Raw genomic sequence first — 70,059 nt, 5'->3', positions numbered from 1 at the left:
CTCCAAACTTAAACTTATTACCTTTTAGCTTATTTGGGCTGGTAAATGATTCTTAACTAGTACATAACAAGGAAAAGAGCTATGTTGGTCCCCTTCAAGAAAGCTTCTGGTTCTGCCCCATATGGTTGCCAGTTTCATTATTATGCTTTAATCTGAAAGTACGAAGTAGGCAAAAGAAAGTTATGCATGGAATTGTTTAGGTTTTCGGGTTTTTTGTGTGGGATTCTCTGAGAAGCTTTCAGCTTTTGTTTTCATTTATATCCTGTACTTATACTCTTTTCACATGGTGCAGTATGATCCTGTCATGCTTCACACGTCATTTGCAAGGTTTCTGGACAGCCAAAAATTTCATCAGAGGTATAGACTTTGAGTAGTATACAAAATTTTATGCTTATATTGGTGATGTTTGTTATGCGTAGAAATCATGAAAACAATGAGTATGTTTTCCTATTGTTTCTGCTAGATTTTCTATGTAAAAATGTGCAATTAATGGAAAAGTTACTCTTTTTTTTACCCTCTGGCAAGTCAAAAAATGGATTTCCTCTGTAATTGGATTCCAAGATGCAGTCTGTAAGCATGTAAATGATCCCATTAAAAAATTCCCATGTAAATAGTGGGTTAGAAGCTGGTAAATGTAGAGGGATCAGAGAAAATAAGAAGGCAATGAAGATAAAGTAGCAGAAATATTTAAAGGTGAAACAATTTGCATCTCTCTCTCTCTCTCTCAATCTGCCTCTGGCCATTTGTAACAAGCCCCTAGAGAACAGCCATCATCAATCTGAAGAACACCTTTCATTGCTGAGTTCATCAATTCCATACAAATGTATCAACTCCTTCAGTTGGGGAACAAATACCACCAATTACTTTTGAGTCCATTTTTCAATGCACCACAAATAGTGAGATTGCTCATTCAGGAGAAAAACTATTCTAGTGGTTGCATGTTTTCCTTTTTATGTTGTTCTTTGTGGCAATGCCAAACGCACCAATGTTTCCTGTAGATAGGTGCTTAGCACACTAATTGCATGCCGTGCCCTTGGCATTTTCCCCTCCCCTTATTGGGCTTTTATTTGGTCAGACATTATTTGTTAGTGCAACTATGTTACCGTAAGGAAAGATGGTTGACTTCTTTAGGAGGTGACCAGATAGTAGTGGAGACTAGTCAAAGGTAGTAGTTCATATTTGGTACGCCATTTCGGAGGAAAAAAAAAGGCCCCAGCGTTAAGAACATCAAAGAACACAATCAAAAGAAAATGGCTGCTGTCTTCCTCACAATTTTACAAGGAAGCAAACCAAGGCTTAAATCTAATTTTGATGCGAGCTCTCTGGGCAACCCTGCCAAGCTGGTACTGCAGGTTAATAATGGATCGCACTGGCAGAATTTTACAAGTCTACTCAGGTGGCGTGTGATTCTACAGAAATAAAGGTTGTGCCCTCTTACAAGGAATCAAGCTTTTCTCCCAGTATTTTATTTCCCCTGTGGTTGTTGAAGGAGATTCCAACAAATAATATCGGATGGGTGAAAGCGTTTCCACCTCTTTGGAGACATTCTTGTTTCTTTGATGAAATGCTGGATGCATGTTCCCCTATCTGTGTACAATGGCAACATATATTTTGATCTGCCAATAGTATCTCAGATTTTGTAGCTAAGGAGGGAGCATGAAGGATCTCCCTTCTACTTGGAAATTCCCTCTCTATTCTATTTTGTTGAATTTATGGAAAAGAGAAAAAATTCATTGACTTTTTGTAATCAGAGTACATGAACCCCTATTTATAATAGAGGAAAGTAGTAGAGTCCAATTACAATTAAACTACCATTTTCCCAATTATACCCAAACTCTAATACTTAAAGATAAGTCCTAGCATAATTAAATAACTCAACATAAATAGAAGACTTAACATAACTAAAACACCTTTAAACTGAAACTCTTCTGTGTGACCTCCTTCCATAATAATTGTGGCTATGTAAGACTTCTTATTGTGAGAGTCATGTAAGACTCTTCCATAGTTGCTCTTCAAGACTCCCCCTCAAAGTGGAGTTTATAACTTCAGCTTGCAATGAAAAGGATTCTTGGTCTTCAATTTTCTTTTGCTGAAAAAAAAATTCTTGACAAATACAATTCTTCATAGATGCAAAAACTTCATCTTTTGTGATCCCCCTTTCTTGAATATTTTGGTCAAATAAAACTTACCACAACATATGGAATAAAATACCTTTTTCTTGTACTTCTTCTTCTACTTCTCCCCCTCAAGCTGGGAGGTAGTGGTAGTGATCCCAACTTGAACCAAATAACATAGATGCAGTAATAAGCTCCTTCATCACGGTGTCCCAAGTATAAGTATGACACCAGGTACAAACTCTCAAAGGGTAAAAATAGTGATAAGTGGGTAATGCTTGTCATTCACATGACAGTGATAAAAAACCCACGGATACATATAAAAATTCTCAATGGACTTAAAACACCTATATATATATATATATATATATATATATATATATATATATATATATATATATATATATATGTATATATATAAAGGTAAACCAACCGAAGCAACACACAAGAGGTTGACCCAAAGGGGTATGTGAGAGTCAAATAAAGGATGGTAGGAGAAAGACTGCCAAAGGGTAATGGGTAAAGAGGAAGATAAGATGTTGTTGCCACCATCTGCTTTATTTTTCTAAGAAATTCAAATTCCGCATAAGACTAATCAATGCTGACAACAGTCAGCAAATAATAAACCCAAGGCAAGCAACTGAGGAGTTCTTCTTCAGAAATAATGTCTCAATCAAAGAAACACAATAACAATAGCGGAAATAGGCTAGCGCCCAAATAACATGTACTAAATGTGCAATTGTATAGCAGTAGGTAACCGGTAAATAATGAAAGTCCTTAAGAGTAATAAGGACACATGAAACAGTCTGCAATGAGTCCATCAATAAATAAGGAAGTTGCACAAAATAATATGTTGGAATCGAGTAATAATCCAAAATAATAATCTAGTCGGAGATAGAGAACCGAGTCGAACTGAGTAAGATATCAGACCAATATAGTCAAGTCGCAAGAAAAATAGGTATAAACCTTGTGACCCAGACCCGTATAATTGAGGTAGAAAAATATGTGGGCCAAGTCGGGTTGACCCGTTCTGGGTTGACTCGGTCCGAGTTGGTCAACTCGACATAACTGGTGTAGCTTGGTAGACCTATGCTGCTCAACAACAGCTAGATGGGCAGCCTGGTTTGTTCGGTTGACCCCGACAAGATCTGGTCCGGGTTGGGCTAGCGCTCAATTAAAACCAGTTTTTTAACCTAGGAACACATTTAATTTTGCTACAATGTTCTTCTTCACCGCGGCGCCGAACAGAGCTCGGGTCAGCAACGGCGTCCAGAAACGGCACAAGATGGCGGAGAGACTGGAAAATCAATCTGAGGAGCGGCGACGAACAAGCAAGATCAAACTCTTGCTGTCGATGCCTCGGAAGAGATTCAAAACACTGGAGCAGAGTCGTCTTCTCCGACAGATTAAATTCAAGATTGATAGCTGTTTGTTGAAAATCTTCCAACCAGTAACAATTATATGACTCTGGTTGATAGCATCGTCTATTTTGAAATTTAGCAGTAGTAAATCCAAGTTTAATATTTCGAGTTAGGCTTGATCAACAACTTCCGGAAATAGAAGATCCGTCAGATTAACTCGGCAGAAACATTAGAGTCGTCGTCCTCTAGCAACCCGAAAACACACACATCATTTCTGTTTTCAGAATGATATACCAGTTGCAGAGTAATGCTCGGGATATAGTTGCGGAATAATAAGATGCCAAACTAGATGAAGACGTTTGGCAAATCAACTCAGAATAGAAATATTGACAGCAGTAAGCTCGGGATTTAATGGAAAGGTCAGCGAAGAACCATCTCAGTATGCGATCTAGAAATAAATCAACAACTGAAAGATTATGATCAGCAACTTCCGTTAGTGATGAACCAGAAACTCCCGAAAATAGAATAGCGAAGCATCTGTAAACAAAATAGAGAAGAAGATGATTCTCAGAATAAAACTCCGTCAAAATATAATATGCAATATTAAAAGCCAAGTATAGAGATGAAAGCGAAAAACAAACAATGGGTATAGGGACTAAAAAGAGAAAAAAAAATAGATACGAACCTAAACTGCTAGAGATCATAGATCTGAAAAGGATCACATTAACTCTGTGGGTTGACCGAGTCAACTCACAGAACCTACTCCGATACCATGTTGAATTTATGGAAACGATAAAAACTTTATTTTCTTTTTGTAATCAGAGTACACGAACCCCTATTTCTAATAGAGGAAAGTAGTAGAGTCCAATTACAATTAAACTACCCTTGTCCCAATTACACCCAAACTCTAACACTTGAAGATAAGTCCTAACATAATTAAATAACTCAACATAAATAGAAGACTAACATAACTAAAACACCTTTAAACTGAAACTCTTTTGTGAGACCTCTTTCCATAATAATTGTCGCTCTGTAAGACTTCTTATTGTGAGAGTCATGTAAGATTCTTCCATATTTGCTCTTCAACACATTTGAAGCATAAGGTCTTCCTCTCCTTCCACCATGTATTCATTTATTTCCTGTAGTAATAAAAGTTGAAGAACTTAAACATCCCCCCCCATCCCGAGAAGAAAAAAAAATCAACTTTACATTTTATTTGTGAAGATTATGGCACTTTACTGTCTATGCCAAAAAAAATTGTGTTTCTCTTCTTCTTCCTCTCTCTCTCTTTTGGCTGCTTCACTCCAAGTTTGTCTGTGCTGTATATGCAGGAAAAACTTCAATTCTTTCATGAGCTGGTTGAGCAGATTAATGACTGCATTCGTGTTTTTAAGGTATATTTTCTGACAGTTAGCCACTTTTTCTTTTTGAGTCTGCTGGTTTCTTGTCTCATTAAGGTAAACGGCTACTGCCTTTTTCCTTTTGAGAAAATCATAAGTGGATCTTATGCTGTTACATGAAACTGATTCAGGCTAAAGTATAGGAGATATGGTTTGTGGAAGAATTTGATGTCCGGGCTCTTGCCTTGAATGGAAGGATGGAGGTGCGAAAGTTCCCTTTTGGATGCAGGAAAAGTTGATCATCTCAGGCATAAAGAGAGGGGAATGTATACAGAAATAGCCATGACTGGACCACATGAAGCCCTGTACAAGGTTTCCTGTGCCACTTCTAAAATTTTGTTCCTTCCTTGTTTGGAAAATTACTTTCTTAATCTTCTCAACTGACCTCACTCAGTTGTCCAATGTCCATTAGATGTGATGAATGATATTTCAAGCTCTGGTCCATACTTCATCAGCTTTTCCAGGTAAAGGCCTAATCTTTAATAGTCTGTTTAGATGCATTATCTAGATGAGTTATTAACTTTGTGGTTTTAAATAAAGCACATCCTATTAAAACTCAAGAAACAGTCCTTGTGAACATGGTTGCCGTGATTTTTAGACCCGAGACGGACTGATAGACCCCAATAAGCAAAATGTATAGAGCGTTTCGTATCAGAGGGTTCCGATACAATACGTAACATTACATTGATGTTTTATCCAGGTTACTTGAGCATGTCAGTTAACCGTATAGTCTGCTTGGTTGATTTGGTTGAGAGAGGCTATCCTTTCAACAAAATCTGAAATATCTTGGGCAATATGTATATCATAATGTTATAAATGTTATGTTAGAGAGGGATGTTACAAAGGTGTACTCCTCATTTAAACCCCTCAATCTAAAATCTGAGGCAATCAAGCCACAATCCACTGCTTTTTTGTTTTTCCATGAGATGAGATTTGGCCGGAGAGAGACTTAGCAACCAAAAGCAGATTTTCAGTTTTCTGGACCCCCAATCTGAATCTGAATGAGTAATCATATCCTAAAGAGTGATATATTGAGCGTTCCAAATTTTCAAACTAAAAGTATACCACGAATAGACTGTAATATACAACTCTTCCATCCTTTGTACTAGAATACCATTTGGACTAGTATTACCACTATTCCATCCTTTATTACCTCTACTTTGATTCTTGCAATTTCCCCTACCTCAGGTTTGTGTTTTGAAATTGGGATGCTAGAACATTGTTGTACTTGCTGCTCGACTCTTTAAGTAATTGAGGCAGTAGACTTTCAAAAGTAGGTGAGGAAGGTTGATTGGTGATTGTATAAACAAAGATAGTATAATCTACATTTAAACCATCCGTTTAATAAAATACTTTGTCACTGTTTCTACAACTCTTCCAATTGGGGCAAGCTGATAACACAAATTATTTCACATAATTATATTGGATGGACTTAGACCCTTGCTTCATGGTTTATAGAGTGCACTTTATCGGCATAACTTGAACATCTATTTGCATAGCATTCAAATCCTTTAGGGTTTGTTTGGAATCTCTAGAAAAAAAAAAGAAGAGAATTTAACCATTATTATTTAAAAAATAGTTATTAAAAATGAGATAATGATCAAATTCTCTTTTTTATTAAATATTTTTAGATATAATAATGGTTAAATTTTGATTTTTTTCTTTTCCTTGAGGTTCTAAACAGACCCTTAATGTTTTTCACATCTCATACGCATAGGGATGGTGACTAGTCCAGACAACAAATTTTTAGATATTATATTTTTTCTGAGAAGGAACTCAAGCATTATTCTATAGCCTTTTAAGTATTTATGATTTGGAACTATTATTTTGGACTGCTGACTATTTTCATCAATAACTAGCTAGGAAGTAGTTTTGACAAGAGGGGGGGGGGGGGGGGGGGGGGGGGTTTAGTCCGCAATGAACTTGAAATGAAGTGAAGAATTTAATTCATTTTAAATGATTTGATTCAATTTTAACTCATCCTTGGGTGTTAATGTAAACGAGTTTAAGTGCACTGGAAAACAGATTCCAGGGTTAGTGGCCCCAAATGAAAAGTATGATATAAACAAGTGAATGAGTAACTTTTTATAATATACTTAAATATAACATATACCGAAACAAATAATTAACCAAAATAAACATGGTTATCACACTTATAAGTGATTTAACATATAGTATTAGAATATATTAATATCCTAATTAATGAAAAAATATATTATATTAATTAATTAATTATTATAGTTTATTATAAATTAATACAATAATTACGTGTGACTAGAATAAATAAATTATTTTTTAATAACATAAGATGTGTTTTAACATTAAAAACCACTAATTTAATACAATAATAAAAAATTAATAATATATATATATATAAATATATATATTTATCAATAACATAATATATATTTTTATGTATTATTAATTAATAATATATTGTCACAAAATTTAAAACCATTGGTTTAATTAATTATATCAATGGGATAATTAAACCAAAACAATTTATCAAATATTTATCCTAAAAATATTTTAATTATGACTATTAAATCACTAATTTGATATAGTAATTATAAATTTAATATATTAAATAAAAAAGTAATTATTTTATAAATAAAAAATATAAATTATTATTCTTATTATGATGGTTTAATTTTTCCTTAGTTAAGGAAAAATTAAACCATCGTCTTCCTCACGGCACGCGTTGTTTTCCTTAGTGTCGGGAAACTAGGGCGACAGAGGTGGCGTTTTGACGGTACACCGAGAGGGAGAAGAGAAGATGGGAGGCTGAGAGGTTCTGCGACAGAGGCTCGGCCTCTCGTGCTCAGCGACGGAGGTCGAGAGGGAAAAAGGCCGACGGAGGGGGGGGAAGGAGCAACACGCGCTTCAATTGTTTGATTCACAAAATAGGTCAGAATCCAAATTACCTGTTTTTTGCCTGAACGAATGAATAATTCATAGTATTGAGTTTAATTGGCACAAGCATGGCAATGCTCACATTGTATACAAAAGAGGTAGACATGACAAATAAAGGAGTAAAGTCACCTAGCAATGTGAAACTTCTATAACTTTGCGTGTGATCAAGACGACTCTATAGAAGATCAAGTCAACTCAAAATGGGTTGTGGGTGCTTGTGGCAAAAAGGCTCCGGTCAACTCCATTGATGATCGAGTTAGCTCAAAGGATGAAATAAGTTGCTTGTAACACAAGGTTTTGGTTGACTTAATTAATGACCTAGTTAACTCGATAGGTTGGGGTCCTGGGGACGTGAAACACTACCACTACATTGAGTGAGCAAAATTGATCTCTAATGGACGATTTCCTTTAGCGAAGTGTGCTTTAGGGGGGGGGGGGGGGGGGGGGGGGGTGAGTCCCCCAAATAGATTTTTGAAGTTCAAGTTCATGTCCAACATGAAGATCATGTCAGTCATGTACATGAAGATCATCTTCGCACTTGGTGTTAGTGTTGACAACTTTATGTGCACTGGAAAACAGTTTCCAGTGTTAGTGCCCCAATATGAGAAAAACATAAAAAACAAGAGAATCCCTAAACCCTTACAACACACTTAATTACAACATAATCCTTAAACCCCAAATTAGGTAAAACAACTATTATTACTACACGAATAAGTTATTTAATGTATAATTAAATATATTAATATATGTATTAATTGAATTAGATATTTTATTGTGCATTAATATGGTAATTATATGAGCCAATGAAATATGCACATGATTAATTACAAATAATAAATAAATAACGTTATAAATAACAAAAACAAAAGTAATATGTTGAGTTATTAATTTATTAATAACATATGATATACTTAACCTAAAAATAAATAATTTAAGAGAAAAAATTGATCTAATCATAACTTTAACACACTATATATTTGTACATAATATATTTTATGTATTATTAATTAATAATATATTATCACAAAATTTAAAACCATTGGTTTAATTAACTATAGCAATTGGATAATTTTGCCAAAATAATTTATCAAATATTTATTTTAACAATATTTTAATTATGACTATTAAATCACTATTTTAATATAGTAATTATAAAATAAATATATTAAATAAATTAAAATAAATATTTTTATAAATAAAATTTATAAATTAATGATTTTTATGATGATAGTTTAATTTTTCCTAACTTAGGAAAAATTAAACCATCGTCGTCTTCCTCAGTGGCGAGCCAGCGGGCAACAACGACAGGCTAGTGGGCAACGGCGGCGGGCAATGCCGATAGAGGCAGCGCTCCGATGGTACGCCGAGAGGGAGGCCAAGAAGCTCTGCAACAAATGCTCGACCTCCCGTACTCTGCCACGAAGGTCGAGAGGGAGAGGAGAGTGAGGATGGCAGACAGGAGGGGGGGGGGGGGGGGGGGGGGGGGGGGGGGGGGGGGGGGGGGTGGAGAGGGGAAGAGAGGAACACCAAGAGAGAAGAGAAGTTGTCGCCGAGGGAGGAAAGCCTCCCTCCCTCTCCTCTCCCTCTCGACCTCCGTCGCAGAGCCTCTCGGTTTCCCGTACTCTACAACGGAGGTCGAGAGGGAGACCGGAGAGGGATGATGGAGACGAGAGAGGGAGCAGAGAGCTCGGGGTTTAGGGAGATGATAGAGGGGCTGTGGGAACGAGAGAGGAGTGCAGGAACGAAATGAGCAGAAATGAGCGAGACGGTGTGCGCCAGAGAGAGCCCCGCGCGTGAGTCATGTACACGATTCTCAAAATCAGGCGAAAAACATTTTTCGCCATTTACTCTTGGGACATGAACTCCTGAGTCATGGATGATCGTGTACATGACATGAAGTTTGGCGTTCCTTAACGACATCAGGACATGAACTTAGTAATGCGTATGAAGATCATGTCCTGAGTCATGTTGACTAACCCCCCCTTAGGGGTTAGTCCATAATGAAGTGGAAATGAAGTGGAAAATTGAATTGAAGTGAGATGAATTGCTTCCACTTCAACTCATGTTTGGGTGTTAGTCCAGGCTAGTTGAAGTGGCTGGAAAACAAATTCCAGTGTCCTTTTCTAAATAAAGAAGAGAATGAGTAACCTTTTATGTATATTTTATTATAAATTAAAACAATAATTAAGTGTGACTACAATAAATTATATAAAATTAATAAAAAAATTAAAAAATAACATAAGGGAATATAATAAATAAACCTAATGGTTTAATTAATTATAAAAATTGGATAATTAAACCAATTAATGATTATAGTTTATTATAAATTAAAACAATAGTTACGTGTAACATGAATAAATTATATAAAATTAATAAAAAAATTAAAAAATAACATAAGGGAATATAATAAATAAACCTAATGGTTTAATTAATTATAGAAATTGGATAATTAACCAATTAATGATTACAATTCATTATATAAATTAATATACTAATTACATGTGACTAGAATGAATTATATAAAATTAATAAAAAAATTAAAAAATAGCATAAGGGAATATAATAAATAAACCTAATGGTTTAATTAATTATAACAATTGGATAATTAACCAATTAATGATTATAGTTTATTATAAATTAAAAAAATAATTACGTGTGACATGAATAAATTATATAAATTTAATAAAAAATTTAAAAATAACATAAGAGAATATAATAAATAAACCTAATGGTTTAATTAATTATAGCAATTGGATAATTAACCAATTAATGATTAAAATTCATTATAAATTAATATACTAATTATGTGTGACTAGAATAAATTATATAAAATTAATAAAAATTAAAAAATAACATAAGGGAATATAATAAATAAACCTAATTGTTTAATTAATTATAGCAATTGCATAATTAAACCAATTAATGATTACAATTTATTATAAATTAATATACTAATTACGAGTGACTAGAATAAATTATTTAAAGTACGTAAAATAGTTAAAAATAACATAAATGAATATAATTAATAAATAAATTATTTTTTAATAACATAATATATAGTATAAAAATAATTAATAAATTAAAATACTTAATAAATTAAACTAAAACATGTGACAAAAAGGTATAAAATTGTTGTGGACTTTATAGCACACTGAGTCACACAACTAAGAAGACAACAACTCACTCAATAGGATTTAATTCTTATATTTCTTTGAGTAGGATTTATTTCTTATATTGTTTGAAGTAGGAGTTATTTCTAATTACTTTATATGTAAGGGCATTATGGGGAATTATTATAACCCTAACCCTAAAATTCCTTGACGTGACCTATTTAAGGGAAAGGTATGAATGAAATAGCTAAGCTTTGAGATTTTAGAATAACCTAGTCTAAACAGGTTGAGATCACCTCTTGATCTCGAGTTTAGGGTTTACTCCAAAAATCCAACCTATCCTTCACCCTCCATTGCCATCCATCTTCACCCAAATTTATCCCTCATCATCCATACTAAGAAAAGGGGCTTCCTACCCCTTTTCTGAGCCCAAAGAGAGGATCTTCTGTCATCACCAGCGTCAACAAGAAGTTGGGTTCAATCCCCTCTTGACGAGCAGCAAAAGAGGAGTAATTCTGGTTCTTTCACGTGAGGGATTAGAGCAACTCTTCTTACTGGGAATTCATCACGAAAATAGAGCAAGGACAGCCATCAATGTGAGCTAGGGCTGCCCCATCAAGCTAGGTCTTCAAGTCCTAGAACGAGTCGCATCAAATCAGGGTTGAAACCCTGATTAACGTGAGCAAAACAGGTATTTCTCCATTCTTTCTCCACCTAAATTACTTCCATTCTAGTTATAACTTTAGCACTAGAATGAGATCATAAAAAGGGAGACTGATCACTGGTGGAAGAGTACCCAAAGAAGGGACCTTTAACCCTCCTTACCGAATCCAGCAACTCAGTACCAGTGCTGGATTCACAACTCCCACGTCGTGTTACTCGATCCATGACTCGGGATCGTAACAAAAATGACAGCAACGAATATAATTAGAGTAAATTATTTTTAACAACGAGTTTGTGCGTTTAACATCATCAATTTACTAGTTTAGTAGATACGAACGACAACATACATGTTCGAATGTAATAAAGTACAACCACTAATAATCACTCCGCATGGTAGTTGCTATGGCATATCGAAATTGTGCAGCTCTAGTGGATTCTAATGCACGACGCCTCCGCATTGTTGTTGATAGGTTGCCTTCATCCCCAAGATCATCGCTATCATCGCTATCTTCATCCAAATTTTCACCTGCTAATCGGACCTCATCACCTCCTCCACCTACCTCATCATCGGAATCATCATCTTCTAATTCAAACATATCATTGTAATCCTCTTTACGTATATAATTGTGTAATATGCAACAAGTTATTACAATTTTCATCTGGATCTTATAAGAAAACGGAGGAGCGACTTTCAACATTTGGAATCGAGCTTTTAAAGTACCAAAAGTTCGTTTAATAGTATTCCTCGAAGATGAGTGCCTTCGATTGAATAACTCTTTATCATTTCTTGGAAGGTTGTCTCCAAATTCTTATAGATGATAACGAGTTCCTCGATATGGAGCCAAAAATCTTGACATATTTGCATAACCAACATTGACTAGATAATATTTACCTACAATACAAAATATTTTTCACATAAGATAATTGAAGATAAAATAAAATAAATTACTACATAACAATATATTATTTACCTTCAAGTACACAGATTCTATTTCAGTGAATCAATGCGTCCTTCAATACATGGGAATCAGCTGCTGATCCTTCTCATCCAACAAGTACATAAGTGAATTGCATATCAAATGTACATGCTGCCATCACATTTTGTGAGAGATAGCCCTTTTCTGTTCCAGAACCTTTGTTGTTCTTCAAGTGGGATGTTTGCTTTGATATGAGTTCCATTGTTCATTAGATGCCCAGTGATGTTACTTTAAAATACGGATTAAACATTGGATTGTTTAAAATCTTCGAGTGAGTCCATTCTGAAGGTCGTTTGATGTAATCAGGCCGAAGTTTGATAATAACATTCAACACCTTATTGAAATACCTACTTATAGTCCAGTTTGATATATCAAACATCTCTGTTATGACACTATACGCTTGTCCTTGACCAACAATTAGGAGAAAATATGCAAATTGTTCTTCAACTGAGATGGTCTTTGTAGGTGATAAAAATCCTTCACTATAAAGTATCTCTGCCATTTTTTTAAACACAATTTGATTCATCCTGTAAACTTTTTAAAATTTTACAGGTGATCTCGCTAATGCCTTTTGCAAATAAATCGGACCACCAATCCCACGAGGACGTAATGCACGTCTATACCTATGGTTGACATAGTATCTTTCCATCATGTATATAAGACATGTCAATAAAATCATTTTTCTATTCCTATTTTTCTCTTCCATGGAAACCTGCAAATACAATCACCACAACCACAATGACGACTACAACAATAATTCATGCTTCTTCCTAAATGTCATAAACACAAAAACATACCCTTATCTTCAATCATAACCTATTTTCAATCACACCTTTAAAAAACCATCTCCAATCACACACCCATAATATTCATCCACACTATAAGAACACAACAATCATGAAAACCCAAATCTTAACCATAATAAGATTCATAATAAGATTCATAATCTATCAATGATATGTCTTATAAAGTCATAATTAAAAAAACATAATTAAACTTCAAAACAATCGTCCCAAAATACATAGTGTACTTAAAACTATTGACTACATTTCACCAACATAGTATTTAAGCCAATTAAGTCGCTTTTCCACTGGCAGCTTCGTAAACATGTCTTTCTTCATTGGTGTATCTAACAATAGAGGAGCGCGAAACTTCATCTCTACCGATAGGTCTGGGATTTCTGTGAGGGCTTCATACCAATTCTCTCCGGCGGTTTTATCATCTTTAGGTTGTAAAAATTGCAATAGGGTGGCAATTCTTGTCATTGTATCAACGAACATAATACTATCATCGGTGACCATTTGCGGTCTCTTTCTACGACGACTTGAAGTTGACGAGTTAGTACTTGGAGACTGATCAGGTGCCGACTCATTTTCTGTAAAGAATGGCGAAGGAGTATCGATACCTAAATCGACATCCTCGAGTATGTCTAAGCGCTCATTTTCTTCCTCATGTTGGACATCATTGCACATGTCTTCGTCATTTTGACTTGCTCTCCCCATGGCTATTGAGTTTCCCACTACCAAAGCCAATTTGTCATAAAGAGGGCAACCTTGTTGTCTATACTTTTCAGCTTCTTTATGCTCCTACAAGGATAAAACATCATTTAGACGACATGGAATAAAGTTCTAGTAATGCGGAAAACATACAAAATGTTTTACAGTCAATCATAATTTACTGACCTTGATATAGTCTTGCTATACAAAATGACATGCAGTAACTCGATGTGTAGTTGCATCCCAACCGAACCCACTAGAGTTGAGACAGCTTGTTACTGCTTGGTAAGTTTTCTTCCATGATCTTGTTCGATTCTTGAGCTGCTCAATAGTTTTTTTATTAGCTGTGTTTTCATTGAACCTATTGACACAATCCAAATATACTTCATGCTTCCAAACCCCATTGGGCATCCTGTTCCCCATATTAACTTGCTCAACTAAGAGATCGAGCATTTTGTTGTCATCATCGAACGTCCAAATGTCATATGATCGAGGAGTTTGTTGTCTTCTTCTAGCCATTTATAATCTAAATCTGAGATGGTCCTTATGGAAATTTTTTTTATCAGACAACCATTACCCGTCGTAGTAACTAAGGAGACACAGAAACACAACCAACAAATAACAAAATACCATGTGGTGGATATTTATAACACCAAAATCTCCTCACCACATGGCAAGAGCATTCCATAGCACTTCAAACATATTCAACAACTTTCTAAAACATTTCAAAATTAATCTAACTAATTTCATTGCAGATGACTAGAATAATGCAAAAACAAATTCATGAAGTCCAAATTCACCGAACACCCCTGGTAGAGCCCCATATGACTTCGCAGTCACTACGAACCGTACATCGTCATTGATGGGGGTCAGGTTTTGTTGGCTAATGGACGCCCGTGTAGGCGACTCAACCTTGTTTGAATTGGACCATGTGGTGGATATTTATAACTCCAAAATCTTCTCACCACATGGCAAAAACATTCCATAGCACTTCAAACATATTCAACAACATTCTAAAACATTTCAAAATTAATCTAACTAATTTCATTGTAGATTACTAGAACAATGCAAAAACTAACTCATCAAGTCCAAATTAATTGAACACCCTTGGTAGAGCCCCATATGACTTCACATGCACTACAAACCGTACATCATCAGCCTTGTTTGAACTCGACTAAACCCCCTAAATCCTATACCCTAATCGAGAAACCTACAAGTTAAAATAAACCCTAAACCCTAGTCCTTAAAACCCCTAGCCCCTAGCCCCAAACCCTAAACTCTGTCCTTAAAACCCCTAAAAGTCCCAAACCCTAAACCCTAAGCCCTAAACCCTAAACCCTAAGCCCTAAACCCTAAAACCCCTAAAAGCCCCAAACCATAAACCCTAGACCTTAAAACCCACAAAAGCCCCAAATACTAAACCCTAAGAACTTAAAACACTATCACCCCAAAAACCGAGAACCCTATGTTTTTTTAAAAAAAAAAACATAAACCCTAATTCCAGACCTAAAGACTAAACCCTAGACCTTAAAAGTCCCAAACCCCAACTCTAATATCGAAATTAAAGCCTATCAACACGAATTTGAATCCTAAATCCCATAAACCCTAACCCTAAATCCCACAATTAGGCCACAATCAAGATAAATTACGCACAAAAATTAAAATTAACTCAAATACAACACTAAATTAGTTAAAAAAAAATTAGGGTTCCGGCTTACCTTCTGAAATTTGGGGAAAATCACCGCCGAATGAGGAAATGTAAGCCCAATGGAAGAAATCGACGCCTAATTGTCAAAAATCGAAGAAGATTGAAGGAAATCGAAATCGGAATAGGTTAAATTAAAGGAAATCGGGGGAGGAGTAAAGAGAAGAGCGAGAACGAAAAGGGAGAGGGAGGCCGAGAGTGAGAAGAGATGGAGGCCTAGAGGGAAAAGAGAGAGGGAGACGAGAGAGGGAGAAGGAAGAGAAAGGCCGAGAGAGAAAGAACGAGAGAGGGAGATGGGGCGAAAACGAGAGATAACAAGAGAAAGTAGAGGGAGCAGAGAGAGCGAAAACGAGAGAAGAAGGTCGGGCAAGGGGGGGGGGGGGGGGGGGGGGAGGAAGAAGAAGCGACGCCGTCGCTCTTGGTAAGTGAATGATTCAAAAAAAAGGGCGGAATCAGTTTTTTGTCGTTTTTGCCAGAGGAGATGAAATGTGTTATCTCGCTTCAATTCAAATCATTTTGCACTAACGCCTTATTTGTGATGACCTAGGTAATACAGAGGAAATTCATTCCACTTAATGTGTTTTTGGATGATTCTCTAGCAATGAGACTTTGAATTAGAATTGGTTGTTTTGCTCTAATACCATGTAAATAATGGTTCAAATTTGAAAAATAATAACATGATGATTTACATAGTTCAATCCTGCCTACTCCATGATAGTGTAATTCTTTGAAAAGTCTTCTTTTGTTCTTGTTTTTTTTTATTGTATATAAAGTATTATTCTACACATTGCATCAATGCCCCTAAGTCAAATTGTAGTGATATAAGTCATGAATAGATAATTCTCCGTATCTTCTTTAATACAATCATATCAATTAACTATTAGAACCTTAAACCCTATGCCCTTTTTCGTTTAACATATCATAATAATATTATACTTGGTCAACCCTGGTCGACTTAGGTTTATTTGAACCGGGTCATGTTATTGGGTTAACGATTGTATTAATTTTACAATATTAACTATAACATATAATCTCTTAAGTTTAAAGGAATGCCAACCAATCAATTGATTAAATGAGAATAGCAACAGAGTCTATATATATATATATATCTTCTTACTGTACCTCATTACTAGCTTTTGTCAACACTGGCTAGCATTTGCATGGGCCGTGAACGGTGTACTCTGCCCACACCCCCGCACCGCGGCACTAGCCGCTAACGAGCTGAAGGTTTCGCCTGACTTTTAGTCGCGGCGTGTGCCCCGCTCACGCGCTTGGCCAGTTGTCTTTCCGAGGGCGAGTGCCGTTCACAAGCGCACGCGTGCGTAAAATACATCTCCACAAACGCCCGTCTCTTTTGTCCGCTATCTGCTCGGTTCCAACTTTCCTTCGCTTCGGTCGCTCTCCGACAGCTTCTGAGGTAAGCGCCTCAGCGCGCATATTCTTATCTGTTTGAGCCCTAGATTTGATGCGTTGAAAGTTGGGTTTTTTCTTCTGATTCTTCCGTTTTGATTCTGTTCTTTATACGTGTTTGATTTCCTTGATGAGTGGAGGTTTTGGAAAGTCTGACTGGTGGATGTGTTTTTGGGAGGGTCGTCTTTTAGAGTTTGGACTCGGAGTTGTGTTATCTTGATCGTGGCGTTGTTTTTTTTCGGCGCGTGTGGACGACTTGGTTGTTGCTAGTGAGAATTTCTCTGCTTCTTGAAAATTTGCCTCTAATTCGTCTTGAGTTTGAAATGAGATTTTTTTTTTTTTTTTGTAATTGGTGAATACCTGCTGTTAAATTTGTGTTTTGAGTACTTACATTATGAGAAAAATGATTTTGCACCACCAAATTGATGACATGAATTTGGAGGGTAATCGTGGCTTGGCCCTTTGGCTCAGTGGTCACATGAGGCGGTTCCTAATGTGAGGTATTGGGTTCAAGTCTCTCTAGGGCATAAGGGCGTGTGTGCTTGTGTAATCAACTTTCAAAAAAAAAAAAAAAAAGAGTAATTGATGGGGCTTATACTGTTGTCAGACTTTGAATGATCATGCAGTTGTAATTTATTCAGGATTTCTCTGTTGATAATAAATCCTGTTCAGTATGACCATTTTTTGAACAGAATATATTATGTATATATATACACATATTTATCTATTTATTTGTACAGGCTGATTGGCTGAGTTTGAAGCGTGCTTTAGGAGGGGAATACCTTGCAGAAGACTATTCTTTGGCATATGGCTGTGGCTGAATGAAGTGACTGAGCTTGTTTTGATAACTTCTAAGAACCATGGTTAATGAGTCAAATGTGGCTGTTGAGAAACCTGTTAGCAGGTTCGTGAGTACCCTGAGTTTTATTCTTTTCTGGAAAGTGATCTTAGTTCAGTTATCAAATTTTACTGTGCTTTCCACTGCATATGAAGAGTATATGATGAGAGGCTTAGATCTATTGATCTGCTCACCATTCTGTTTAACTAGAATTTTCGACCTTTTCTGTGGATGTTACTTGGCTATATTGCTTTTAATTCTGCTTCTGAAACCAATGTTTGACCTGATGCAGGAATTCACCTAAAAAGAACCTAGGGAGGCTTCCAAAAAAGATTCACAAGGCTGCAAGAGAGAAGCTGAAACGTGACCATTTGAACGACCTCTTTGTAGAGCTTGACCATGCCCTAGGTAACTGTCACTCCTATGGGATCTTTGATTCTGCTGCTTGTTTTGTTCAATTCCATTTACACTTGGCTTTGATTGCTTCATATTAGAAAAGTCTAACCGTTGTTAGTTTTAGTTTTCACTAGAGACAAGTTACATGTTGTGGGGCTAGTTCGGATTGTTCCCCTGGAATTCGAATGATACAATTTTTTTACCAGCTTGGATTGGATATCGGTCTCTCTGTCTATGGAAACATGCATCCTTCAATTCCTCTCAATTGGTTACTTTTCCTAATCTTTTGTTAATTTTTTTTAACAGAACCAACTCGTCAAAACAATGGCAAGGCTTCAATATTATGTGATGCCTCTAGATTACTCAGGGACCTGCTTATGCAGGTGGAGAGCCTCAAGAAGGAGAATGCAAGTCTTTTGACTGAGACACACTATGTAACTATCACAATCCTAGTCTTTTATGTTTTTCATTTCTTTGTGATGTATGTGATGCATTATTCCCTTTATTTGCTTAGCTCACATGTCTGTCAGTTTTGCTAGTCTTGCAAATCTGTTGACTCTCCCAAATTCCTTTGATTTAATCCATCGTTTGATGAAATTGTGGAAATTCTATTCTTGTTACTCTCAGGCACCCGGTTGAGAATTATAAACTCACTTAGTAATGGTTGGGTTGCAGGTGAGTGTTGAGAAGAATGAGCTGAAAGATGAAAACAGTGCCCTCGAAGCTGAGATTGTGAAGCTAAGAAATGAGTTAAGGGAGAGGATGCAGTCCCAACCCATATGGCCTAATGGCACTGATGCTGCTACCAACCAACCCCACCTTGACAACTCAGCTTCATCTCTGTCGGAAAACCTGGAACGACCACAACCACCTGTCATAGACCCTAGTTTGGAGCCCCCATCAGTGGTTAGGCCTGTTTTTGTGATCCCCCTCCCTCAAAATCTCCAAGCTTATTCAGACCCCAAGACAATGCAGGAGCCATTTAAACCTCCTCCACGAGTTAAGAGGCCACATGCTAGGTATCCCACCCCTTCAGATTCATGGCCTTCACAGCTCCTTGGAAACCAGTCCCCGACAAATATCCGAAAGTGATGCAGGGCAGATCAGTGACACCAGCCCCACTGCCACCAACTGTGGACAAGAAGAGCATGTTGAAGAAGCTAGGAAACATCCCAGTTTATAATAAGCAAAATGGTTACAGTTTGGGGTGCAATGACTAATCATCTAGAACAACATTCGGATGAAGAGATTTTGGGGCTTTCAGTGGGCAGTGTGTCTTTCTTTTCTAAGGCGTTCTTGCAAACTGATTGTTTTTCCCTTTGTGAGTTGTGAGTTGGGTTTTTCATGGATGAAAACCGGATCAAGCTGTATGCCTTCATAACGCCGAGGAGACTTTGGGCTGAAGTCGCTTCTTGGTTACTGAACTATAAGGCTTGGTTACTGAACTATTGATGAGCCTAATCACCATTCATTATTGGGGATACTGTAGCCTGAAGTCAAGGAAATCTACAATAATGATTGTCGTTAGGTTAGAAACCAGCAAAATCGGATTTTTTAGTCGGTGCTGCCTCTTGACTCCTCACTCACTTTACCCAAGTATCTTTTTCTCTCTTTTTATATAAATGTTCAGGTGTTTCCTTTTAAACTGGGCCATCAATGGCCTTACTTTGCAGGGTTAAAGAGTTTCCACACCCTGATCAGCTTAATGTGCTTGAATTGGAGCCAGCAAAACATATTGATTTTGGATCCTTAATCTAAAATTTTTTGTCTTCTGGAAAATCCCGAGAAAAAAGAAAAGGAAGAGAAGAGCAGATAAATTGAAAGAAAAAGAGAAAAGAAAAAAAAGAAAGAAGCGTTACCTTTTTATTTTTATTTTTATTTTAATTTATAAAAAAAATTTATTCTAGTATAAATATATACATTGTAACTATTTTTTTTTCTGTTGTTTTTTATGGTGATACAAGCCTCAGAAAATCCTTTTACAATAAAAAATCCTATAAAAAATATTTTTTTATTATTTTAATTTTTATGGGGCACAAGCGATCCTTTATTATTAGCAAAAAATAATTAAAAATAAAAATCTGGGTTAATATGAAAATGGGGGAATAATAAAGTATTATATATCAGAAGTCGTTCCGGTTCACCTCTTGAGTATTGGTTTTTTACACTTAAATAATTAGTTTTTTAGGTTGTATTAGTTAGGCTATTGTAAATTAAAACTTATCTTTTAAAAATAAAATATTTTTTTAAACATAAAATGTAAAAATTAGTCGATCCGTCTATGGTAAAAGGTTCAGACAACAGAGTTCAGGCGGAAGAGGGTTACACCTGTAAATATAAAGACAAATCAATGACACTTTATAAGTGACTTCCTTCAGGTTTTTGTCAGCTGTGGCGCGTTTGAGTGGTTACAGGTTACAGCTCTGCGCTGCTTTCTTTGTTTGTGTTTTTATTTTTTTTATTTTTCACTCTACTGTGCTCCCTCTGATTCTGGAAAAACCTGGCAGATCTGTCTAGTTCCTCTTCTGATCAGTAAATAATCAGGTTAGCAGGATGGGCTCTAGGAATCTTCTCAAGGTGTTGCTACAGAACTTCGATGTTCTTGCTGGGTATGCGTTACTTTTTCGCTTCTTAAAGTGTTGTAGCACCCTTGTTTCCTTTCAATTTCCTGCATTTTAGGATGTTCTCGGCTTTTTTTTGTGGAACTAATTGGGGTTTGGTACCTTGGATTGGAAATCTTGTTGGTTCATTTTCTCAAATATGGGTTTTTTTCATCATTTAAGAAAAAAGAGCGATTTTTTGTCCTCTGTAATGCGTCACAATGTATTTTTGGGATGTTTGAGTGATAGCCAGTCTGATGAAAGATTTCCATGAGTTAGTTGTTCGGGAAAAGAAATCTGCAGCCAACGATTCCCCTCTCATGCTTACTTTTAGTTACATGAACTGATGAGTGATAAAGACAAACTTTTGATGGTCTTCAAGGGAATTTTGGGCACAAGAGTTCCAATGAAACCGTTCCTTTTCATCTAAAAGTTCCTGATATCCCATTTCAAAATTATACCTCTGATTCCTCCTTCCCAGCTAAAATAGAAACTTTATTTTTTGGCTGACGTTCTGTCTACTTGATCCTTTATGTTATTCTCTGTGTAGAATGGACTTGGTGTGGGGTGCTTTAGGACATGGCATATTTTCCTTTGTTTTTTTTCCATGTTTCTTACTGAACTTTCATGTTACTTTTAAAAACCTCTATTTCTGTCAATTTGTTTTGCAGGCCGCTGGTTAGCTTAGCCTATCCTCTGTAAGTACCTCCTCCAGTTGAAGTTTTTGGAATTGTCATCACTTGTATGCTTCGCTTATCATCACTATTCTATACCTATGCTAACTAATGCCATGATTTTTTGTTATCATCAGCTATGCTTCCATTAGAGCCATAGAAAGTAAATCTCCTGTGGATGACCAGCAATGGCTGACTTACTGGGTTCTTTATTCCATGATCACACTCTTCGAGCTTACATTTGCAAAAATCATTGAATGGTAAGCTTTAAATCGAACATAGATGGGTAACCCATTTGTTTTCCTCATGTAGGACACGGAATGAAAAAACAATGAAGGACTGAACAATGAGGTTCTTTCTTTCCTTTAGTTCTGCCAGACTGTTAATGGCACTCATGCAGTTAGTCAAGCAAAAGAGTGCTGACCTGAAGAGAAGAGAGGAATATTCTGTAGGTATTCCAGTTGACTCCTGTAATGGGTTCCATCGTTTTTCTACCTTGATACTTGAACTTAGCCATTAAAGGTTGTCAATTTAAGCTAAGGTGATGTAGAAACTGGGGACTTTGTTTTCTACTATCATTTTCTCCGTCTTTTGCTGTGTAAGCATGTGTTGAGGGGATTCTCATTTGGTCAGTCTAGATTAACTGTCTGTGTGCTACTTGGTTGCGTCCTATTTTGGAGTCCAGTGCCTATAGGTGATTGCTCCAGTCCTTAATCTTGGAAGCATCTTATTCATATAGGCAATCCAATCATTTAAGCATTCAATGAAAGCATTTTCATAATCTTTAGAAGCTCTTCAAATGGTTTCTGTGTATCCTCTTCCCTCCTTGATAAGGGCTCTCACATTTTTTATATTTTGAATGGTCATGACATATAAGGTTTGTTATATGTTGATTCATTAGATTTGCTTGGTATAGCCAGAATCAAGGCTACCAGAAACTGAATAATTCTGTCAGATAAGTTTGATAACTAGTCTTTCTTACTGACACCACATTAAGATGGTGCAAATCCATCTCTTGGTTTCAGGCAAGAAAAAAAAAAGGGTTAAATGCTGGTAGTTTATTGATACTTCCACTTCGTTGTTGTACTTCAGGCTGCCCTTCTGGCCTTATGCAAAGCTCGTTCTTACTTGCTGGTTGGTCATACCTTACTTCAGTGGCGCTGCTTATGTGTATGAACATTTTGTTCGCCCCATGTTTGTGACTCAGACAGTTAACATCTGGTACATTCCCCGCAAGAAGGATGTCTTTAGTCGGCCAGATGACATCTTAGTTGCTGCAGAGAAATATATTGAAGAGAATGGCCCAGAAGCGTTTGAGAAACTAATTAGCAAGGTATGTTTTGAACAAAGCTCATATTTTGGAAATTTGTCTTGCGATAGCTACGAGTGGTCCTGTAAAAGGGTATTCAACTATATGAAAGAGTGAAGTCTCTCAGTTTTTACTCCTAATTGATAGCCAATGAGGCAAAAGAAAAAAATGCAAAATAAGGAAGCGATTGCATTTTGATGGCAAAAGTTAACTTTCTGTGCAGTCTGGTAAGGAGCCCAAGGCCAAAAAGAGTAACAAACGTGTGACATTTGATGAAGATCATCACTACAACGATTCCTATAACAACAATTATTACGTCCATCAGGCGAGATCATCTTATGTCCTTGGTCAGTTCCTATTCCTGAATTTTATGAATTTTGATTGACCTCACTAGTTTTCTACCATCTGTCTCCAGTCTTACTCATGAAACAGTTTCAAGGGCACTTCTGGCAAGAGCTGATACAGAGCCTGTGCTGCATCACTCAACCTCATGATTTTCTGGATTTTTGGCTGCTTGAAATTTCGGTACAGCTTTCCTTTTCCTTTGCCCGATATGAACAGTGTACTGTGCTGAAGATACTGATCTTGTTTCCAGCTAGTGGGACTAATATATAGAACATAAGCATGTAACGGAATGCTTTAGTATGGCGCTTCTCTTCTGCTTTTGTAAGAAAGCTGTTGTACATGTCCTTGTGTTGTTAATGGAGTCGTACCATGAAAGTCTTAATATATAGAACATAAGCATGTAACGGAATGCTTTAGTATGGTGCTTCTCATCTGCTTCTGTAAGAAAGCTGTTGTACATGTCCTTGTGTTGTTAATGGAGTCGTACCATGAAAGTCTTCCCCACCAGCAGTTTCAGTATCAAGTTCAGCTGATGCTCATCTTTCTCATTCCCCCCGTGATGTTTAATTTTTGAAATTGGCTGGCATGGGTAGATTGTAAGGTAAAACGGACAACCATGACCTCATGTTTTCTATCTCAACCATTTATTGAGTCAATTCTTCTTCCAAGTCCGATGAGAAGCAATACAGAGACCAACTTCTTTTCAAGGATGTTCCGGTTGTGAACCATTTGGCACTCCATGCACCCACCATGATTTTTTTGCAGGTGTTCACATCCCTAAAGGAGCAATTACACTGTTAGAAAAACAGCCTCTTGCTGGAACAAGACGGTAACGTCTATGTCATTCAAGTCTTGCTGCAGAGCAAAAACACTAGAAATAAGAGTGTGTGGAACCAAAGGAAGCTGTTCTTTACAGAATTACTTCCAACGGTTGGACGCGTGCATCACATTGTAGGAAAAAGTTAAATAATCAATGTGCTGCTACGGGTTGCACTAAGCCAAATCGGTTCATAAACTGTTAGAATTCGGTTTGATTCAATTTTTACTTGAGTTCCGCTTGAGTTTAAACTTAAAATAAGGTTAATTAAGCATAATGAGCAAAACTCAAGATTTTTCAAGTTTGATTTATTAGTTTGAGAGTTGATTTGTTGGTATAGATTTTTTTTAATGAAAATATCATTTATTTTAATTATTTTTGTCAATTGCCTTCTTTAGTTGGTTGATGGTTGCTCTTATTTACCTCAAATTTCAAAGACAATTGATAATTCAATTCTTTTGGATTCCTTAACATCTAATGTTATTATTTTTTCGATGGAATAAATATTATTGATGGAGTTATTTATTTTTTCTTTAAGTCTATTAAACTGGTTATTGTACATTAGTATGTTCCATTACGAAGTCTTGAATTTTTTTGTGATAACTTGCAATTAATGATACTAAATTTATCATAATATATATATATTTTTTTATAGTTTTAACTATAGGTTAAAGCTTGAACCGGGTTCGAATTCAAGCTCAAACTCTGTTAAAAATTTTGGGCTCGAGGTCAATTCCAATTATATGCTCGGGTTAAGTTCAAACTCGAGTTCGAAGTATTTAGATCAAGCCAAACTCGAATATATGCAGGTTTGAGTTTGACTCGACTCAATGCCACCCTTAGGTGCTACTTAAAAGGAGGTAGGTAGGGTAACGGGGTAGAATTTACCCCTTTTGTTCTAGGTTTAATGACCAAAAATTTTAAAAATGTGTTTTAAAAATGAAAATAAAACGTATGCAATAAATCACGCACATATGTATTTAGCCTAGAATCTGGTCAGACCCTTCTACGTCGTGACTAAATAAATTTATAATGAACCGAATCGGGTCCGAATGGGTCAGATATGGGCCCCATTTGGGATTACTGAGAAGCCCAATGGACATGAGTTTCCCCCGGAACAGCGTCTCAGGGAAATAGGGATCGTGATCCCGCTAATTTCAAAATGCGAGTGAAAGGATTCCGTTGGCGCTGGCGTTGCATGAATCCGGGGAATCCATTAAAAGAAACGAAAGACAGTTAAAATGACGAAGAGAGAGATGAGCGCACGATAATCCCCCAAAAAAGTGGATTTTAATTTTTGCTTTTTGATTTGATTTGATTTTTTTAAGCAAAACTCCGTTTCATTTTTCGGGTTTCACGGTCCTCAACGCGGCGCTGTAGCTCGTAATCTGAAATCATATCCGAGAACGGACATTTGAACAATTTTCAATCGGTTCTGCTCTGCAATCCGAACAAAGAAGCTGAGATTAGTTGGAAAGGCATTGTGCTTAGGTGGATCTTTCTCAGGTTGAAGAAAAATTCGCAATGTCAATCGGCATTGGGTGGTTTCTTCCTGTCGAAGGTTTTAACGGTGGTTTCAGGTGTATCTGCGGAATTTTTTAGATATTCGGGAATTTTAGTAGAAATCTGTGACTGGATAGGGTTTCTGAATGAGAGTGCTTAGCTGTTGAACCGGGAAAAGTTTCAAGGGGCAGATATTGGATATGTGGAATTAAGACATTGCATGGGATGGAGGCGAGAAGAGGACTGCATTTTCTTAAGACTCAGCATTTCCTGTATCATCATATAAACAAAAGTTGAGGATGCCCGGGTTTTACCTTTTTGGTTCGACTTGGGTTTAATTTTGCCGTTGTTGTCGAGGATGTAAGTCGTGGGGAGGCAACGAAACGTTGGCGAATGGGACATTTGAAGTGCTAGCAATTGCTAGGGTTTGCATTGAGCTTGTGACTGTGAATGTTGTTATGAGTTCTATTCTCCTCTCGTCGAATAAATGAAGTTGAGTTTCTGTCTCCTTGCTCAGAACTTCCGGGAGGGACTTGCATGGGGCAGGTTTGGAGGTCCCCTCATAAGTGTATTAGGCTTCTCTGTTCTTCAAATGGATATGGTTTTATGCAGGACAAGCACCTGAACTTGGGGATATATGGCAGAAATCTCAAGGAGCGGTGCTGTAGAGAGGGATATAGAACAGGTGAGATTTTTTACATTTTTATTTTTTGGTTGCATGGAAATAAGTACTTTTATCCATTACAGAATTGAGATGACTTCACGAGTTTTTTACTTCTATCCATTACCAAATTGAGATGAACACTTGAACAATTTTCACAAGATTGCCGCTTTGGAATTTTGGCCTAAGGTATTTCAGAAAGATTTTTCTTTCAGATATTCACCTCATTCAGTATCTGAAGTTGAGAATCTCCTGTTTTAAGCCATTCATCTAATGTCAACTGGTGATATATACTGGAAGCATAACAGCTTTTATTAAAATAAAGTGACATCTCCTTATTTGATCTTTTTGTGGAAGGTAATTTGAAATCAAAGATCCTAAAACAGTGAAATGCCTGTAAAAAGATATATCTTGTGACAACCTTTCTGAACTTTAAGTTGGGTTATACGCTTGTAAATCTTGGCTTATTGGGTCAGGGAGAATGATGTACTAGAAACCCTGTTTTTGTGCAAAGACTCACCAGAATTTCAGTGAAATCTTTTTTCACACCTGTAAATTAGTTAGTGAACTAGTGTAAGAACATGTTATTCTCAGTTCCTGTACCTCAGTACTTACCAAGAGATTGTTTTTGGGTGTGTTGACTTTTTTTTTTAAAGGATATTTACTTTGTTTTGTGGAATTTCTAGAAAACCAAATCCCCCCTCCTTTCTACTATTAAAAAATCAAGGTACTTTTACAGTACTATGACACAAGAAAAAATAGAAAAGCTAATGAACATTCAATTCAGCATCACATAAGTATTTGCATCTCTTCATGCATGGTTTAGTCATGGGACTTTCTGTGATTGTTAACATCCCTTACAAGCAATTTTATGTCGTTTCAGAATTGGAATAATGTTCTCAAAGGATACGAATATAAAAATCAGCCAATTGTCACTGAGGGCTCTTTCATAAAAGCAAGCACTAAACTATTTAGTTGTTGTTGCTGAGTTTCTAATTTGTGATGAACTAGGCCATGCTGCTGAAATCCTCAAGATTGGACTGATTATGTTACTGAGGTTGTGTGCCTTGCAATATATTGATATTGCAGGAATTGAGGGATTTGGATACAGGAATATCAGTCAAACATGCATTCCTTATTGATCGTTTTGATAGAGGAGGATGGAGGAAGTGGAAGAAATAGAATTCAATTTCCTGGCTCAAAAAAGTGGTTACTGAATCGAAGTAAAATGATCATCTTGAAAAGAGACAGTTAACCGAAATGCTCAAGCCTGCAAGATAACTCAACATTGTTGCCATCAGTGCCTTTGCCCAAATATGGTAGAATTGTGTACACAGATCCTCCTCTTCCATTCCAACATATCATTTGCTAACTACCTAGCTACGTCGTCCTTCTCTGGGTGTTTTTCCACACCAGTTGATCTATTGTCATTTTGCTCATACGCTCTCTTAGTCCTCAATCCTCATTTGCTCTGTGCTCTTATTGGCACACTATCATGTGACCATCTTTATGTTTCTTGTCTTTAGATGTTTCTAATTGCCGTCTATTAATTTTATTTGTGACTTTTTCTTTCATAATGTTGGCATACGTCTGCCTCGACATTCTTTTCCTGGCCTCTCTCATCTCTGTACAAGAGGCCTTCTCACTATTCCCTGTCTTTCTCCATAGAGTATGGCTGATCTAATAGCTGTGATATCATCAAACTTTATCTTCACCTGTTTTGGTGGGCCTGTTGCGTAGAATTCTAGGTGTCAATGTCCTCTTGGCTTTCTAACATTTATTTTTTGTACTATTTCCTCTTATTTTCAAGGGATAATAACGTCTAGTTATGACTTGAGCCTTTGGCTCAATGTTCACTTGGGTCGGTGGGGGAAGAGGGGGTTTTGAGTGTGAGGCCTTGCATGCAAAATCTCATCAGATGGTAAGGAGGTGTTTGCATGTGTAATCAACGTTGAAAAAAATAATAATTGAATCTAGTTAACCAAAAGAGTTTCCTTGGGATATAACTTGGCCTTGAATACAGCTTATAGTAGCTGTCCATTCTTTAATATGGCAAGTTCATTCATTATGACTTGAAAAAGTATAAGCTTTATGATGAGTGTTGGTGTACAAACACATATTGTTTCACCGATTATTGTTCTTGCACTAGAAACATGCCTAGGACATATCGGTACATACCTAACCGGGAAGGAGCTCAAGCTTGTGTTGTTTTTGTACTTTCCGATGTAGGCAAAGAAAAGAAAGATGTTTTCTGACATAAACACAAAGAAACACAGAGAAAAATATTTTGGGGGTTTAACACGTCTCCTTTGATTTCTTCTTCAATAAGAAACTTTGATGGGTAGGATTCCATAAGAAACTCCAATATCAAATAACTCCTAATTTTGACTCAACCTCTATTTGTCAACTCTCCTAACTCCTTCCTGACCCTTAACTTTGGATTTTGAAGGTAACTAAGACATCCCCCATCCACGTCAACCCTACTCCTACTTCTTGGTATGAAGCCAAGAAATCCAAAAGTGACTTGTAACATCATGAATGTCATTAAAAAAATGCAGCAAATACCTAGGAGGGAATACTAAGCGAACCAACTAATGATTTAGTTGAGTTGCCCCACTAGACAAAGAGAAGAACCATTGAAAAACTTCATACCTCAAAGGAGAGCACGGAGCTCAGCCTTATCAGAGTTGCAGCACCCAACAAGAGCTAACTATACACGAATGACAATACCCCCTCACTTCCAACTGGATATAGTTCTCTTCTTAAGCTACCATCAAAATTTAATTTTAACCATCCTCTCGAGGGATTCCGTTGAGATGAAGAAACATACTTGGATGAGGAGAGAGAATGTGTGTCTCTCCAGTGCCCTCTCAACACCGCCCTGTCCATATGATAGAAAGAGCAAAATCTACTAGCCTGAAATTGGGTACAATGAGTAATATGCTCAATCATGCCACCAATGTTAGGGCCTTATGGTTAAAAGTCCTATACTCATTTCTTTCTACAAGGCCCAAATTCTTGCCACTTTGCTACATCAACCATCGTCCACAAAACTTTCCCAAGTTTGGCAAAGGTCCTATTAAAAATCTACCATGAAATTTGGGAAAGATGGGGGGTAACTAAATTTTTTACGCCTTTTACTTAAAGACTATTTCTCCTCTAAAGATCCTAACATTGTTCCCCCTTACAGGAACCTTGTCCTCGGGGGTTCAACAATGATCTCGAATGCCATGCCAATTATTTCCCCTTGGTCCCTTGCTTTCAAATCTGCCCCCTTGTTCGTGTGAAGGTCTTTAAGGTTGTTGAATAAATACAAATGGAAATGCTTCAATTGTCCAATATTCACAATCAAAGCACAATCTTTTAGGTCGTGGGCCTCCAATTCTTCCAAGTAATTTTTTTATGGGTTTTTGGTGGTCAATGCCCCCACGCTCCCATTGTTCCCTACTAGCATCAATGTTTTAGAGACACTAGTGCGTCAATGTGTAGGGTCATGATGTTCTTCAAGTGTCATGCTCTGTAGGCTACTTTGCTCCTTGTGCCTCCTTGCTATGTTTATGGCTTTTGACAATGTTTGGGGGTTGAAGATGCAAACATCAATTGCTATATTAGCCTTGAAACCACTATCAAATCATGCAACTTGAGTTTTTTCTGACCAAGTGCCCCAACTTAATTTGGTAGGCTTTTATTGTGATTGTTTGTTGAAGTGTGGATAGTGCAACATCAAAGTTTTCATATTTGGAGGGCTCAAATCACATGCACAAGGATTGCACAAACAAGTTCCAATTGAGACATGAATGTGACTTTGCATACCACTTATGCCACCATGATGCATCTCCCTCCCAGTGAAAGGAGGTGAGCAACTCTTTTGTCCAACATCTTGTGAAAATCGAAAAACTATTTCTTAATGCCTTATAAGACTAGTTGATTGGGCTGCCATCAATCTTGTGCTTTGAAAAGTTAATGGGGGTAAGCCTTGGTTGAAGGATTCTACTAGGCTATAGGTTGAATACTTACTTTGGTTGTGGGTTTGTCTTGTATCTTAAGAGCCTGAAAGTAACTAGTTTGGATACTTTAGGTCATCTTCCATTGGAGGATTTGGTTTCAACACCCTTAAGGTGGCTGCCCTATAGCTCTTGAAAATCTAGATGAGGCTGTATTGGATTTTATCTAGATGCATTGGATATAGTTTTTGGCTCATCTCCAGGCAATTGATTACGGTTTGGAGCTTTATTAACTCTAATTCAAGGCTAGATCATGACACGGTCGACCTACACTCCATCCATATGGGGCGCTAAACCCTCCACCTTGTGTTGTATGTGCATTTTCAATACCATGGGCATTTCAAGAAGACAGGTCATCACTTTTAGTCAGTTCAGTTGCCTCAAGTTGTTCCAAAAAACTACATTCTGGATAGCTTAAGTCACCTCCATGTTTGTCCCTGGACCAATGAAGCTTTCTTGATGGGGTCCAGTTGCCTAAATTTTGTGTTCTAAACGGGCTTGAGTTGCCTCAAATTTGGCAATTGGTAGCCAAAGGTCTCTGCTAGATGAGGTTGAGTTGCCTCATCTATAGGCTTGAATCCACTCAAACTTGCGCCAAAGGCAAAAAAACTGCTTGCTTTCAATCAGAGTTAATTTTGTTGGCCCGATTAATCACTCATCATCAGGTCCAAGATGCAAGGGTATGATTACCACTCTGTTTGAGTGTAGAAAAAAACTGCATTTGCTAGGAATGGGGAAACAAAATTGTTTAGTTGGAGTTCCAACTTCATACCTAAAAACAGTATTGCATGACAAAAACATATTTTTTTTCTGAGTTTCATCTCCATGTCAATCTCTTGAAGCAAAAGCCCTGGGATCGATTTGTTTGATACCAATTCAGTATGAACCTCGGCGCGGAAGAGCTCAGGCTCACATGGTTTTGGTATTTTCCGATGGTAGGTGAGGAAAATGGAGGGTTTTTGTAAAAATATAGAAACACCAGAAAAAATATTGTAGGGTCTAGCACACGCCCCCCTTGAATTCCTCTTCATTTTATGAAATTAGATGGCTTACAATTGGTATATTCCATGAGAAAACTCCAATATCTACTCAACACTTAAAGTTTGACTCTCCTAACCCCATTAACTCTAACTTTGGATTTTGAACCTAACTAGGATGTCCCCATCCAGGTCAGCTTTACTTCTCCTAATCATTAAATTCCTCAAAGTCCCTATTTACAATTATGAAGACTAACTTACCCCTAAAGTTTCTAATACATATTACTTTAGTTCCCTAATACGTATATCATCAGTGTAACACCTTAGTGGTACATTCTTTCTTCCTAATAGTCAATGGATCAAGCCTCTAGGTAATTTTCATGTGCTTTAGTATTCAAGAACAGGATTAGTAATAATCCAACAAAATGAATTTCATAGAAAATAAAATAAAATAACAGGATTAGTGAATATGGCACGAGCCTTCCAATCCATTCCTTTACCTTTATTACTGTTGTATTTCATGACATTTAAGATTTTATATCATGGATCTCAAATAAATTGTTTTTTTTTTTATAAAATCTCAAATAAATTGTTAGCTAATTTTATTTCCGATTCTCCAGCTTTTGAGGGGGTTCACCTCCAATTTCTCATTGTAATGGATACCCCTGCCCTGTTTTGCATTCTAGCTTTTTAGCCTTTCTTTTAATAACCATTACCATTTCAAAATAAAATAAAATAAATAGATGTATCCACCGTTTATTTTGAGATTCTCAATTTACATATCTTTAATAGCTGGTATGTTGCATCCCTATAACTAATGTGTAACCATAGGATTTTATAGCAGCAGAAATACTTAACTGTAGCTTTTTTGGATACATTATATGCATAAGCACCATTCTCTCTCTCTCTTTTGCTCACTTGCTCCATATGTTATTATTTTTCAACAGAAATGTTTGAATTTTACATATGATCCATGTGATAGCAATCTCTGTTTAATTGCTTTGCGATCTTGGTGGATGTGGCTATTGTAGGTGTATTGTAGTTCACTTATGAATTTTCTTCTGATGTGCAGGCCATTACAGCCCTTAAGAAGGGTGCAATACTCCAAAAACATGGGCGTAGAGGAAAGCCAAAGTTCTGCCCATTTAGACTTTCTAATGTAAGTTGGCTTGCAGCCATGCAAATAGCAAACATTTGTCTGATATTTTCCGTTTTTACCTCACTGTGATTTACTTGAAGTGAACATTTTAAACTAAAGAAATTGTTGTATGAAATGTAGTCTAAAGTCATTTTTGCTAGTTTGAGATTTTCATTACAGTTAATGATATCCATCTTTAATGAAGTAAAAAATGCATATGAAAATCTTTTAGGATGGGTATTTTGTGTATTATCCCCATGTTCATCCATTTGTGCTGTCTGGAAGTATAGGTAATATGATCTCAGTTAAAAGTTCTTGCTCAGGTTTATGTATTTACTTTTCAGGATGAGTCTCTATTATTATGGTTCTCTGGCAAAAACGAGAAACGACTTAAACTAAGTGATGTATCAAGAATCATTCCTGGACAACGTACTGTAAGTGTGTCATCACGATCATACTATTATATTCCTGTTTTTAGATGATAGTACATTATCCTTGTCCTTCTTTTTTGAGGCTGAGAAAAGTGACATGATTGAGCACATGATATTTGTCTGCTCATCTTTCAGGCCATTTTTCAGCGTTATCCACAGCCACATAAGGAGTATCAGTCATTTTCGCTTATATACAATGATAGGTCTTTAGACCTGGTGTGTTCTTTTTTGTTCATTTCAGTTAATTATTTATTGTTCATAAAAGTTTTATAAAATATAATGTTACGAACATTGATAAAATGACACAGATGTATAATTGATGAACTGTTTCTACTCTGCTGTGCTTATGAGAGGACTTTTAATATGATAGATATGCAAAGAGAAGGATGAAGCTGAAGTATGGTTTGTTGGTTTGAAAGCATTGATTTCTGGTGGCGCTTATCATAAGTGGAAACCTGATGCTAAAAGTGATAAAGGTTCCTCCGACACGAGCAGTCCACATAGACAAAGAAATTCCCCTTTGACTGATTTTGGTGGCAGTGATGCCTTAAGCAAGGTTTGTCTGACTTGCACACGTCCACACTTAGTTGATTTTTGTTATTTTCAATTAAAGTTGATCTTTCACTTTTGTTTGGTGATCAGCATTCGGGGAATTCCCAACGAAATCCAAATGCATGTGATGGTCCTCCACCTAATGGGTTAGGAAAAGCATTTTGTGATGTTATATTGTACACAGCAGCCACAACTCAATTAGATCCAGTGTGTAGTTCCCTGAACTCATTTTCCTCTGCAAGTACAGAAAATATTAATGGTAGGGGTTCCACTGCTGATGGTTTTCGAGTGAGTCTATCCAGTGCAGTTAGCTCATCAAGCCAAGGATCTGCTCATGAAGATTTTGATGCATTAGGTGATGTTTTTGTATGGGGAAAGGGAATAGGTGATGGGTTGCTTGGAGGGGGGACTCAGAGGTCTGGAAGTTTGTCGATGACCATGGATGCTTTTCTCCCAAAGGCACTAGAATCAACTGCAGTGCTTGATGTCCAGAATATAGCTTGTGGAAGTCAGCATGCTGTGTTGGTCACCAAACAAGGGGAGGTGTTTAGTTGGGGAGAAGAGTTGGGAGGTAGGCTAGGGCATGGAGTGGAGGTTGATGTGTCCCGACCAAAACTTGTTGAAGCTCTCAGTGGCATGAATATTGAACTTGTTTCATGTGGGGAATATCACACATGTGCTGTCACACTATATGGGGATCTTTACACATGGGGGGATGGGACCCATAATTATGGGCTTCTTGGACATGGGAGTGAAGTTAGTCACTGGATCCCTAAAAAGGTAATGGGTCAAATGGAAGGGATACATGTTTCATTGGTCTCCTGTGGACCCTGGCATACTGCTGTTGTAACATCTGCAGGTCAGCTGTTTACATTTGGTGATGGAACTTTTGGTGCCCTTGGTCACGGTGATCGTAAAAGTGCAAGTCTACCAAGAGAAGTGGAATCTCTCAGGGGACTAAGAACAGTTAGGGCAGCTTGTGGTGTTTGGCACACTGCAGCAGTTGTTGAAGGTAAGGTTAGTTCTTCTGGCTCTAATACCTTTCCTTTGGGGAAAATATTTACATGGGGTGATGGGGATAAAGGGCAACTAGGACATGGTGATAATGAACCTAGACTTGTCCCAGCATGTGTGCCTGCTTTGGTGGGGCTCAGCTTCTGCCAAGTGGCATGTGGGCATAGCATTACAATTGCTCTTACAACTGGGGGTCGAGTGTACACAATGGGTAGTGCTGTCTATGGGCAGCTGGGGAACCCCAATGCTGATGGTAAGGTCCCTAACTGTATTGAAGGTAAAATACACAATAGTTTTGTAGAAGAGATAGCATGTGGTTCCTACCATGTTGCAGTTTTGACTTCCCGAACAGAGGTTTACACTTGGGGTAAAGGGGCAGATGGTCGTTTAGGCCACGGGGACAATGATGACAGAAATGCTCCAACCCTAGTTGAAGCTATAAAGGACAAACAGGTTAAGAGTGTTGTCTGTGGTTCAAATTTTACTGCTGTTATCTATCTACATAAATGGGTTTCAAGTGCTGATCATTCCTTATGTGCGGGATGCCGAAATTCATTTGGTTTTAGAAGAAAACGTCATAACTGCTATAACTGTGGGCTGGTCTTCTGCAAAGCTTGCAGCAGTAGGAAATCTCTAAGAGCATCTCTGGCTCCAAATATTAACAAACCTTATCGGGTGTGTGATGATTGTTATGTGAAGCTCAAAAAGGTCACAGAGGCAGGACCCACAGCTCGACCAGTGAAGCATAGGAGCATCAGTTCGATTCTTATTCCTCCAAGTGAAGAGACTATAGAGGTCAAGATGCAGGGGCAGTTATCGAGGCTCTCATCTGTCGATTCCTTCAAACAAGGGAAACGGAACAAGGAATCAAGTATTATTCGTACTTCCTCTGTACTAAATGTGAGCAGTTCTAACTGGGGAAGGCTCTCCAGCTCAAGATCATCGTATTTTACGCCTGGTCCTTCAATGAAAATATTTTCTGCTTCAGTTCCTGGTTCAAGAATGGTCTCACGAGCATCATCTCCTGTTTCAAGGAAACAAAGTCCAGCTCATTCAATGACTCCAACTCCAGCAGTTATAGGGCTTTCTTCGCCTGATCTTATTTTCAGTAGTTCAAAACAGAGAAATGATAGCTTAAACCAAGAAATTTTTATTCTAAGGACACAGGTTAGTCTTTTTGCCTCACCCAAATTCATCAGTTACTCTAACCACACCTTTGGAGCCGGCAAGCTTTGATGATGATGACAATGATAAATTTCTTGCTTCTTAAAATAAAAAACCAATGATATTTTTCTCTAGTTATTATATCTCTATTTTTCATAATTTATTTGGTCTAAGGGCAGAGATATTATCTAAATCACATAGATTTGGAGATTTTATTATACAATAAAGTGTAAATGTGTATTATGATTGCAATATGAATAATGTTGCACAGTGGGTTGACTTGTTTGCTTATTGAAGTGATGACAGTTTCTAGTAATAATTGACCTGACAGTGTAGTTGACCGAAAATTTTCTGATTAAAAATAGTGTGTCTTTACTTATAAGTACTATCACTACTAATAAGAATAATAAAAATACGCGACCTGCATCTCTGATTTGCAGGTAGAGGATCTTACCCGTAAATCCCAGCTTTTAGAAGTTGAGCTGGAAAGAACTATGAAACAGTTGGAGGAGGCTACTGCAAAGGCAGGGGTGGAAACTGCTAAATGCAAGGCTGCTAAAGAAGTGATCAAGTCTCTAAATGTACAGGTGAGGTTGCTGTCATCCAAAGTATAATAACTTTCATTGTTTATGATCTCTTCCTTCCTTCAAAAAAAGCACAATTTAGTGGGCTTTCACAACTAGAGAACAATTACCTTCTTTCCTTTCCTCCAATACCCCATATCACACCTACATTCTAGTATGTATGGTGATTTAAACGCTGATCATGCCCGTCTAATGATGATGTACTGAGCCTGTTATACACAACTAGAAAGTTATTATACATCATTAACAATTACCTGTTGAATCCCGCTCTTCAGTACCCACTGGATCTTCACATGGTTGTGCCATAATCAATTTATTTGCGATGAAACTGAAAGCTCTCTATGCTGCACTCATATGTTCAAAACATTAGTGTTTTGTTATATTGCTTGTTTCGGAATATTTTTTAAGAGGGAAGACATGTAATTCAGTTTTTCTGTTTATTTCATACTATTTCCTCTTTATGCTGTTATCTCAATAACCATAAAACATCTTTGTCACTAGTCGCTTTATTTTGGTTCAAAAAAGTATTCATTATCTTCAGCTCTTAGAAAAGATCCACTGCGTGGTTCTTGTAGTCCTTTTATAATTTGAACCCTGCAGCTCATTTTGTGGATCTAAATTTCCTAAAGAAAGTTTTACTTCAAAAAGTAAAAAGTCAAAATAAAATCCAATTCAACATGTATGGTTTGAGGTTTTGGCAGTTATGGGATTTGGCTGAAAGGGTCCCTGGAGGGTCTATGGATGAGACTAGATCACAAATATCAAATGTCCTCAATGTAGCCTCAAAGGACAACAACAATCTGAGATCCTTAACAGAGTCTCATGAGCTTCATTCTAATGGACCCTTGAGTAACTCAATATTCTATAATCGAGCCAAAGCAACCACTGAAGAAGAAGAGTGGGTGGAACAAGATGAACCAGGTGTATACATAACACTGTGTTCCTTAGCAAATGGCAGCAAGGAACTCAAGCGTGTTCGCTTCAGGTATGGATCATGCATTTTCCACATTCGACACTGCTGGTTGGTGGCACATTTGCAATTGCAAAATTACGCCACACTAAAAGACAATAGTTCTCCTCTAAAATTTTCAGTTTTCCACAAATTTTATGAGCCTGTTTTTTTCATTGTGACGTACGTGGTGCAATTGATATGGTTCTTTTCTGGACCTTACTAGCCCTAAGCTTCTGTGGGCTCACTGAGATTAGGTGGATGGGTCATTGGGTTAGTAAGGTATGGTGAAAATTAACCTAAGACAATCTGGTAGAAACCTTAAGGTCATTAGGCAAAAATTCCAATCATTTGGTGATTCATTGTCCTGTCTATTATAGAGTTCTCATAGCTGTGTTCTTGGGTGAATAGTTTTGTCTTTTTTTGAAATTATGATGGCCCTAAGACCAAAATAGAAAAAGTAGCATTTCTGTGTGGGGCTTATGCAAATTGTTGTTGAAGAGTGGTTTCGATCTCTTAGTTTTATCTCTTATACAAAATGACTTTTTCATTAAACACGCAGTACACCAAAACACAATTTCTAGGTGGCATGCTTGCCATCGAGCCAAGCTAGGTAAGTCTTGGGCTTGGCTCTTTTCTGGCTAACAAGCTCAGGTGATAACCCGAGTTACTGGCTAACAGTACCACTCATAATTAAGCCCCCTAATTGCTAAGTGCCTTGAACACATGAGTTATCTTATTTAATTATCTATGTTTTAGCATGTTATGTTTGATCAACATTAAAAGAAAATTGGTTACATGTAATACATTTTCCTGCACATGTGAAGATCCAATTCACACAATACACTTTTGGAATATGAATACACTTGAACTTGTGTTTTTAGTTTGTTCATCTAGCAGCAACCGTGAAACATTCTTAAAGGTGAATTATGGGATTGGAAAGCTAAGAAGGGACTAACACTACATCATAGTGCTCAGTTTCATAAATAACTACGATAAACAAGATGGATTTTTCCTTCCTTCACTTTGAAGTCATTGTTCTAAAAAAGTCACCATATGCAATATAGGAGCTTGTCTAGACTTCTCCAAGATTTGTGAATTCTCGTCAGTACTTAATTTCTAGATTTGACCCCTAGTTCATCTTTCTACGTTTCTGAATCTTTCATCTAGCAACAAGTGTGTAATTTGGGTTCGAATAATTGATACAGAGAAGGAACCTAAGAAGTGACTAACATTACAACTTATTATTCAGTTTCTTAAAGTAACAAAGATAAACAAGATGCATTTTTCTCCTTTCTCTTTGCAGTTATTATTCTCACAAGTCACCATATACAAGAATGGAGTTTCTCCACACTTTTCTAAGATTTATTAGTTATCATTACTGCCCACTTTGATTTCACCTCTATTTTTATATTTCTGAATCTTACACTTGTATGAACAGTTTTACTAGCTTTTCTGTCTTGTTATATTTATATAGCTATGATGGATTTGCAGTAGGAAAATATTTCGTGAGAAACAAGCAGAGAAGTGGTGGGCGGAGAACAGGGTAAGGGTACTGGAGAAGTACAACATCAGTCTGAGTGAAAAAACTGTTAGTGGTGATTTGATTCCAGGTCACCGTCCGTCAGGGTCAGAAGACAAGGACGCTGTAATCGACTGACAAATACCGGCATAGAAAGCCACCTACTTGAACCAAAAAATGTAAATCTTTTTTTTGTTGTTTTTTTTTTCCTTTGGTTTATCCAGAGGCCATACATGGAAGATCCTGCATGGGAAATTAACAGGTCAAGGAGAATAAGGGAAAATGAGGGAGGCTAAATTGAATACTTGTTTTTTGGGTGGCCTTAGGATCTAAGTCTGTGCAGTTAGTTTTCTTTTTTTCTTTCCCATGTTCTAATTTGAGGTTCTTACAATAGCTTCCTCACCAGAAAATTTTCCCCATTTTTTTCAATGTAACAAAATTACATTGCCTTCAAAGAAATACATCAAAAAGTTTTGTTCCATTTGACTGCAACAGGAACTACCATCTACTTTGTATATATGATGAGTTCAAGTGAGGAAACTTCTTAGCTAGTATGAGTGACTTCAAAAAATCGTGTTTAATTTAATTGCTCCTTTGATTTTCTTTTCTTTTTTTGTTCTTTTCTTTCAGCAGCGACAGTTTGGTAGTTGCTACCTGAATTTATTGACTAGGTAGCTGAGGCTGAAGTTTGCTCCCACTGTAGTATGTCTGTTATTCTGTGTAAATGTGATTCCACCAAAAATCATTTCCCTCGGTAGAATTTCTGACAACATATAATCCATACTACAAAATTAAAGAATGATGAAGCTCTCTACAACAAAATTAAAGAATAATGGAAGAATGATGAAGATCTTTAAAGCAGAATTAAAGAATAATAGAAGAATGATGAAGACCTTTGTATCTATTGCATCCTTGAAATATTTTATGTGTTCAAGGTTCTTCTAGTGTCGGTGAATATGAGGACTGCATCTGAAATATTATGTTTTAATTCTTACCACAGAAATAGGGCATTAAGATGATCTGATGGGAGAGGCCTAGGGTATGTTTGGTTTAACCTTAAGTGAGAGAAATGATAAAAGAAAAGGAGATGTCTTTTCCTTGGTAAAGTAAGCGGAGAAACTACAAGGAAAGGTGTGGTTTTCCTATTTTATAGATCAAGAGTCTTCATAAAAGTATTAAGAAGTATTATTTATTGCACTCTTTTGACATGAAAAATTCTCCCATGAGCAAGAAAATAAATTTGGAAAAGTGAATCCGCGAGTAACATGACCAGGGCCGACGACTCACCCATTCGGAAAATGGCACTTGTTCTTTTTCCACATCAGATGGTCAAAATGCAAAACTACCTCTTTGTCAACTGGAATGGCCCTTGGGTCACATAATTTTTTGGAATGATGTTCATAAAACATACAATTAGTCATGAATAAAACTCACTTACAATAATCCGTTCAAAAACCTTTGTAACAAAAAAATATATATCCAAAAGTTTCATAAGAAAATAAATATTTGCCATTTTGAGACCTTTACTGACAAATCTCATAAACAACCTATTTTCTCAAATGGGCAAGATGTTTGTCTCTCGCAAGTGAAATTAAAAAGCACCCCCATGCGATCACTTGAATTCTAAAACACACCTGAAGAAACCTAAAATACTTACAGTTTGTCTCTAGCTAGATGACCTCATAGTGTAACACCTTTGAGCAGTCATGTAATGAATTTGCACAAGTGTGATAATTGCCTCAACCTGTCAACCCAGAGAGTAAGGAAGCAAATTAGAGAGGCAAACCAGCTAATAGGTAAAAAAAACTTGAGATAAACCACTGTCATGTTTTTAAGATTATTTATTGTCTTACTTGGAGAAGACATGTTGCCAACTGCAGAGTAAATTTGTACTTTAAATTCAGAGGTGTTAACTGCCAGAATTCGGCGGCTGGAAGCAACCTTGCATCGATCATTCAGAGGAATATGTCACTCGTTTATCTTTTTAAGTGAGGTAGGTAGCAAATAAGGCACAGTTGTTACTAGGTGACTTTGATGAAGTGATATCCTATCTCTGTCTTTTTTTCTTGTTTTTCTTCTTATATACATCACTATTTGATATTTAGTCGAATCCATAGTCACCAAGGGACTTTGCACAATAAGCACCTAACTTACTCGAACTTGACCTCTTGACTGTCTTGCCATTTTGCCTTCTTAAACCATGCAGATGACCTCCGTCCTTCCTCATCGGTTTCTCTTCCATCAAATCCTTCTTTCTAAATTTTCTCCTATCTAGGGAATAAATACTTTCTATAAGATAAAAATTTTCTGCTTGCTTAGCACCCAGAACCATTAGAGCCATCTTGGTTAACTCGACCAATTCAACATTGCCACGGACCCTGCAAGCTGCAAGGAAAGCCCACCATGCTTTAGCATCTTTTCTCCATTGGCAAGTTCTCAATTAATTCAGAAGCTTCAATTAGCAAACCTGCTCGACCAAGTAAATCAATCATACAGCCAAAATGTTCAATCCTAGGCAAAAAACCATAGTCCACAATCATCCTCTGGAAACACTTCTTCCCTTCTATCACAAGACCTCCATGACTACATGCACTTAAGGCTGTCGGGAATGTAACTTCATTGGGCTTTGCTTCTACTTGCTCCATCTTCTGAAGCATTTGAAGGGCTTTCTCCCCTTGCCCATGAAGACCATTTCCATTAAGCATTGCTGTCCAACTCATTATATCTTTTTTAGTTTTCTGGTCAAAGACTGCTATTGTCTCCTTTATGGATCCACATCAATAAAACGTGTATCTAAAGTAGGATCCAGTTCTATCAGTTGCTCTTCTATGTATTCGTGTACGTATCTCCAGATTGTGAGATCTCTTGAGGATGCACAAGCTGAAACCAGTGCAGCAAAAGTGGCTGAATTGGGTTTCACAAATCCGATCTTCATTAACCTCAATAAAGCTAGTGATTCTTCAAGAAGACCTTTACAATATGCATCTGACCACATTCAAATTTAGACAACAACTTTTCTTCAGGCAATAGGCACGAAGCGATTCCCCACCTTGCACCTCCTTCAGATCTCCACAAGCTGATAGAGTAGTCATAGTTGCTACAGGGCTAATCCCAAGACCAACCATATGCAACTGTTTGCACAATGAGGTAAGTCATCAAACAACTGGTGTACATCCCTTATATTTCCACAAGCACAATAAAAGTGCAAAAGCGTGTTCATTAGGTTGATGGAAAACTCAAACCCAGTCCTCAAGACAACTCCACGGAAGCATTCACCAGTTTGAACAGAAAATTCACAAGCACATGATTGAGGGTGGCAATAAAAGAAAACTGATGTAAAGGAATTCCAAGAGCTATCAAAGTATTAAATACATAAAAGCTTCCCTTGGGATTTTTGCTTAGTGAATGGCCTCTGAGCATGGTGTTGAAGTTGAAAAGAGAAGGGTTCTCAATTTGATCGAGGACTGCTCGAGCATAGTTCGTGTCAATGATGGAGGCTGCGAGCAGCTAGCTCAGAGGTTAGGTGAGGAGGTCAAGACTGGTGTACCCATGGCGTTGTGAGATTTCGGAAGTTTGCGTGCACGAATTCAAGAGAGAAAGGATAATCTCTTGGTTAAAAGAACGCATTAAACGCTCGCCACGCTGAACAGGGTAAACTTTTTGAGTTTTCGAGCCCAGTGGATAGTAGCGAGCGAGATCATCAACACGACAACACCCTCTCGTCTCTGAGCAGAGGAACTTCCAGCCAGTAGATTCAAACCTTACCGCCATACCTGATGTGTACATACGATTTACTAATTGAACAAAAAGCTTTTCTGAGCCCATTATTCTCTCGTGTTTCCCTTACAGCCCACGGCATAGAGCCCACTAGCATTGTCTTTCCTTCTCCCAACACATTATTTTCTCTAGCCCAATTGTTCCTTGCGTCAATCGCCAAGATTCTGTCAGAGTTTGAAACTAATGGGCCAGTAGGCGTAGACCTTCATAAAATCCCTCATTGGAGGCTAGCTCTATATCTTCCCAAGAATTTCTTGGACCAAACCAATCTGAACCAGACCTCACCTTATATTGGCCTATTTGGAGCCTACGAGAAAATTAGAGAATCATTGAGAAAAATAAAAATATGAGAGAAAATCACTATCTAAAATTTCTCTCACAAAATGAAAAGAAATAGAAACTTGAGAGAAAATTTTAAAATATTTTTTTCTCATTTTCCTGGTATATCCACAAAAAAAAAAAAAAACTATATTTCTCTTCCATTTTCTCTTTCATTTTCTATGGGCATCGAAACAAAATAGTCCGAGAAGCTCCGTCTCTCAGAGCTCCTAGCTTAGATGATGAAACAAGTGATCCAAATAGCATTCAACTAACATGAAAGAGGAGATTTATCATTGTATAAGTTTATAATTCAAATTTTGACTCATTTAGTCTTCTAAATGTGAATCATAAAACCATATGTTAAAATACAATAACCTTGTCATCATGATAATCAAAATTAAAGTACGATATTAATTTCATAATTTAAAAAAATATTTCTCATATTAGCTTAGGAATGTCGAGTTCTAAAAAATCGATTGGGGAGCATTTATGTGATATAATTTCATAATTTAAAAAAATATTTCTCATATTAGCTTAGGGAATGTCGAGTTCTAAAAAATCGACTGGGGAGCATTTATGCTATCACAGGACAGTAAAACAACAAAAAAATTATTTCCCCTTTGACTAATTTTCTCGGTGGAAAAAAATCTTAGTTTTCTTGCGATTATGTCGCGACTAGAAATAATGAAAAAATTAGTTATGACATTTATATTTACACTAGAAATAAAATAATTTTTTTGGTCCCCCAAAATTGGGTTTGCACAAACACACCACCACTCATGCTCGTGTTATAATTAAAAAATTAAAAAATTAACCAAAATTATCATGTTTACAAATAAATTTGTATACTCTTCCTTGAACATCCCAAGCAAGATTTTCTTCTTATTTTACACGTAATCATTTGTTAACGAACAAATTGTAATGATAAACACACTTGCAAATTTCACTACAGAAGTTGTCTTCTTCCCATGGATCCCACTCCCCTCTTCTTGGGCATCCTATTCTTCCTCCGTTTCTACAGATGGGATGGACACAGTTGTGCGCAAATCCAGATAGATGAGTACTGAGCCATACTTCATGCAAAATCTTCTTTGATCTTTCACGGCAACTATCCATTTTTTCCGTCTCGATTTTGTTCAGAAGATTCATACCTTCGCGCCTGGAATCATCTTGACTGAAGAGAATGATGCCCAGTATATAAGTAGCTTCGAGATGCCCAGAAGTCAAAGCTTTCCCCAAGAGTTGTACGCCGATTTCCAGATTTTCGTATGAGAAGTATTGAACCTGAGAGATTATTTTAAGAAAAATCGGAATTTCGAAACCAACTAGCAGAAGGTTGAAGATGAGTTGCAGAAATCTACTAAAAACTTACCATTCCAAGCCTGAACAATGCTTCGGGATTCCCACTTTCTTCACATCTCTGTCGAAACGACGAAGCATGCGGGGACTTCTTCCAATCAATGATAGGCTGATTTTCCAGAGAAACCCGTTGAAGAACTTGTTTATCTTCGGCACTCTCGCAAAACTCTTTAGAACTGCAGAATCAAGAAACACAAACGTCATGGAATTCGTACACATATATACTCGAATCAAGTTCGTGAAAGAAACAAACTAAAAAATCTATCATAAAACTTACCTTAACTTCAAGTTGATCAAACTGGCCAACGAAGAAGACGCGACCCGAGCAGTGATTTCTACAAGCAAATCCTTCGGAAGACACGTTAGGGGTGGTGAAGAAGGTTTCACCACCCTCTTCCTTGCAGGACTCATGAAAGAATCGACGACGAAGAAGAAGAAGCTGGAGGCGGAAAGATCAGAGTTGTCGTAAGCAGCTAATACTAGAAGCAGGGATTTATAAATCATAGCAGGGGTTAGTTCGATTTTTAAGTTAGAAAAGTTACTTAAATTCAATCCGAGAAGCAGTTTCCGAGTTCGAAAGGGATTGTTCAATCCGACAAGCAGTTTCCTAGTTCGAAATGGATATTGGTAAGTTTCTAATTCAATAAGCGTGAGACATACTAGAAGCTGCCCACTGCCCAGAAGTCGGACAAAATTAACCAGAAAGTAAAATGAAAAACATTTTTAGTATATTACCTAATTTTTAAAATTTATTTACACAAATACCGGTTAATTGCACATGTGTATAATTACATGTGACACATAATCTTTGACCACTTATGTGGCAACACGTCATTAGGCCACATCAGCGCACAAAGAGTAATTATTTTACTTTAAAATATTATTTTTATTTAATATAATATTTAATAAAAATAATTTTTTAAAACTTCTTATTTATTGGTACAAATATTCTACCTTCTTTTTTATAATATTGAACACCTTTTATTATCGATTTAATTTTTTGAATTTAAAATTTTATTTTAAAAGTACATGTTTTATTACTTTATAAATAAAAATATATAAAATTAATAATTTATTTTTTATAAATTTATTTAAATCATAAAAATATTTAAATATTTAATTTAAAATAAAAATATTAATATTATTTAAATATTTATTCGATGATATGACATTTCATGATATGGCAGGGGACATGGGATAAGACTCTTTGGGTGCTGATGTGGCATGATAATTTTGCACGACTTAAGTAGTCAAAGTTTACTTGTTACCTTACATATACATGCAATTAAGTTCAAAAATTGGTTATTTGTGTTTTAATTTAAAAAAAAATAGATAATATACTAAAATTCCTAAATTGAAAACATGAACACGAGTTGGAGCTCACTTTTGATTGAGTGTAGGGAAAATGAGAGGACGAGGAGACAAACAGATTCTTGGACAATCCCACTCTTTATAACCTCTTTATTCTTCCATTTTGCCTGAATTCCACTCCGTCTACTCTTCAATTTTTTTGATCCATCAAGACTAGTATCTACTCCGTCCTCACATCGACATCATCAGACGTGTACAACATGTCATCGATGCGTCAGCAATGCATACTATCAAGACTTGAATTTCCCTTTCAATATTATTTTGTATTCTTTTTTAATTTAAAAACATAGCTTTTTTATTTTAAAATTTTTACAAATTTCATTACCGTCTATTTAAAATAATAAATAATATAATTTTTTATATTAATTAATTAAAAAATTATATTCTAATCTATTTAATGTATTTCATTATTGATTTAAGATATTTTTTAATTTTAAAAACATTTTTTTAAAATTTACTTTAGTTTTTAAAAATCTTAGTAGTTTTTATTACCTTCTATTTATTTTAATAAAAAATATATTTTTTATATTAATTAATTAAAATTCATATTTTAATCTATTTAACACCTTTCATTATTGATTTAAAATATTTAAAAAAAATATCGGCACACGTTTTATTATTTTCTATTTAAAAAATAAAAAATAAAAAATAAAATTAAGATTTTTAATTAATTAATACTAAATTTTGATATTTTATTACTATAAATATAAGGTAATGAAATACATACAATAAATAATATTTTAAAAAATTTAAAATGTCTTAAATCGATAATGAAAGGTGTTAAATAGGTAAGAATATTATTTTTAATTAATTAATATAAAAATTTTTATATTTTGTTATTATAAAAGAGAAGGTATTAAAAAATGTACCAACAAATAAGAATTTTAAAAACTGTTTTTTTAAATATTATATTAACTTAAATAATATCTCAAATCAATAATGTATGGTATTAATTATATTTTTAAATATTTTTAAATAATTAATAAACAAATTTTATATATTTTATATTAAATAGATAGTAAAAAATGTAAAAGATTTTTAAAACTAGAAATTAATGTTTTAAAACTATTTCTAAAATTAAAAAAAAACTTAAATCAATAATAAAAAAAAGAGAAAAAAGGTATGTTGACAGGGTGGCTTGATGATTTGTCATGTTGACATGTCGTACATATATCTGATAACATGTAGATGTGGTGACATGCCATTATTTTTCGCGTAGATGTGTAGTGATGACATGGTACCACATAAAGGGGGTCAAAGTTGACATATCATATTAGATTATACATCTGTACAATTGACTAATCAAGATTGGGTATTTTTTATATTAAGTAAAAGTTTGTTGAAACGAGTTGCGCTAAAACCTCGAGGCCTTAGTGAGAAGCGCAACAAGACCTTATACAAGGATTGACCTGAGCGATACAAATACGGTTCCACACTCCCCCACACAGGGAGTACCCGTGGAAATTCGGTGGCTAAATTCACGGCCTTCGGGGGGAGTAGGATTCGAACTCGGGACCAACCTGCTCTGATACCATGTGAAACAGAGAGAACCGAAAAACAATAACAGAGATTCAAAGAATGATTTTTCGACGATGTATTCTTCTCCGTTTATGAGGCAATTTATAATACATTAGATACTGATTTTAGGATCAATTTAGATCCTAAAATCAAGGAATAGATTACAAGATCAAGGAAACAATTTGTTTCCTACAATCACGTTAATCAATTTACAACCAGCTCATTACAGGCTTGCAAACAATACCCCTCAAGTTGGTGCATAGATATCGGTCATGCCCAATTTGTCAAATATACCATGAAATGCCTTCCCTGATACGGCATTCGTGAGCATATCAGCCAGCTGACTCTCAGATTGAATGAAGGGGGATTGTATGATTTTTGCATCAAGGTTCTCCTTGATGAAATGACGATCAACTTCAACATGTTTAGTGCGATCATGTTGAATCGAATTCTATGTAATGGCGATGGTTGCCTTGTTATCACAGTGGAGATTCATCGGTTTGGAGTATTTAATTCCTAAATCCCTCAGTATATTCTTTATCCATAACAACTCGTATACACCATGAGTCATGCCTCGAAATTCAGCTTCAGCACTTGATAGTGATACTACCTTGTGTTTTTTGCTTTTCCAAGTGACCAGATTCCCTTCCACAAAAGTAAAGTAACCTAACGTGGATCTTCTGATTGTTTGATCACCTACCCAATCAGAATCTGTATATCCTTCAATACTAGAGATACCATTTTTTTGAAAATAACAAACCTTTTCCTGGAGCACTCTTTAATTATCTCAAGATCCGATAGACTGCTTCCATATGTTCTTCACTTGGTGCATGCATGAATTGACTCACAACGCTTACTGCATATGCTACATCAGGCCTTATGTGTGATAAGTAGATTAATATTCCAACTAATCGTTGATAACGCCCTTTGTCTGCTGGGATTTGATCTGGAAGAATTCTGAGTTTATGATGCATTTCCATGGACGTCTCCATTGGTTTACAGTCAAGCATTCCGGTTTCGGCTAGAAGATCCAACACATATTTTCGCTGTGAAAGGAAGACTCCATGTTTTGATCTTGCAACTTCAATTCCCAAAAAATATTTAAGTTGTCCGAGATCCTTTATTTCAAATTTAGTGGCTAAATACTCCTGTAAAGCTTGCATTTCACCTGGGTCATCTCCTGTCACGACCATATCATCAACATATACAATTAAAGTTGTTACCTTTCCTTCTTTGTGTTTTATAAACAAAGTATGATCTGAGTTACTTTGTTTATAACCAAACTCCTTCATTATAGTCGAGAATCTCCCAAACCATGCTCTAGGTGACTGTTTCAGCCCATATAATGACTTCTTCAATTTACAGACTTCACCTTGAGACAAAGAACCACTTTTTACGCCGAGTGGTAGTTCCATGTAGACTTCTTCTTCTAAGTCTCCATTGAGGAAGACATTTTTAATGTCAAATTGTTGTAGAGGCCAGTCTCGATTTGCTGTTATAGATATAAGAATACGAATTGTATTGATCTTAGCTACTGGTGCAAAAGTATCCTGATAGTCTATCCCATACCTTTGCGTATATCCCTTTGCAACTAGTCGAGCTTTATATCTGTCAATACTTCCATCCAGTTTGAGTTTCAATGTGAACACCCATCGACATCCAATTGTTTTTACTCCTTTAGGTTGGGGAACAAGTTCCCAAGTGGAATTTTTTGTAGAGCCACCATCTCTTCGTTCATCACTTTTTTCCATTTTGGATCAGCTAATGCATCCTGCACATTACTAGGAATAGAAACCTTGAATAATTGATTAACAGTAAATGCATACGATTTAGTCAACCTATGGGAGGACACGTAGTTATTGATTGAGTATTTGGACTTGGCTTCAAGATCAGGTCCATACTGTTTTTTGGAACTCCCCTATTCAATCTTTGTGGATATCTAGGGGTTATGTTTTCTGTAGGAAGACATGTTTCATTTGACTCATCAAACACAGGATTCGTATTTACCTGAGGAAGAACATTCCGGGTTGATTCTTCAGTTGTTGGTGCAGACGAGGGTAACTCTGGGGGTTCTTCAGGTGAAATTACTGGATCACAGTCTTGTTGCACATCATGACACTTGAAAAATTCATTCACCGCTTCTAACTCAATAAACTCAGCACCTCTGTTAGTTTCATGTGAAACATTCTCTTCATTTGAACTCTCCCCCTGAAGAGATGTCCAAGAAACTCCCCTTGAATAATAAGGTACTGATTCATGGAAGGAGACATCTAGAGTCACATGGAGCTTGTTGGTGTGTGGATCATAACACCGATATCCTTCTTGAAATTCAGAGTAGCCAACAAATACACGTCACTTGGCACATGGATCAAGTTTATTTCGCAAGATCTTTGGGATATGAACATAAGCGGTACACCTAAAAATTCGGGGTTCAAGATTCGAAAGATGGGGAATTGAAATCAGGGATTGCAGCTTGCATATAGGAGTTTGAAACTCAAGTACTCTAGAAGGTGTTCGATTGATGATGTAGGCCGTAGATGTGATAGCTTCGCCCCAATAAAATCGAGGCATGTTCATGCCAAAGAGAGAGACATGCACTACTTCAAAAAGTTGTCGATTCTTTCTTTCTGCCAATCCATTCTGTTGGGGAGTATAGGTGCAAGAAGTCTGATGATGAATTCCATGAGTGGTCAGAAAATTTTCGAGAGAAGCATTAACAAACTCAGTACCATTGTCAGATTGCAAAACACGAATCTGCTTTTGGTATCGAGTATGTATCATTGTATGGAATTTCTGAAATACTCGACACACATCACTCTTTTGTATAAGCAGAGATACCCAAGTCATTCTAGTGCATTCATCAATAAATGTCACAAAGTAACGAGCTCTAAAAATAGAAGGAACCTTGGCTAGACCCCAAACATCAGAATGAATAACCTCAAAAGGTTTGAAACTTTTATTCAAACTCGGTAAATAAGCAATACGGTGGCTCTTAGCCAATTCACATGTGTCACAATGAAAATGCACATCAGTCAAACCTAAAAAAATTTGAGGTCGCAATTTCTTAAGATAACCAAAGGAAAGGTGACCTAATCATCAGTGCCATAACCATACAGTTGTTTGAGCATTATCTTCACTGTTAGCTTGATTTGTCTGACTAATTTTCGATCCCCCGTTCTCTGTCAATTCCAAATATTAGAGTTTGCCCCGTCTAACACCATAACCTCTCTTCCGAGTTAGAATGTCCTGAAAGTCACAAAATGAAGGCCAAAAAGTTACAGTACAAGCAAGAGTGGAAGTAATTTGGCTGACAAACAAAAGGTTACATTCAAGAGAGGGAACCACAAGGACAGTATCCAATGTCAGATTATTGGATAATATAACAGATCCTTCCCCAGTAATAGGATAGGTACTACCATTGGCTGTTGAAATAACAGATTGTGGAGAAGGTAGGATAAATTGTAACTGACTGGGATCCCTTGTCATGTGATCGGATGCAGCTGTATCAATAATCTAAGGTCTATTTTTAGAATGTAGAGAAAATACTAATGCATTATCGAGAATACCTGGATGGACAATATTTGTAGTAGGTAGCTCCTGATTATCTTCCATGGATGTCACCATAGCTTTTCCAGCAATCATTTTACGGGGTCTTTTTGAGAAATCCCACCACTCCGGATAGCCAATAATCTCATAACACCGGTGTTGTAAATGTCTTTTTTCTCCGCAGTGAATACATACACGATTGTTACCTTTGACAGAGGATTGAGGGTTCCGACTGAGTTCTCTGAGACTGGACAATAGCTCCCCATTGTCTGTCTCTGTTGATATTCACGTCTGACACATGCATATGTACTCTCCAAATCAAGTTTGGGGTCTTTTCGTAAAATTTCTCCACGAACTTGATCAAACTCAGAGTCAAGTCCACTGAGAAAAATATGAACCCGAAGCAGAGCCATTGCAGAATGCAACTAGATTAGCCCTTCGTCTGTTCCTTCCTGAGATATAGTTCTATGATCAATCTCCAGGAAAATAGCAACCAGTTCATTGTAGTACGTGGATAACGGTCTACCATTTTGTTTGATAGAAAAAGATCTCTGGTTCAGCTCAAATATACAAGTTTCATCTGATCCACCATAGAACATTTTTGATACTGCCTCCCATATCTCCTTGGCAGTGGAGAAGCGAATAAATCGCTGCATGAGCAATGGACTCATGGAGTCAATTAGCCAACTTTTGACTTTTTTGATTTTCAATAATCCATGCTCCAAGATTGGCATCGCCAAATGCTGATTTTTTTGTTTCGCCGGTGAGGTATCCAGCTTTGTTGCGTGCGCCAATTCGCATCTCCATGAGTTGGGACCATAATGAATAATTGGTCTCATCGAAGATAATTCCAGTTGGAAATGCAGAATTGTTTTGGTGGACTATAATCTGTGGTGATGGGATAAGTTCGATGGATGCGCCTGTAGTGGTGGTCATCGATTTGAAATTTTTGGTCCGGTCTTGTCTAATCCGGTCCGGTTCGGTTCTGGTCCGATTCGGTACGATCTGGTCTGGTTCAATTCTGGTCTGGTCCAGTACTGGTCCGGTTCGGTTATAGTCCAATGTTGGTCCGTTCCAGTTCGGCCCGATTCGATTGACCCGTCGGTCTGGGTCGGTTTGGTCGGTAGAAAAATAAAGAAACAGTAGTTCCTAAGTTTAAAACAAATACTTGTCTTCTTCGGCAGCGGCAACGGAGCGTCGGCTTCCTTCGGCAACAACAGTGGTTGGCAGCGACAACGGGGTGGTGGTGCCGTCGTCGGCGTTCGTCGGCGCTCATCAGCGATCTTCGGCGATGTGATTTCGGCTACAGGGCCGTCGTCGCAGAACTCTGTTTTTTCGGCAATTCGACTTCCCTCGGCGACAGTGGTGATCAGCGGTAATAACGGGCAGGTGGAACGGTCGTCGGCGGTCGTCTTCGTTCTTCAATGATCGTTGTCGGTCGTCAGCGGCGTTCTTTTGGCTTCGAGACAGCTAGAATACAGAGTTGCAGAAAAAAACAAAGTTCTACAACTCTGACGATTTTTTCTTTTTCCGGCTTCCTCTTTCGGCGATTACGGGAGCACTTAGCTCCAACTTTCGGCGATGGAAAAGAAAGGATAATTCTCTTGCTCACCAGTTGTGCTAAAACCTCGAGGCCTTAGTGAGAGTCACAACAGGACCTTATACAAGGATTGACCTGAGCGATACAAATACGGTTCCACAAAGTTTATTATTTTTGTTAATATTTGGTAAAAATAGGGTAATTTAGTCAAATTCCCATATTATTACTGTGCATAATGGTTGGTTTACTGCTTCGATATTACAAAAGTACATGAAATGATAAGAGAAAGGAAGGTTTAGTTCGAGCATATGTTTCGTGAACCCTGCATGAACCGAAACGATGGAATGATAATTTTTCCATAGCTTGGATAGAACTATATATGTGTTTCTGAGGAGAACAACTTTCCACAATCCTTGGTCAAAACCTAGTCCTTCGAATAAAATGGAAAAGACTCGGATTGCCTATCAAGACACGTTCAATACTGGAAGATGGCTTCTGTAAATAAATCATATTGGTACCAAACCACATTCTGGGAGCAAGAAGAACCGAAAAAGTATCAGACGATCACAAGATAAAATGCAAAAGACTCTGGATGATTGGTACCAAATCAGTGTGACGAAGTTGTTTATGTTCTGCAATTTCTTGGCTTTGAACTACAACACCCAGTTCTTGGTGTTTAAGGTTCTTGCCAATGTCTGCAATTAATCAGCCCGTCGGGTACTGGCTTTTGTTCATTACCAACAACGACTGTTTAAGTGTTCAGTAAGATGAAGAGTTAGATGTCCTAACATAGTCACATTGATATATTCACTCCGATTCATGTCCTTCTTCTGCAGCAGCATCGTCAACGGTGTTTATAAGTTCTTGAGCTTGGGAAAATGCAGATTCCTTTGCATCAGCTGAGTATAGTATTTTGCGAATTGCTGTTGCCACCTGCATCGAAGAAACTTTGTGTAAATTGTATGAATGCTACAAGCACAGCGGCCAAATAATTTAAGAGATTGCTTTTATTCCTACGTACAGAATTCAAGGTCTTCAACTTTTCCTACTGGAACATGAAAAAAATCTTTTAATTTCTCAAGGGTTTCTTACTAATCCAGCACATATTCCATGACAAGTAATTGAAAGCAGATGACACCCATATTCATAAAATGGACACCAGAAAAGAAAAAAGGTTATTACAATTGATCAAAAAGGAATTGTGGTTCTGTTAATCCCAAACATGATCTGTTAGAATATTTACTACTTTTATGTTCTGAAAGTGTAGAAACTCTGTTAGAAACACTAAAGCTCTAATGCAGTAATAAGAATGAACCTGCTATATTATTTTGTCTTCTTCTGCATCACAAAATGTGGTGAAAGGAAACGTGGAGAGAAAACATTTTTATACAGAAAACAATATTTTTGTTTCAGAATTCAAGGCCTTCACTTATTATCTTTTAGCAGTATATAATATTTAGAGAAGGAAATTATTAATGGAAATTAATGACCGAGGTAAAGGGCAAACAAACACAAAGACAAGACGGAAAGGCTCCCAGCTCTACATTCAAAACCAAGACATAATTGCTCAAATAAAAGAATTAAGTTGAGACTAGAAGCACATACAGGTAGTTGCTCCAACTCAGGAGATTGGCATAGGATTTCTATGTCCCGCAACTTCCCAAAATAGAAATCTCTTTCTTTTTCTAACTGACTAACTGAAACCTTGAGGGTGGTTACCTGTATGCCATAAAAACACAATAATGATTAACCGAAAAATAAGACCCATTAATTTGACACAAGATCCACAGAGGTTTTTGGTGTCCATACAAAAGCTGCCATTTCCTTTTGAATGGGTTTTTTCTATGTCCAATTAGACTGGCTGGCCAACTCAAGCAAAAAAAGAATAAAACAGAGATTTTTTTTTTACCAAGATACAAGCAAATAGGATATTGGAAGCAACTTTCTAATTTTGAAATAAATTTTTGCGCTTCAATGATTTTCATTGCCCGATGATTCCTAGATGCCATTTTTTTTTAAATTGCCTTTCTAGATACCATTTGATGTGACAGCAAAAATTATTGAAACTTTGTAAACATTGTTTCAACTACTACTACTCTACTACCACCTTGTGATCTTAAGAACTGATTCTCACAGTAAATCACTCCAATTAAATCAATACTACGAAAAAATCATAGTAATAAAAATTTGAAGTTCTTATCTCTGCTGCACAAGGCAGAAATACAATAGAGATTAATTTTTCAAACCATGTTTCAGGACCAATATTTGGAGGGATCTATTTGCTTACATAGTATGTTAAACAAACAACAGAAAATGCACTTAATAATTGACCTGCTCAGTCAATTGTTGAATCTGCCCCACAGTATTTGCACCAGCTTGCACAGCAATCAGTTTTCCAGGCTTGGAACCTGCATACACAAAGTGATCTTAATAGCAGCATGATAACATAAAAGAACAGAAACCATGCACCATATTAAGGAACTGACCAGCAGCACTCAAAGACCCATCAAAAGAACCAATAGTAGCCATGTTATTTGCTTGTAGTGATTTTGAGCCTTTCTGAGACACCTTTGAATTCTTATCTTTCACCTTGTTTCTTCGCTCCACAGGGTTATAATTCCTAGGATAAAAATACATCAGATAAGTGTACAATAGATCATGCACATCTCTGAGAAAATTCCCTCCATAATTTAGCAAAAGAGCATTTAACAGAGGAGGGAAAATTGAAGTACATCAAGGATTGTGCCGATGGATCATGCCTTTACTCTAATGGCAACATGGTGGGTTTCTAGCATTGTGTATATAGAACCAACATTCAGAAAAGGCATATAAGAGGGGAAGCGGACTGTATACTCATTCATAATGCCGCCATTGACAGAGTCACAGTAACGCTTTAGCCATTGCAAGAACTCCAAGTTGTCCAGTGGTCGTCCTTTAACAAGTTTGTTGACTTCAATATGCTAGCACATTGACAAGATAGAAAGAAGACACTCCAGTCAAATAGAGTCTGCAGATACTAAATAGATTTCAGAAGATTTCTACAGATAAAAACTGTAGATGAAAAACCACCCTGAATTTGTCAATTTGGAGGCATCCAGCTACGGAAAATAACAAACTCATTCATTCATGAGAAATAACCGAATACCTTATCTATCTTTAACTTGTTGAATACTTCTTGGAGAAGTTTGTAATTCTGAATCATGTCATACTCTGTCTTGGCTTCAAAATTCACCTGCAACAAGATCAAATCCAACAAACCATCCCCGAAATACAGATCCAACATGAACCAGAGGAAAAATAGTACATGTTTGTGCATACCTTGTGCATTGGAACAACTCCAGGATGGGTCATATCCATCATCTGACACTGAACAGCACCAGACGCCGCCTGACCAAACAAATGCAGCAAAATTTGCAAGACAACCAAATGCATTCAACCATTCTCACAAAAAAGACCCGCATTTCACTCGACTAATAGAAGAACATGAGGAAAAATATGCTAAACCGGTCAAAGAAAAACCAAACTAACACGTCCCATACCTCTTCCACTTTGCTGAGATTAAGCTGAAGAGTGGCGTTAATCCATGACAGAATTTCATTCCTCCCTACAAAATAAGCACTATCCATCATACCAATGTTAGCTGCCACGGTTGCCATTTCTCTAAACCAACCTTCCAACGATTCTGCTACAATGACAGCCAAAACAAATTAACTATCTGCATAATAAAAAATAAACCAAAACCGCTCTATAGAAGTGAAACCAAAGAACAAGATGTCGAGAACCAATATCCTACACTCAAAACTAGGTCACCAGCCGGAGAAATTCAAGCCCTTCCCCTTTCCGATCCAGAAAGCAGGAGAAAGGGCTCCGACGGAGAGAAACGGAAGGCGGAAGTGAGTGGAGAAAAAAAGCACGAAGAGACAAATATAAATACACCCACGATAAGAAAATTAGATAACCGAAATTTTATAATATTAAATATAAATATAAAATTAAATTTTGCCAAGTACTTCCCATTATTTACCGTGTTTATGCAATCCAACCTCACAAGCGGGTGAACAAACTTAATTTACACGCGGCGCGACAGCTCAGTTGGTGAGAACAGATCCTGGCCGTTCGCTGATTTTAATCTTTCATCTGATACAGACACAGATGCTTTAAATCCTGGACGACAACTACCAGTCTACCACCGACCAAGGCATCGTGTCCGTACACTCATGTCTTGGGCTCGCACGGTTTTTTGGAGCTGGTGGGCTCACAGATTAACGAAGTCTCAGACGCGATGTTGAACGAGTTGGATCGGTGGCGAGGTGATGGAACTGTCCAGTGTGCGAAGTCTGTCGCACTCGCAACAATCAAGCAAAGCAGATCCGGTCCATCCATGGTTCACGAAATTAGGTAGCCCTGAAACACCCCCCCCGGCCGGTGGTCATGAGGTTTGAATCCATTAAATCTTTAACATAATTTTTTATTTTAATATAAAATAAGGTATAAAATATAAAATAGATAAAAAATAAAATCTTGTATTTAAGAAACACTAAATTTATCCAATAATTAAAAAAATACCCAAATATTATTATTCTTTAAATGAATACCTTTATTTTTTAAAATTTGACTGGACCAAGAGTGGAGGTCGACCCATCCGCACTCCATGGCCATTAGTGGGTTGAGAGGTCGACCCATACTTCCTTGAATTGAATTGGGTTATGTTTCTTGTTTTAGGGGGGGTTAATCAACAAATTGGAAATTTGATCTTCATCTTCGTCTCATGCATTTACATGATCTTCATATTCAAAATGGGTGTTAGTGTGGACAAGTTCATATTCGAAATCTTCGAAATAGGGTGTTGGTATGGACAAGTTCATTTTCATCTTCATCTTCAAAATTTAAAACCATTGATTTTATTAATTATAAAAATAAGTTAATTAAACCAAGTGCTTGAGTTAACAATATTTCAATTACCACTATTAAATCACTAATACAATAGAGTAAATAAAAAATAAATATGATTAATGAATAAAAAGTATTATATGAATAACATAAGATAAATTTTTTACATGGTATTAATTAATAATATATTTTGACAAAATTAAAATAATTAATTAATCAAATACATACTTTAATTATATTTTATTTGAGGACCACAACTAGGGAACAAAATTTAGTTTTCTCAATTATGAAGGCTCTTTTTGTTCTTTTGAGTTTTAACATTGACGGGAGATTAACAGACCTCCAACATTACTACATAACCAAGTTAGTGACATTGACCAAACTTGATTCCTTCGCTCCACCATTAATCTTCAATAGGAAGCTGACATAGGCAACAACATCCAATTTCCTATTTGTAGACCTCAATTGATATCCCAGGTGCAGTTCTATGACCTCCTAAAATCTAGAACCTAATGCAGGCACTTTCACTCTATGCCCCATATTATTGTTTCATCCAGGATTCTGGGAAGGTTGTCTAACACTTGCATACTATTATAAAATAGACCGAATATAAATAGAAACTACCCAATACCTGCTTATGCTTAAGGATGCCTTAGATTATGTTAGTTTATGCTTTCTACAACTTACATAACCCATTTATTCACCTATTCACCCATATAATCTCATTTACCGCTCCCAAGTGATTGGGAAAAATAGGTAAAAAAATGGGGTAAACTGATGGATCAAAGGATGACCTCTACCCATAATCTTAGCCATTCCAATTATTACCTCTTAAAAGCACTACTTGGACCCATCAAATCCTGCTAAGCCTTTTATTCCCTCAATCTTTTGGCTCTTAAGAAAATATGTGGCACAACAACCAACCAAAAAATTCCTAAGAGCAAGAAAGAAACTCATTTGTGCTTTTCTTTGCCTTTTTATCTCATATCAGATCTAATCTTGTGATAATGTAGAAGCTTAGCCATGTAAACAAAACTTTATCTTCAACTCCAGAACAGAGAAATTCTATTCTCTAGCAGAAAATACTTTTCAGGTTAATGGTTAAAAAACAATCAATCCAAGACATTAATCCAAAACTTTACTGAGTGTTAAAATCTCGCTGCACAGGCAATTTTCCATGATAATTACACAATAATTTCACTTGAATGCCAAAATTTAATCTTAAATTCCAGAAAAGAGAAATTCTATTCTCCAGCATAGAATGCTTCTAAGGCTAATGGTTCCAAAAAGAATCAATCTAAGATATTATTTCAAAATTTCACCCGAATGCCAAAATCTCTCAACAGGTAATTTCCCATGATAAGTCACAATAATTTCAGAAACAAATCGGTAAATATGTCTTCAATCATAGGCCTTCTCCAACAACAATGTCATTTTGAACAAACAAAACCCAGTAACCTATAATATTTGTCTGGGGCTCTGTGTAAATTTTCATGCGCACGTCCCTAAACCCTAATCAATAAAAAATTGAAAGGTATTTTGGGGGAAAGGAGAATAACCAGAGAGAGAAGGGAGTGGGAGGCTGAAAGGGAGAAAAGAGAGAAGAAAAGGAGGTCGAGAGGGATAAGAGAGAGAAGCGAGAGAGAAAACGGAAAGCGAGTACGAGAGAAGAGAGGGAGGCATGGAGACGAGAGAGGGGGTGCGAGAGAGGGCGAGTCCTAGAAAAGGAGGCCGGAGAAGAGAGGGAGCAGAGATGGAGGGCGGAGACGAGAATCCGAGAGGAGAGAGGCAGCAGCGACATCGGGGGCGTAGGGAGACGAGAGAGGGAGTGCCAGAGAGAGGAAGAAAAATGAGAAATGACGATGCGCGAGGGGGGGGGGGGGGGTGCGAGGAGAGAGAGGGGAAAAAGCCAGTGTCACCCGTCCTTCAATTCAAAGAAGATCAAACAAGGCCTTCTTCTAGATGATCGAAATTAAACCGTGGAGATGAAGGACCCCTTCATCCCCTGCATCGAGATGAAGCTTTATCTGCGCTCCACTAATGACTTCAAGTGTTGAAGGGCGTTATGCGGTTGAAGATCATCTCGTCCTTCAAGATGACTAACCCCCCCCCCCCCCCCCCCTTACTCAAACTTATGTCCCTCCTTCTCGATGCATCTCTCTGGTCCAAATGGGGTTAGTCTGAGTCGACTCAGCTCCTCGAGTGCTACCTGGTTTTTGTAAGAAGCAAAGCCCGGCCCAAATCCAATTATTTGCCGGGCATTTGCCCATTACAGCTATCGAGTGAGTATTGGCTGGGCCATAGACGGGAAAGCAGCCCGTTATCTTCTCTTCTAGGGTTTGGTTGCCTATAAATTCCGTTCTTCGCTAAGACTGTCGAGTAGGGTTCTGAGAGGGTCGAAGAAAGAAATCGGCGACAGAGTAGAAGATGGTTCACGTCAGCTTCTATCGGAACTGTAATCTTTTCCCCTTTATTTAAATGTTGTTTCTTAATCTTCATCTTTCTCTTCAATGATATTGTAAATTCTGGCGTTGTTTTGGTTCAGGAGTAGATTTATGTCTTTGGGCCTCTATGTTTGCAAGTATTTAACTCTTTTGCCCCTCTGTTTCCGAAACCCTTTATTTTCTTTTTCACTCATTTTGATCCTTCCCCCTTGATGTAAATTTGTTTCTTAATTTTGATATGCCTTTTCAATTGTAAGTTCTGGAGTTGTGCTGGTTCCGCAGTAGATATATGTCTATAGATCTCCATTGTTGCAAGAATTTATCTCTATCGGTTCTCTGTTTACGAAGTTCCTTGTTTCCTATTTTCACGGCATTTTGATACTTGTTTTCTCCCTCTTTCTGTAAACGTTGTTTCTGTAAAGTCTCTTTCGGCTCTCTCTGTTTCCCAAATTATTTATTTCCTGTTTCACATATTGATCCTTGTTTCCGTATCCGATATCTTGCTCCTTTCTTTCAAGATCGTCAATATTGTGCCTTCTCAGTTGTTTTCCATGGCTTTGGGGTTTAAGATATGGCATAGTTGCTTCCATTTCTTCTTTATCCTAGTTAAAGTATTGCCGGCGCTCGAAGGTCTTCAGACGGTTTGCTGATATTTATACGAACTTCCTCCTACTATAGGTAGGATCGGCGATGGTCATGGTTTAACTGTCTTTTTTTCCCATGTTGCATTTTTTTGTTAAGATATTAACTACTACATTCTTGTATTACAAATTTTTATCGCTCATCAATATATATATTGCAACTGATTGCTTGTTATATGGGTTTAAATTCTAATTCCACTTTTTTGGTTGTACAATTTTGTTGAAATTGCTGTATTTTTTGTTTAAATATTGTTAAGATATTAACTACTACATTCTTGTATTACAAAACTTTCTCGCCCATCAATGTTTTGCTTTTTGCAACTAATTGCTTGTGATATGGGGTTTTAATTCTGACTCCACTGTTTTGCTTGTATGTTTTGTTTAAATATTGTTAAGACCTGGCTTCAAATGTAGTTCCTAATGCTTGCTACTAGGCGCAGACATTTATCCAAGGATGAAATGTCTTTTCCTGTGGTGGGCTAGTCCAATTTTCTATTTTCTCTTCTGTTGTTTAACATGCATCCGTTGACATAATATGGATGTTTATATCTCCAAAACGAGCAGATACAATATTCAGCTCTTATGCATTGGTAGATTTGATTTTCCTTTAAGGGGTCAGTGTTTTCAACTTTATTTCCAAATGGTAGAGAACCTGGTGATAAAGTTTGGTTTACTATGATAAAAACGAAATTGTTAGCACTTAGTTTTAAATTCACTGGTAAAGTTTTTGTTGGAACTTTCTTCTTTGAATTAGCTGGTTACTGTTAATCTGAAAATATATTTTGCATCTAGCACAACTGTTGACATAGCAAAATACTGAATCTTCTCAGATGGGAAGACTTTTAAGAAGCCTCGTCGTCCCTATGAAAAGGAGCGTCTTGATGCAGAGCTCAAGCTTGTTGGTGAGTATGGGCTCAGGTGTAAGAGGGAGCTCTGGAGGGTTCAATATGCTTTGAGCCGCATCAGAAATGCAGCTAGAGAACTTTTGACCCTTGATGAGAAGAACCCTCGTAGAATCTTTGAAGGCGAGGCTCTTCTTCGCAGGATGAACAGATATGGGCTCTTGGATGAGACCCAGAACAAACTAGATTATGTTTTGGCCCTGACTGTTGAGAATTTTCTTGAACGCCGACTGCAGACTCTTGTGTTCAAGTCAGGAATGGCTAAGTCAATCCATCATGCTCGTGTGCTTATTAGGCAAAGGCACATCAGGTAAATGAGTCAGTAAAATACTACATCAATTTGTTCCATTGTAAGATGATTTCTAAGCACTATTGTGTTTCCTAGATGCATTTAATGTGTGGATGAAATATATTGTCATACTTAATTCTTTCCCATGTTTTGGTTTTTCTAAATGCTAAGTACATCTGTGTTTTCTTAACTCTGGTTCCCAGGTTTTCTGAAAGAAAGTTGTTCTAGGTAGTCTCCTTGCCAGCATAAAACATCATCCCCAGTATGCCTCTTGGGAAAAGGTTCTTGTTGCTGTTTCTACTCGAAAGTCGTTCACTAGTTAGAATATGATGCCTCTTGTCTAATAGCACAATCCTTGTGCTGACCTGTTTCTTTAGGGGACCACATTAGAAATCCATAGGCAAATGCTGCAATGTCTATTTTTTTTGTTAGCACACCTTAGTTATGTCACTGGACTGCTCTTTGGTAGTGTTGCGGTACCTAAATTGGGAGTGGGTTTTCAGTTTGGATTGAAGTTTGCTTTTCTGTTTAAATCTCATCTTCTTTTTTTCTGGATTTTGCTTGTTTTTTGTTCTTGTAGAAACTTTGTGAAAATTCTGTGTCAGTGAATGTGAGATTCATTATCTGAGTTAAAGCTTTCTCTGGGAATTGATCATCATATCATATCACTGTCTGTGATAGACTTTAAGTGGGTTGTGAATGACTCTAATTGTTTAATATCTTAAATTGATTTAATTGCTCGTGAGAGTTTTGATTTATATTATTGCTTCATGCTTTTATGTAATGAGTTTATTTTGTGGGTTACTTGATAGTTTATTAATTGGCTTGGTCTTGTAGCCATGGAGGCCCCTATCTGAACTTCCAACAATGTTTTTATTTGTTGTGGGTCAGGAATTTGTTGAAGAGTTGCTTCTTTCTTTCCTTTCGTTTATTTTCTTCTTTGATCCCACAATCAGATTTATGTATTTTGATCCTGGCGTGGTGAATTTTGAAAGGTTATAGTGAATAAGAAGCTTGAACCAATTAATCTCTATCCTTAGTAGCTAATATGATGTTTTATTTTGTTTAAAGGGTTGGGAGGCAAGTAGTTAACATTCCCTCCTTCCTGGTGAGGGTTGATTCCCAAAAACATATCGACTTCTCATTGACAAGTCCCCTTGGAGGTGGACGCCCGGGAAGAGTGAAGCGAAGGAACCAGAAGGCAGCTGCAAAGAAAGCTGCTGGTGGAGATGGAGACGAGGAGGAAGAGGATTAAGCTGATGCTACCTGAGATGGGTTTTACGATTTTTCTGTCTTTCTATTTTATCTCTTTAGTAAAGACTGGATACATCCTAAAGTGCCTAGGTTGAAATTGTTGGTTTTGCTAGTCCCTTCATCAATATTAGATGTTAGCTAGATGTGTTTTATAAGCTGGTAATTTGTTTCATGGATTCCGAGTTAAAAAGAAAGGACGTTTGATGTTGAATGATTTCTGATACTGTCAATTTTGAACGTGGTGGATTGAAGCCTAGACTGCTTGGCACATTCTCACTGTCAAAGTGGTTTTTGTTATATAAATTTCTGTACTGTTGCATGGCCACAAACAGCCCAAGAAATCATATTTACGATCATCTATCTGTATTCCATCTCGAGTGTGAAGACACCAAAGAGCGGTATGATCTGAACACTAGTTATGACTTGTGAACAGGTGGAATGAAATTCTTTAAAAACATTAGAATGAGGCCCCTGGTTTTGTGGCTTGCGTGTTCTGGTACGATCTGTTCCATCTGCTCTCATTATCTCACTATGGTTTGTTTTGAGTTGAGACTTTTGGATTGAAATTAAAAAATTGAATTGATTCTTACAGTTGATAAAGGCCTTTGACTACGACCATTATCTGAATCATCCTCTCTTAGTAGACTAAAAGAACGCACTCAACCTCTTCGATCTCTCAGGTTAAAATCTTAATGTTCGGCCATCCAACAAGAAACATGGGCATCTTGCCATCACTGTAAAAAGAAAAAACATTGTTTATGCTCCATTGATTAAGCCAGTAGCCGCTGATGAACACATTCTCTCCCTTTTTAAGCTCTTTCAGGGGCCCTTACTGGTGCAAAACCTGCAAAAAATGAATGAAGAACAGTCGCAGTCCACACGTCTTTACCATTCTTTTGAGAAAGGGGTCCGGGGCAAGGCGGAGTGAAGAAACGAAATGGAGTGCCTGACCACTCTCTGACCTGGTTTTGGCCATGGACGAGACAGCAAACCGCTTTGCCAACCCAGAAGGAGAAGTCCTTTCGGCAGAAAAAATAAGCACAGATTGGAAATATGGTCAAAAGTCTGGGAATTGATAAAATCAGTCCCTTTAAATGTGGGGTGGGGTAACTGGGCACTAAAGTAGACAAGGGAGCTGATTGAACGGCTCGTGCCAATCTGCCATGCAAGCTTTAGTGAATAGGGACTGGACTAGACTTGAGATCAGTTGAGTTGAGTTGAGGAGAGGTTCAGATTTTCTCAGAGAGGGGAGGGAGGCCTGCACCTTTTGACTGAAACTCTGTTAAGGGTTCAATTCAAGAAGAGAATCCAATGCAGGGAAAGGGAGGTGGTTGTGAGTCTTGTGACTCTCTTAAGGGCATATTAACCTATTAAATGCTACATATCAAATGAAGGGGTACCCTTATAAAAATGATATGGACAAAGTATAACTCGATAGAATATGGTTATCATGGTTTCATGACTTAATGGGTTGTTGACAAGTGATTCGGTCTGAGTGAACTCGGTTAAAAAAACTCAAATGAACATCAACATGAATACATAGGATAAAAGAAGGAGATCTATTTCGAATTTATTCCATTCAAATTAGATTAATCTTTCTGTGTGTCTCCTAGTGGGAGGGAGAGGCACTTACCTGCCCCCCTTTTGGTCTATTTTCTGGTCATCTTCTTAGGATATGAGGTTTTTGATTCAAGCCTCAGTTTCATATAGAATTAAAATTGTTCATTCATGTGGGTCCCAAATGGATACATGAAGATCAAGTTCATGTCCAACATGAAGATCATCTTCGCACTTGGTGTTAGTGTTGACGACTTCATGTGCACTAAAAAACAGTTTCCAGTGTTAGTGTCCCAACATGAGAAAAACATAAAAAACAAGAGAATCTCTAAACCTTTACAGTACACTTAATTACAACATAATCCTTAAACCCAAAATTAGGTAAAACAACCATTATTACTACATGAATAAGTTATTTAATGTATAATTAAATATATTAATATATTTATTAATTGAATTAGATATTTTATTGTGCATTAATATAGTAATTACCTGAGCCAATGAAATATGCACATGATTAATTACAAATAATAAATAAATAACGTTATAAATAACAAAAATGAAAGTAATACGTTGAGTTATTAATTTATTAATAACATATGATATACTTTAACCTAAAAATGAATAATTTAAGAGAAAAATTGATCTAATCATAAATTTAACACATTATATATTTGTACGTAATATATTTTATGTATTATTAATTAATAATATATTATCACAAAATTTAAAACCATTGGTTTTATTAACTATAGCAATAGGATAATTTATCAAATATTTATTTTAAAAATATTTTAATTATGACTATTAAATCACTATTTTAATATAGTAATTATAAAATAAATATATTAAATAAAAAAATTATTTTATAAATAAATATATTAAATAAAAAAATTATTTTATAAATTAATGATTTTGATGATGATAGTTTAATTTTTTCTACCATCATCGTCTTCCTCAGCGGGCAACGATAGAGGCGGTGCTTCGCTGGTATGCAGAGAGGGAGAAGAGAGGGAGGCCGAAAAGGAGATTTTAAGAAATCGAAGCCCAAATGTCAAAATCGAAGAAAACCGAAACTGAAACAGGGAAAATCGTAAGAAATCGGAAGGTCTTTTGGGGGAAAAGATAATAGCGTGAGGGAGAAGGGAATGAGATGCCGAAAGGGAGAAGAGAGGGAGAAGAGACAGAGAGATAAGAGAGAGGGAGAAGCGAGCGAGAGGTTCAGAGGGAGAGCGAGTCCGAGAAGGAGAGAAGGACGTCGTAGAGAGGGAGACCGGAGAGAGAGAGAGAGAGAGAGAGAGAGAGAGAGAGAGAGAGAGAGAGAGAGCGACCTGAGAGGGACGGTGGAGACAAGAGAGGGAGCAGAGAACGAGAGATGGTTGTGGAATGAAAGAGAGATACGGGAACCAGAGAGGGTTGCGGGAACCAGAGAGCGAAAATGAGAGCTACGATGTGCGAGAGACAAGGCCCGAGAGAGCATCCCGCGAGTATCATGTACATGATTCTCAAAATCGGGCGGAAAGCGCTTTCCGCTGTTTACTCTTGGGACATGAACTCCTGAGTCATGGATAATCATGTACATGACATGATCTTTGGCGCTCCCTAACGACATCAAGACATGAACTGAGTAATGCGCTTGATCTTCATATCATGAGTCATGTTGACTAACCCCCCCTACTCAATCTTTCCAAAATTGATCTTTTCACAACTAGATTTCGGCTCTAGTGGGCACTTGTATATTTAACTTAAATTTCTTAAATTTAACTTGGGTATATTTATTGTATTTCTTCCATTAATGTGATTAATAGATTTCAGGTTGGTTGGTGTTTTTATTGTTTGATTTATTTGAAATTAACAAACAAAAGTATTAACTATAAAATAATGAGCAACACACACAAAGTAAAGTTAATTGGTTTATATGGCAGTATATATATTCTTTAATGATAAACTATCAAAATTATTTTTAAAATAAAAGGCATATAATTTTTTAAAAAATTAACAAAAATAACAAATCAATAATTATTACCTAAAAAATAGCTAATAATAATTTAACTATAATAATAATAATTTTAAAAATGAGACCAATGTAAATACTATTTAAATGTAAGCAGCTCCTAGGAAAAGAAAAGAGCACCAACATTACATAAACTTAAATAGAATGTACAACACAGAGAACAAGGGAAACTACTTTTAAGTATATAAACATAACATTAGCAAGTAAATAACCTGGTGAGCTAATCTTCTGTACACAACTTTAATCTCTTTACTGCTCAAGTAGGGACTTGTTTGTACCTCCTTATCAAAACATATACACAACACTATCTCCCCCATTTCTGCAATGTATAATATTTATTAAAATCAAAATACATCAATAAAAATCAACCAAAAAAATTCTGGGCAAAAACTTTAGAGAACTCACCAGAAGTATCTTGAAAGCACAACACAACAGAATGGTAAGAGATAAAACATAAAAATCAACATTAAGGGAGAACGAGTTTACCTTTCAAAACTAAGTAGGAAGGATCTCCTAAAACAACATCAGCATGAGGCATTTGTTCGATCGAAGATAAATAATGGAATACAGAAGATAAAAATGAAAAATAAATCAGTGTTTGGACGACAATGAGAAAAAAACCAAAAGATTATGAATAAAACAACTTACCACTTTCTATCACTTCCGTCAGCGAGGAAGAAGTTCTGAGGAAGAAATCGAAGAGGAAAAGACCAAGACAGAGATTGAGAGTAAGGAATCGAAGAGAGAGAATGAGGAATAAGAAGAAGAAATCCCTCCATTTTCGCTGAATCACCACCTGACGAGTGACGAAGGGAGATCTCTATTCCTTGATTCCTGTCGAGAGAACGAGAGAGGAAGAAACAAAGTCAAAATCAATCGACCTCCCACTCGGTGCTCCTGTTCAGAGGCAGAGATCCCCATTTCCCAAAGTCTCGCCTTGCCTCCCGACTCTTTAAATCCTGTGCCGCTTGTTAAGTTAACGAGTTGGCTCGCGAGCTTTCGAACCGAACCACGGTTCGGTCAAGCTCAACTCGTTAACTTAAACAAGCCTTATTTGAATCTCAAACTCAGTTTGAAATGCAGATAAATCGAATGGAACCAAGCCGAGCTGGAGCCGCTCGCGAACCAGCTCGATTTGATGCCACCCCATGGATTTATCTCATAGAGAAAAAGAGAGAGACATCTATTGGGAGAAAACACGAGGAAAAAGAGGTCATGGATTTGTGTGTTAACCTTCCCCTTAAGCTCAATTTATAGATTGATAAAACTATAATATTATAATGATACCCCTAGAACTTAAACTAATTATACAAATGTCATCTCTATGAGATAATTTTTTATTTACCATCTTGCCATCACTGTATGGCCACGTGGTCCTTAACTTTGGACTTTGGGCCTTGAACCCATCTTCCACATCTCTTGGATGTATAAGCTTTCCTTGGTCTTATTGGCTTGAGCCCAACTTCTAACACACTTGGATGTGTGTGCCTTCCTTGGTCGTGTGGACCTAGACCCATCTTCCAACATATAGCTATAATTTTTTTAAAAAAAATTGACTAAGTTTTTATTATTAAAAAAATTCTTGTGCTGGTTGTAGGAAATAATAAAAAATAAAATTGAAGTAAAAGGTGAATGATAAAGAACTTGATTTATTTTTCTATAGTTTTCATTGGAATACGAAACTTATTTTTTTGCAATTTTTAATATTTATTAAAATCAAAATAAATCAATAAAAATCAATCAAAAAAAAGTATCAGTAAAAAAAAAAATTATGATTAAAATGAAAGTTTAACTCATGATAAAGTTTTTTATACTTTTTTAATTTTATTTATCTTCTAATTTTTTGAAATAACATTTATATAGAAACAAATAATAAGGAGATCAAACCGAGCAAACCATCGTTCTTGGTGAAGTTAAAAATTACGACATCCAAGAGGATGTCTTTATAATTTGGTTGTCTTCTAATTTTACCCTTAACCCTTATGATATTAGACTTCTTTATACTTTAGATATATTTGCAAATACGACATCTAAGCAAACTAAATTCAAAATATGACATCTAAGAGGCTGTGTTTAAAAATTACATGCAAAGAAAATAGTTTAACGGTAAGATGTTGGCTCTCTGATTGACTTACGTCTTCATTAATAGACGGCAGCGATTAGGGCATTGATGCACAAGAGCCCATGCAACAGAAATGTTCCAACCGGGTCATGGATTATTTGGTCCCAAATGTTGCCATATGTTGGGCTTCAACGGGCCTGTCCCTTTTGATTCTTGTAAAAGCCAATTGGATAGTCATGGCGGGATGTATTTGCTGCCAGCAACATCCGATCTAAAGAAGTGGACCCACATCAGATCTAAAGGAGAAGACCCACATCCGATCTAAAGAAGTGGACCCACATCCGATCAATAAAAACACGTTCCCTCTCTGTCTGGAATCAGGAAGCATCGACAACCTCTCTTCTCTTGATTGATCCTTGTTATAAATACAAAAACCTTCCCGCGCTCAGAAAGGCTGGCTTGTGGGTTCTTCGGAGTTTTCTTCCTTCGCGCTAAACTACCTTCCGCAGACGTGAAGTCCATGAAAAGATCCGCCTCTCTTTCAGGGACATATGGTCTACTAGGACAACCATTGGAGCTTCCATGGCGTCCAGCGACAAAGATCCTTTTCTTCACCGTCAGTTGTTGAAGATTAGGAAAGAAGAATCGCACCTAGGCGAGGATCTTGGAGAGAAGCTAGCCTTTATTAAAATGAATGCACGTTTCAATTTCTTCTCAAAGCGAATTTTGCCTTCTTCTCCCCTCAGTGGGCAAGAGATTCAAATAAGGTTGGTTTAGTTTCTTTCCCTGGAAGAATTTTTTTAATGATGTTTTTCTTGTTTTATTTTTGCTCATCTTTAGTCATTCTTGACCTCCCATCCTTCTTCCGAATTGATTTTAGGTTTGCAAATGACTTCGACTGGGATTTTATCTTTCTTTTTTTTTATTGTTATTCTCGGCAAAATTTCGAAGAACTACAACAGATTAGACATTTCATGCAACCTAAGAATTCACTGGTTAAATTGAATTATGTTTTATTGGAACGGTAGCAATGGTTGTTTCTTGAAATTAAATGACATATTGTTCTAAAAGTGTGATCCGTCGCAGCTCCGGACGAAGGAATCTCAGTAGACGATATGTCCCTAATAGAGGGCCGGATCTGCAGGTTCTTTCAAGGTCCTTAGTTCTGCAAGAGAGGTTTGTGAAACGCTGAAACAGGAAGCATTTTTCAGCGGGAAACTCTCATCAAGCCTTTTTTTCTTTCTTTCTTTTCGCCAAGAATTAATTTCCCTCAAAGAAAGGAAAACTAATTTTCTGTATTTCTTGGATTTTGTAATTTACAGGAACAGTGATACTGATGTCGGGACTCAAGATAGGAGAGAAGCAGAATGAAGGGTAATGGATCCTTAGCACCAATTCAAATATTCTTGTCAGCTTTCTCATGTACAGGGCAGATAATTTTATTTGTTAATCGATCTTTGGTAGTTTTGATACAGTGTACACAATCGTATTCTTTTTGGAAATATATCAAATAGCTCTTTATTTTCCCCTATTTCCTACCAACTGTACACTATTTCCTATACAGCGTCAGACGTCTGGGTCTGACGGGAATTATCAATGTAATCAACAGTTGCCAGTCCATTGCAAGTTTCAGATGTTTAGGGTTTTCAATTTATGTTGAAGTTTGCTTTTCTGTGTAAATTGCATCTTCTTTTTCTTGATTCTGCTTCTTTGTTTTGTTCTTGTAGAAACTTTGTGAAAATTCTGTGTCTATGAATGTGAGGTTCATTATCTGAGTTCAAAGATTTCTCTGAGAATTATTGATCATCGTAACAACACATCACTGTCTATGATAGCATTTAAGTGGACTGTGGCTGATTCTAATTGTTTAATGTCTCAAATTGATTGTAATTGCTGGTGAGAGTTTTGACCTATATTATGTGATGAGTTTATTTTGTGGGTTACTTG

General features: G+C 36.8%; 7 protein-coding genes, 1 long non-coding RNA gene and 1 pseudogene across 11 annotated transcripts; 6 read left to right on the top strand and 3 right to left on the bottom strand.

Moving 5' to 3' along the window:
• LOC137937219 (uncharacterized) overlaps positions 1-5,656 on the top strand; it is a 7,130-nt pseudogene extending 1,474 nt beyond the window's left edge.
• Positions 5,657-13,581: 7,925 nt separating this feature from the next.
• LOC137937218 (uncharacterized) lies at positions 13,582-14,553 on the bottom strand. Its single transcript, XM_068782307.1, has 2 exons — positions 14,419-14,553; positions 13,582-14,124 (listed from the first exon to the last, which is right to left on the bottom strand). The coding sequence occupies exons 1-2, from the start codon at positions 14,551-14,553 to the stop codon at positions 13,582-13,584; spliced, it is 678 nt and encodes a 225-aa protein (XP_068638408.1).
• A 2,526-nt stretch (positions 14,554-17,079) lies between these two features.
• On the top strand, positions 17,080-20,048 carry LOC137936891 (protein IRON-RELATED TRANSCRIPTION FACTOR 3-like). Of its 2 annotated transcripts, none has more exons than XM_068781839.1 (5): positions 17,080-17,156; positions 17,890-18,053; positions 18,280-18,395; positions 18,690-18,817; positions 19,059-20,048. In XM_068781839.1, exons 2-5 carry the CDS (start codon positions 18,010-18,012, stop codon positions 19,473-19,475), a joined length of 705 nt encoding a protein of 234 aa, XP_068637940.1. In that variant the 5' UTR covers positions 17,080-17,156; positions 17,890-18,009; the 3' UTR covers positions 19,476-20,048. The 2 variants fall into 2 exon arrangements, with proteins under 2 accessions (XP_068637940.1, XP_068637941.1); XM_068781840.1 differs by lacking the exon at positions 17,080-17,156 and adding an exon at positions 17,399-17,418.
• A 712-nt stretch (positions 20,049-20,760) lies between these two features.
• Positions 20,761-23,979, top strand: LOC137936175 (HVA22-like protein a). 2 transcript variants are annotated; one of them, XM_068780739.1, is made up of 7 exons: positions 20,761-20,797; positions 20,891-20,992; positions 21,655-21,681; positions 21,795-21,917; positions 22,750-22,990; positions 23,190-23,291; positions 23,382-23,979. In XM_068780739.1, exons 2-7 carry the CDS (start codon positions 20,937-20,939, stop codon positions 23,391-23,393), a joined length of 561 nt encoding a protein of 186 aa, XP_068636840.1. In that variant the 5' UTR covers positions 20,761-20,797; positions 20,891-20,936; the 3' UTR covers positions 23,394-23,979. The 2 variants fall into 2 exon arrangements, with proteins under 2 accessions (XP_068636840.1, XP_068636839.1); XM_068780738.1 differs by lacking the exon at positions 20,761-20,797 and having other exon boundaries at positions 20,823-20,992.
• Positions 23,980-26,268: 2,289 nt separating this feature from the next.
• On the top strand, positions 26,269-39,153 carry LOC137937217 (PH, RCC1 and FYVE domains-containing protein 1-like). Its single transcript, XM_068782306.1, has 9 exons — positions 26,269-26,316; positions 32,346-32,432; positions 32,756-32,845; positions 32,978-33,058; positions 33,213-33,398; positions 33,485-35,575; positions 36,013-36,159; positions 36,858-37,141; positions 38,600-39,153. The coding sequence occupies exons 1-9, from the start codon at positions 26,269-26,271 to the stop codon at positions 38,763-38,765; spliced, it is 3,180 nt and encodes a 1,059-aa protein (XP_068638407.1). The 3' UTR covers positions 38,766-39,153.
• Positions 39,154-40,728: 1,575 nt separating this feature from the next.
• LOC137937216 (pentatricopeptide repeat-containing protein At1g26900, mitochondrial-like) lies at positions 40,729-41,347 on the bottom strand. The gene is made up of 2 exons (XM_068782305.1): positions 41,095-41,347; positions 40,729-41,012 (listed from the first exon to the last, which is right to left on the bottom strand). The coding sequence occupies exons 1-2, from the start codon at positions 41,345-41,347 to the stop codon at positions 40,729-40,731; spliced, it is 537 nt and encodes a 178-aa protein (XP_068638406.1).
• Positions 41,348-52,631: 11,284 nt separating this feature from the next.
• On the bottom strand, positions 52,632-55,947 carry LOC137936367 (microtubule-associated protein RP/EB family member 1B-like). 2 transcript variants are annotated; one of them, XM_068780978.1, is made up of 9 exons: positions 55,853-55,947; positions 55,599-55,744; positions 55,378-55,446; positions 55,205-55,291; positions 54,913-55,019; positions 54,546-54,679; positions 54,391-54,467; positions 53,665-53,778; positions 52,632-52,992 (listed from the first exon to the last, which is right to left on the bottom strand). In XM_068780978.1, the coding sequence occupies exons 2-9, from the start codon at positions 55,713-55,715 to the stop codon at positions 52,867-52,869; spliced, it is 831 nt and encodes a 276-aa protein (XP_068637079.1). In that variant the 5' UTR covers positions 55,716-55,744; positions 55,853-55,947; the 3' UTR covers positions 52,632-52,866. The 2 variants fall into 2 exon arrangements, with proteins under 2 accessions (XP_068637079.1, XP_068637078.1); XM_068780977.1 differs by having other exon boundaries at positions 55,599-55,741.
• Positions 55,948-59,315: 3,368 nt separating this feature from the next.
• Positions 59,316-62,808, top strand: LOC137936548 (small ribosomal subunit protein uS4y). The gene is made up of 3 exons (XM_068781292.1): positions 59,316-59,404; positions 60,865-61,246; positions 62,297-62,808. The coding sequence occupies exons 1-3, from the start codon at positions 59,377-59,379 to the stop codon at positions 62,478-62,480; spliced, it is 594 nt and encodes a 197-aa protein (XP_068637393.1). The 5' UTR covers positions 59,316-59,376; the 3' UTR covers positions 62,481-62,808.
• Positions 62,809-68,789: 5,981 nt separating this feature from the next.
• LOC137935954 (uncharacterized) lies at positions 68,790-69,473 on the top strand. The gene is made up of 3 exons (XR_011109505.1): positions 68,790-68,879; positions 69,199-69,288; positions 69,435-69,473. It is a non-coding gene; the product is annotated as an uncharacterized lncRNA (long non-coding RNA).
• The last annotated feature ends 586 nt before the right edge of the window (positions 69,474-70,059 follow it).

Source organism: Aristolochia californica, unplaced genomic scaffold (genome assembly GCF_029961685.1).
Source record: "Aristolochia californica isolate CCGP_79_NKW_82.1479 unplaced genomic scaffold, dmAriCali1.0.hap1 SCAF_7, whole genome shotgun sequence".
NCBI lineage: Eukaryota > Viridiplantae > Streptophyta > Magnoliopsida > Piperales > Aristolochiaceae > Aristolochia > Aristolochia californica.
This window is presented reverse-complemented; position numbering and strand designations above follow the sequence as displayed.

Coding starts and splice junctions, on each gene's coding strand:
- LOC137937216 (XM_068782305.1), bottom strand. CDS start 41,347: ATGAGTTGGACAGCAATGCTTAATGGAAATGGTCTTCATGGGCAAGGG. Junction 41,013..41,094: donor TGATTTACTTGGTCGAGCAG/GTTTGCTAATTG, acceptor CTTTCCTTGCAG/CTTGCAGGGTCCGTGGCAAT.
- LOC137936175 (XM_068780739.1), top strand. CDS start 20,937: ATGGGCTCTAGGAATCTTCTCAAGGTGTTGCTACAGAACTTCGATGTT. Junction 20,993..21,654: donor AACTTCGATGTTCTTGCTGG/GTATGCGTTACT, acceptor TTTGTTTTGCAG/GCCGCTGGTTAGCTTAGCCT. Junction 21,682..21,794: donor GTTAGCTTAGCCTATCCTCT/GTAAGTACCTCC, acceptor TGTTATCATCAG/CTATGCTTCCATTAGAGCCA.
- LOC137936367 (XM_068780978.1), bottom strand. CDS start 55,715: ATGGCAACCGTGGCAGCTAACATTGGTATGATGGATAGTGCTTATTTT. Junction 55,020..55,204: donor ACAAGTTAAAGATAGATAAG/GTATTCGGTTAT, acceptor TCAATGTGCTAG/CATATTGAAGTCAACAAACT. Junction 53,779..54,390: donor TTCAACAATTGACTGAGCAG/GTCAATTATTAA, acceptor TATGGCATACAG/GTAACCACCCTCAAGGTTTC.
- LOC137936548 (XM_068781292.1), top strand. CDS start 59,377: ATGGTTCACGTCAGCTTCTATCGGAACT. Junction 59,405..60,864: donor CGTCAGCTTCTATCGGAACT/GTAATCTTTTCC, acceptor GAATCTTCTCAG/ATGGGAAGACTTTTAAGAAG. Junction 61,247..62,296: donor ATTAGGCAAAGGCACATCAG/GTAAATGAGTCA, acceptor TTTTGTTTAAAG/GGTTGGGAGGCAAGTAGTTA.
- LOC137937217 (XM_068782306.1), top strand. CDS start 26,269: ATGGCAGAAATCTCAAGGAGCGGTGCTGTAGAGAGGGATATAGAACAG. Junction 33,059..33,212: donor ATGATAGGTCTTTAGACCTG/GTGTGTTCTTTT, acceptor TTAATATGATAG/ATATGCAAAGAGAAGGATGA. Junction 35,576..36,012: donor TTTTTATTCTAAGGACACAG/GTTAGTCTTTTT, acceptor TCTGATTTGCAG/GTAGAGGATCTTACCCGTAA.
- LOC137936891 (XM_068781839.1), top strand. CDS start 18,010: ATGGTTAATGAGTCAAATGTGGCTGTTGAGAAACCTGTTAGCAG. Junction 18,054..18,279: donor GTTGAGAAACCTGTTAGCAG/GTTCGTGAGTAC, acceptor GACCTGATGCAG/GAATTCACCTAAAAAGAACC. Junction 18,818..19,058: donor TTTTGACTGAGACACACTAT/GTAACTATCACA, acceptor GTTGGGTTGCAG/GTGAGTGTTGAGAAGAATGA.
- LOC137937218 (XM_068782307.1), bottom strand. CDS start 14,553: ATGGCTAGAAGAAGACAACAAACTCCTCGATCATATGACATTTGGACG. Junction 14,125..14,418: donor ATGGGGTTTGGAAGCATGAA/GTATATTTGGAT, acceptor TTATCCTTGTAG/GAGCATAAAGAAGCTGAAAA.